The sequence below is a fragment of the Aegilops tauschii genome, chromosome 3, assembly GCF_002575655.3.
Source record: "Aegilops tauschii subsp. strangulata cultivar AL8/78 chromosome 3, Aet v6.0, whole genome shotgun sequence".
NCBI lineage: Eukaryota > Viridiplantae > Streptophyta > Magnoliopsida > Poales > Poaceae > Aegilops > Aegilops tauschii.
This window is the reverse complement of record NC_053037.3, coordinates 626,359,202-626,431,290: the sequence shown is the minus strand read 5'-3', so window position 1 is coordinate 626,431,290 and position 72,089 is coordinate 626,359,202. Positions and strand designations below refer to the sequence as shown.

Here is a 72,089-nt window from a genome sequence, read left to right as displayed (position 1 = left end):
TATACGTACTCAAATACCACGAAGATACCGAGCATCGAGCGGAAGCACTCCAGGCCCGCGTGCAGCCACGTAGCTAGGTACGTATCAAGTAATTGTTCCTTTATCTGCAGGCTTGTGCATCAAGAACACCGAAGGAGATAAACGCACGGTGATCCTTATCAAGTCCAAGAAAATCGGAACGGCAAGGGCCCAGCGCCCAACCATCTCCATCCGCCTATAAATATGTGGGCACGCAGCACACAACGGAGGCACAGAGGAGGCACGGGAGGAGGCACATATCCATCCATCTACCCACACGCATCTGGGAAGAAGGAGGAGCCCAAGGCTACTCCAGACGCACGCAGCGGGAGTGCTCGCGCAGGCGGCCGAGACTCCTGTACGCAGCCAGGTGACTCGTGGAGCCGGTGACGAAGATCGACATCATGCCGATCGTCTTTTTCCAAGGTGAGAACCGATGCTAATCTCTGCTAACCCTTCTCTCTACATCCCGATGGTGGCGGCTGGAGCTGCGGCCGTACGGCCGGAGATGGAGCCGGCTGCCGATGTTGGCCCTCGATGCTCTTGAAGACGACACGCCGGGGTTGCCCTTCATGTGCAGCCCCCGGCGATCCCATCACGCCGGACTCATCACCGGCGACGACGCGCTGGGGCTGCCCTTCCTGTGCAGCCTCCGGCGACACCTTCACGCCGGACTGACCACCGGCGACGACGCGCCGGCGTTGCCCTTCGTGTGCAGCCCCGGCAGTCCCTCCATGCCGGACACACCATCGGCGACGACGTGCCGGGGGTGGGCGCCCTCGGCACACTCTCCGCGCAAGGCGACAACTACCACGAAGACGGCGACAACGTGTCGGGGCTGCCGCCCACGGGCGCCCCCGACGCACTCTCCGCACATGACGACGATGTACCGGGGCCGTCGATCGTGCGCGGTCTCCGGCGCACCCTTCGTCGCCGAGTCTGCCGGCAACACCATCGTGCCGGGACTCGGTGGCACACATCGTTCGACTCGGCGCCCTCTAGTGCGCCCCCTTCTAAATGCACCATCGGCGGCGCCTGGGCGAGGCACTGCTGCATCGCGAGGCCTTACTCGCCTAGTCTCACCGGTCCATGGAGGCGCCATGGGCTGGTCGGGACCCGTCGACACGCATCTCGACTCGGTGCCATCTAGTGCGCCACCCTTCAACCTACACCCATCCGCGGCGCCTGGACGAGGCTCGGCCACATCGCGAGGTTTCCTTCGCCGCAGTCTTGCCGGTCCATGGAGGCGCCATGGGCTGCCTGGGACTCGGCGACACAGTCCATTCGACGCGCTGGCGGTGGCGCGACGCTTGACGATACCAAGATAACACCCTCTGCTCATGAGATCATGACCCTAATTGCTCCATGGACCGAACCCTTCCTGGCCTACCTTAATAGGCAGGAGCTTCCTAATGATCAAAATGAGGCCCATCGCATAGTTCAGCATTCTAAAGCCTACAAAGTTTACGAAGGTGAGCTGTACAAGAAAAGCACTACTGGAGTTCTCCAAAGGTGCATCTCCAAAGAGGAGGGACGACAACTATTGGCTAAAATACATGCTGGTCTCGGCGGCCACCATGTCGTAGCTCGAGCCCTCGTAAGCAAGGCCTTCCGGACAGGATTTTCTGGCCAACGGCCCGAGCAGACGCAGAAGCCCTTGTTCAACGTTGTGTGGGATGTCAGCTTTTCGCCAACAAAAGTCATATGCCTCTGATACGTCTAACGTATCTATAATATTTTATTGTTCCATGCTATTATATTATCTGTTTTGGATGTTTAATGGGCTTTATTATACACTTCTATTTTATTTTTGGGACTAACCTATTAACCGAAGGCCCAGTGCAAATAGTTGTTTTTTTTGCCTATTTCAGTGTTTCGTAGAAAAGGAATATCAAACGGAATCCAAACGGATGAAACCTTCGGGAGAGTGATTTTTGGAACAAACGTGATCCAGGAGACTTGGAGTGGACGCCAGGAAAGAAGCGAGGGGGCCACGAGGCAGGGAGGCGCGCCTGCCCCCTTGGGCACGCCCCCCACCCTCGTGGGCCCTCGCAGCTCCACTGACCTACCCATATACCCCGAAAACATCCAGGAGCACCACGAAACCCTATTTCCACCACCGCAACCTTCTGTACCCGTGAGATCCCATCTTGGGGCCTTTTCCGGCGCTCCGCCGGAGGGGGAATCAATCACGGAGGGCTTCTACATCAACACCATAGCCTCTCCGATGATGTGTGAGTAGTTTACCACAGACCTTCGGGTCCATCGTTATTAGCTAGATGGCTTCTCCTCTCTCTTTGGATCTCAATACAAAGTTCTCCTCGATCTCTTGGAGATCTATTCGATGTAATTCTTTTTGTGTTGCGTTTGTCGAGATCCTATGAATTGTGGGTTTATGATCAAGATTATCTATGAACAATATTTGAATCTTCTCTGAATTCTTTTATGTATGATTTGTTATCTTTGCAAGTCTCTTCGAATTATCAGTTTGGTTTGGCCTACTAGATTGATCTTTCTTGCAATATGAGAAGTGCTTAGCTTTGGGTTCAATCTTGCGGTGTCCTTTCCCAGTGACAGCAGGGGCAGCAAGGCACGCATTGAATTGTTGCCATCGAGGATAAAAAGATGGGGTTTATATCAGATTGCTTGAGTTTATCCCTCTATATGATGTCATCTTGCCTAATGCGTTACTCTGTTCTTATGAACTTAATACTCTAGATGCATGCTGGATAGCGCTCGATGTGTGGAGTAATAGTAGTAGATGCAGAATTGTTTCGGTCTACTTGTCACGGACGTGATGCCTATATACATGATCATGCCTAGATATTCTCATAACTATGCACTTTTCTATCAATTGCTCGACAGTAATTTGTTCACCCACCGTAATACTTATGCTATCTTGAGAGAAGCCACTTGTGAAACCTATGGCCCCTGGGTCTATTTTCCATCATATAAGTTTCCAATCTATTTCTACTTTGCAGTCTTTACTTTCAATCTATGTCATAAAAATACCAAAAATATTTATCTTATTATCTCTATTAGATCTCAATTTTGCAAGTGGCCGTGAAGGGATTGACAACCCCTTTATCGCGTTGGTTGCAAGGTTCTTATTTGTTTGTGTAGGTATGAGGCGACTTGTGTGTAGTCTCCTACTGGATTGATACCTTGGTTCTCAAAAACATAGGGAAATACTTACGCTACTTTGCTGCATCATCCTTTCCTCTTCAAGGGAAAAACCAACGCAAGCTCAAGAGGTAGCAAGAAGGATTTCTGGCGCCGTTGCCGGGGAGATCTTGTAGGGTAACGCAGCAGAAAACAAAAAATTTCCGACCTACGCACCAGCCCAGGACCACTATGGAGACTGCATACAAGGTTTGATCTTTTTCGTTACCGACTCGTAGCGCAGCGGGAAGTAGAGTCGATGACGATCGGCGGTGCAGATCCCCGCAGCTAGGATTTACAACCTCCCAACCGCGAGGATGTATACCCTCATCTGCTCCTCAGACAGCCCTCCGAGAGGCGGTCGAACAGCCCCCCGGACGGTGTCGCGGACAGCCCTTCGGGAGGACCTTCGAAACTCGAACGGTCACTCGGACAGCCCTTCGGGAGGACCTTCGAAACTCGGACGGTCACACGGACAGCCCTTCGGGAGGCACTCACGAACTAAGACCGAAACTACGATCTCTCTACAGAGTTGCACACATACGGTGTCATCTATCCGGCAGGGCTTCGCCGTCCAGAACTAGTTCCCACCGGAACCCAGACAGCCTTTCGGCTCTACAAAACTATTTCGCTGGGAGGGAGAGAGAAGCCAGATCATGCATGACACTTGTATGTGAGAAGGGATGATCCTTTAGGCAGCCCCTCCACCCCTATTTATAGGCCAAGCCCAAGGGTGGCTTCTCCAAGAAGCCAAGGGGGGAAATACCAAAAAGGCCCTCAAGGTGGCTTCTCCAAGAAGCCAAGCAAAAAGCACTTTCACTATTCATGACGACATTTTTCAGCGTCCGTTCGAACTGAAAATATTTATGTGGGCTCAGAACATCTCCAGTACCCACTAAAATAATTTTCAACGCGTTCTGAAACAATTTCGGTTTAGTGATTTTCATCTGCGAAAAGCAAACAAGAATGTGTTTTCACTATTCATGAAGACAATTTTTCGCGTCCACTAAATCCGAAATATTTCTGTGGGTCTTAGAATAATTCCAGTACCCACTAAAATGATTTTGGATTCGTTCTGAAACAATTTCAGATTAGTGAATTTCATCTGCGAAAAACAGCCAAAGCGGTACCGGCAGCTCCGAAACATTTTCGGTTTTTATTTCTGAAAATTCCAAAAAGTTTCCAGAATGATTCTGGCACCCTCCAAGAATTATCAGGCATGTGCCAAAACCATTTTGACTTAATGGCATACCCCGAAACAACTTTTTCGGTATCACCGAAACTCATCCGGTGACCTCTCTCTGCGGTACGATTCCGCTGTCCGAAACTTTTCGGTGTCCGAAATTTTTTCGGTGATTTTCTCTCAGACTCCCTGTCTAGTATTCAGCAGATAGATGACTCTTAAGCGTGTGACCCTATAGGTTCGGTGAAGTATAGACATGACCTGGAACCCCTTCCGAATGATCAACATCGGAGCCGTGGACACCCATATTGACCCCTATACCCACACGAATGAATATTCGAGTGAACCTCCAGTTGAGGTGAGCTATTCCTGTTGCTTCACGATATATCACAAACACCTGAGGTGGGATTTATTGCATCCCCATGGGCCAACACTTTGTCCACTATGCAAGTTACCTCGTTACCGGTTTGTTCTCTTTTCTCGTTTCGTGTTCCGGCATCCCCGTGATCAAATCACAAAGTGTCTGGCCAGACGATGATGGACACCGTAACACTGAGAGGGCCCGAGTATATCTCTCCATCGTCGGAGGAGCAAATCCCAATCTGGAGCTATCAAGTTACTTAACATACTTTCCCATGAACCCGTAAGCCGCCGTAATAGCCATCCAGTTACGGATGACGTTTAATAAACCCCAAAGTTCATGAAGCAAGCATGAAGAAACTCGATACTCTCATGGTCTAAGGAATTATGCAAACATTAACTATCTCTGTGTTATAAACCATTAACTTGTGACGAATGTATCTCATAGCATAACATCAATTCGGGTCGATTCAACACAAATGTCCTTCCTGACATTGTGCCCTCAAAGTTGCTTGGCATAGACATGCCCATGATTGGGAAAACATAATCATCATGCAACACTTGAGCTAGTCTTAGAGGCACGACTAGGAATACATTTTACCGTTTATTATTCCACACGTGAATATGGGTTCTCCCCAGAGCCTTTATGGATATACGGGCTCGGGAACCACAACAGTTATAGCATGGAACATAAACATAATTATGAACAGGGAGATAATCAATAACATTTATTATTGCCTCTAGGGCATATCTCCTACAGACTCCCACTTGCACTAGAGACAATAATCTAGCTTATGCTAATGCACTTCACACCTGTGGCACACCGGTGTAAATATGCTTCGCTTGTGGTATAGCCTGATGTCCAACGGATCTGACGACTTTAGTTCCGTGTGTATCTTTGCATGTCCTCGCGTTTTCACGTTTTCACAAAATTCATATTTTGTGTGGACTTGGCTTTGTATGTATGTGAATCACAGGTCGAACCTGGATTCCTCAGACTGAGTTATGGAGCAACTACCTGCAGTAGTGTCCCATTGTCAAAAGCCATCTTGGAACTATACTAAGTTCATGAATGAACTATATGATTCAACATCTTCTTTGTCGCTTCTAAAGCGTCAACATACTTAGCCCTTGTTATAGAATTCGCCACAGTAACTAGTTTGAACAAATTCCAACTAACTGTGCCACCACATTGTGTGTTACACAAAACCCTTAATTTAAATCGAAAATCGCATGGAGAAAAGATGAAGACTGTATCGATGTAACATTTTGCAACAAACTCTTCATGATCTCTGCTTGCGAGAAAACCATGTCATCAGTACTTACTCTAGTACTCTGTGACATCTTTCACTGTTGTCCCATGATCAGTAATTTGATCACTTTGGTATCCATACTCGCAACACCTTGGGAGTATCGGACATATCTGGTTGTTTTACATACCATGGAATACATGATTAATCCAAACACAAAAGTGTGTGGAATCTGCATCATGTATTTTACTCATCAGTGTTTTGGGACACCGAGTCTTGCAAAAACTCTTTCCATGTGACTTTGGCAAGAATCACTCCTTGGCGTTTTAAATGCTAAAAGGTTTTAGCATCTTGTCAATATGTATTCATTGCTTAGCCCCATTAGGTAAATCTATATCCATAGATCATCATGCCTAATATTGAGGCTATTTAGCCTAAGCACTTCATCGAAAAACTATTTTCAAATGAAGTCCTAATTCGTGTCAAGAAATTTATTTCCAATTACCAATGTGCCAAGCACATAAGGTTTTTAGAAATATTATTACGCTCCCACTTACTTTCTTGAATTACAAGCATCTTTGTTACCCATTGATGAAATCAAAACCCCTTTGACCATTTCATCAAAACACGAAGATTCCAACTCCATTTTGCTCTCCTCTGTCCATTGCTGGAACTCTGAAGTTTGCATACCTACTAGCATCCTCTGGATCGACAAATTACTTTGGACTGTATCATATACAAGTCCTAGCTTTCATTTCCGTCAGATGGAAATCCTTTTATCATCCATGTTTCATATCTCATGATTCAAATATGTATTAATTGCTAGTTCAACCCGAACCGACTTTAAGCATCGCTACGATGAAAACAACCTCATCGTAGTCAACTCTTGAACTTGTTATTTCAACAAGACGAGCTTTATGGATAAAACATTTTTATCCGTATCAGTTTTAAGTTCCATAAATATTCGTTAGACTCTAAGTCTTCCGAAAGGTGTATCAAGGTTTAAATCTTGAATCACTTATATGGAAACTAACTCGGGTTGTATTGGCATTTAGCCAATTCCGGAGTCAGGGCCCATCAACGCTTCCTTGTGTATCGTAGGTATAATGTTGTCTAACAACAATATCTCGTTTGCGCACCTGAGAGGTTTGCACGAGCCTTGCCTACGTGGTTCAGCTGCAAGTTCTACCGAAGTTCATACATTTTATTGTAGAGACTTCCGTATCAGTCGCAGTAGGAAACTCTGGAATTACTTCCAAGGTCTCTTTCCTTTGATCTGATGACGTAGATACTGTTTATCTCGTCGAGTTGCACTATTCTCCCACTCACCTTTTTGAAAGAACCATTCTCTTTAAAAGCACACCGTTTCGCGGCAAAACTATTTGCCTCGGTATAGTGAGGGAGGAATACCCAACATTTTGGTATAACCTACAAAGTAGCACTTGTCTGATTTGGAATAGGTTTGTAACCTTTTACACAAGCCCCATATCCAAATGTTAAGAAAAGATATAACATGGTTGGGCGTACCATACCATGGCTTCATTTCAACAGACCCGATGTAGCTCTTTTCAGTGTAAAAGCCGCAGTCTCTAAAGCATCACTTTAAAAGGGATAATGGCAAATTTATTTATGTCATCTTTGACCTTACCATGTCATAAATGGTTTGATTACATCTCCACAGACTTTCCACTTGCAGTGGTGTTCCGGGAGGTGCAAGTTATGAAACCCCTTTCACAACTCATCAGACATTCGCTAAACATGTAACTCAAATATTCCTTTGTGCAATCAAATTGCAGAAACATAATTTTCTTGTTACAATAACTTCTACTTCATTTTTGAGAACCTTTCGAATGATTTCAAAAGATCCAGACTTACGTCTCATCAAGTAAATATCCATATATCTACTTGAGTCATTTCTGAAGATAAATAAATCCACCACTAACAACACTTATCGGACTACACACATCAAATGTATGATCACTAATAAGTTTGTTGTTCGTTCCTTATGGCCTGTGAACAGTATTTTAGTCACTTCACTTTTCGGAGGAAAGTTGCAAGTGTCAGATGATTCAAAATCAATAAGACTTCAAAATCCATCAGAATGGAATTTTCCATGCGGGTTTCTCCAATGTGACCAAATGTAGTGCCACACTTGTGTGGTATTCTTTTAGTCTTGCGACATTTAGCGTCAGTGTTATGGATGTATCATATTACCATCAATATTCATAACATACATGCCATCTTGGATGGAAGCATGGCCCTTCATGTTATTCATAATACTTAACAACAATTGTTGTTTTTATGAGCAACTTTTGCAACAAACATTGTGCAATGGGCTAGAGTGTATGAAACTCTAAAATGAATTATGAAAGTAAACCCAGAGGTATTGTATTATTATCATTCATAACATACATCTCATTCATAATGAAAGTATGGCCCTTGTGTTATTCATAACATCGAACATAAAAAATTCTCTTATGAACAACCTTCTTGCAAGATACCTTATGCAATGGGATAGAGTTTTGTAAAACTCTAAATGAATTATGAAAATAAATACAGACGGCAATACACCGATGGAAGGTATAGTAACATTTACTATGGTCCCTGTGTATACCTTAACCTCATTTCTAGCTAGTCTTTCAGGCCATAGTAGTTCTTACATCGAGTTGCAACAGAATGCAATCGAGCGGGCAATTTTGTGATGAACTCACAATACCCAAGAATTAGTGATTAACATGTTTAACCATAATTCGCAAGAACTATATCTTTGACCAGCCTTCTATACATCAAAAACTTGTATGACATTCATACATGAGCTGGATATTCCAGTCTTCTTTCCTTTTGCCTTTATACTTCTAACAGTTTAACTTTTAGTATTTCTCCTACTCTCAGAAGAAGCACCCAACTTAAGAGTGGCATTAGCCCCGGACTTCCTAGGCGTGTAAGTCATACTAACACCCTTTGGACACTTCCTTTCTCTTTAAGTTGTTGTTTTATTCACCTTTCATTATATGACAGGCGTTCTTCTGGATCCCTTTCCCAACAGTCAAATGCATAGTAAACACTTTTACTAATACTTGCAAACAAACATTGCTTTGTTTGTATCTGAAAATAATTTTCAGTTCCATGAATATCATATAACTATCCCAACTTTCGAAGTTTGGGTTTCATGGAAGCAAACATATTCCACTTGACCGTAACAGAATTCTAGCTTTTGGATCGAAGGACGAGAGTCACATGATCCATAGCATTAGCGGGAGGATACGGAAAGCATGCGATAGGACAAAGTCCTTCTCGGCACTTTTGAGGACAATCCTCATATTACGTTACCAATCGTAAAGTTTTAACCAGATATTTAACAGCTATTCAATTTTAATAGGGAATGTGGAAATGCGAGCCATTATTCTACAACTATTATGCAAGAAACACTTAGACAGTGTTCATAATTAATTGCACTGAGAATTAAACATGTTAATTCAACAGTGCGCTCCCACTCAAATCAATATCTCTCACAATTAATTTTGAGTGATACAAGATCCAGACTTCAATTCATCGCCATAGAATCATCATCTCATAACGGGAATTTTAATCGGTAGGCCAACTTGCCGATCACATCTCTATGTGACTCTTGCTTATCTTTCGATGCGTGTGTTCCGAGCTCAGGACGATCCTGCCATGAACGTCAAGACAACCAAGTGATCTTGCTGCGAGGTCTGACCTCACCCGCCTCACACTTCTCTAATCGTTCGTACCCATGCATCCATGGCGCACCCCGAAAAGATAGGTGCCGTGACGGTGCTACACTTGGGAGAACACTAACTACTTGATATTTTAAGTGAGAGATCACCCTAATAAAAGCGACTACCGCGCAATCATGAAGGGTGCATCATAAGGGATAAACATCTCAGGCAATTCATAATAGCATGATATGGTATAGCCCTTTCTGACGGAGAAGTATTTCATTTCTTCGTCTTCGGCATTCGCGTCGGTGTTCACCTTCGCGAAGATTGCCACCACCTTGTCGATGCACCAGATAATATTGCCATCTCTATAGCTAACAAAATAATGCATTACAACAAGGTTGACACGCAGGTCATTAAAGTGCAATCATATGGCTCCAGCCATCATGCCGAATCATGACACGCAGGTCATGTTAATCAAATTACATCATATAGTCATCTCATACATAATCGAATTAGTATGAGCACTGCTATACCACATCACATGCACATCCTGCAAAACCAAGTTAGACGCCTCTAATCGGTTTATGCAAAATTTATTTTATGTGGCTTCTAAGGTTTTGACTTAAACCGCAGCGACCAACGTTCATCATCAAGTATGATAGTTCATGTCGCTAGATTAACTTTGCAGGGTGTATGAAGCACGAGACAATAAAATCTCGAACCCCATACTAAACTTCGTCATACGCATGACCCCCGTGCAGATCATATCTGCATTGCCCTATCGTCTGCGAATTTCATCTTTCTTTTGACTACGACAAAACCCAAAGAACTGATAGCACTTCCATGATCAATCAGGATCACGGATTGCCAGAACTTTGTCAAATTCCACCATGCTGTCTCGAGATTGAGCAAACGCAAATTCTAGCGAAGCAACAAGAACATCGGGTAACAGATTTCATCTGTCACCCGCATAAATAATTTTCAGCAATAGATCTCATCTACTACCTAATTATATTAAGCAATACCCATACATCTCTATGTATTCTAGATCGCAACCTGCATCTACGCATAGAACGGCTCATGATGCCACTGTAGGGTAACACAGCAGAAAACAAAAAATTTCCGACCTACGCACCAGCCCAGGACCACTATGGAGACTGCATACAAGGTTTGATCTTTTTCGTTACCGCTCGTAGCGCGGCGGGAAGTAGAGTCGATGACGATCGGTGGTGCAGATCCCCGCAGCTAGGATTTACAACCTCCCAACCACGAGGATGTATACCCTCATCTGCTCCTCAGACAGCTCTCCGAGAGGCGGTCGAACAGCCCCTCGGACGGTGTCGCGGACAGCGCTTCGGGAGGACCTTCGAAACTCGAACGGTCACTCGGACAGCCCTTCGGGAGGACCTTCGAAACTCGGACGGTCACACGGACAGCCCTTCGGGAGGCACTCACGAACTAAGACCGAAACTACGATCTCTCTACAGAGTTGCACACATACGGTGTCATCTATCCGGCAGGGCTTCGCCGTCCAGAACTAGTTCCCACCGGAACCCAGACAGCCTTTCGGCTCTACAAAACTATTTCGCTGGGAGGGAGAGAGAAGCCAAATCATGCATGTCACTTGTATGTGAGAAGGGATGATCCTTTAGGCAGCCCCCTCCACCCCTATTTATAGGCCAAGCCCAAGGGTGGCTTCTCCAAGAAGCCAAGGGGGGAAATACCAAAAAGGCCCTCAAGGTGGCTTCTCCAAGAAGCCAAGCAAAAAGCACTTTCACTATTCATGACGACATTTTTCAGCGTCCGTTCGAACTGAAAATATTTATGTGGGCTCAGAAAATTTCCAGTACCCACTAAAATAATTTTCAACGCGTTCCGAAACAATTTCGGTTTAGTGATTTTCATCTGCGAAAAGCAAACAAGAATGCGTTTTCACTATTCATGAAGACAATTTTTCGCGTCCACTAAATCCGAAAATATTTCTGTGGGTCTTAGAATAATTCCAGTACCCACTAAAATGATTTTGGATTCGTTCTAAAACAATTTCAGATTAGTGAATTTCATCTGCGAAAAACAGCCAAAGCGGTACCGGCAGCTCCGAAACATTTTCGGTTTTTATTTCTGAAAATTCCAAAAAGTTTCCAGAATGATTCTGGCACCCTCCAAGAATTATCAGGCATGTGCCGAAACCATTTTGACTTAATGGCATACCCCGAAACAACTTTTTCGGTTTCACCGAAACTCATCCGGTGACCTCTCTCTGCGGTACGATTCCGCTGTCCGAAACTTTTTCGGTGATTTTCTCTCAGACTCCCTGTCTAGTATTCAGCAGATAGATGACCCTTAAGCATGTGACCCTATAGGTTCGGTGAAGTATAGACATGACCTGGAACCCCTTCCGATCAATGATCAACATCGGAGCCGTGGACACCCATATTGACCCCTATACCCACACGAATGAATATTCGAGTGAACCTCCAGTAGAGGTGAGCTATTCCTGTTGCTTCACGATATATCACAAACACCTGAGGTGAGATTTATTGCATCCCCGTGAGCCAACACTTTGTCCACTATGCAAGTTACCTCGTTACCGGTTTTGTTCTCTTTTCTCGTTTCGTGTTCCAGCATCCCCGTGATCAAATCACAAAGTGTCTGGCCAGACGATGATGGACACCGTAACACCGAGAGGGCCCGAGTATATCTCTCCATCGTCGGAGGAGCAAATCCCAATCTGGAGCTATCAAGTTACTTAACATACTTTCCCATGAACCCATAAGCCGCCGTAATAGCCATCCAGTTACGGATGACGTTTAACAAACCCCAAAGTTCATGAAGCAAGCATGAAGAAACTCGATACTCTCATGGTCTAAGGAATTATGCAAACATTAACTATCTCTGTGTTATAAACCATTAACTTGTGACGAATGTATCTCATAGCATAACATCAATTCGGGTCGATTCAACACAAATGTCCTTCCTGACATTGTGCCCTCAAAGTTGCTTGGCATAGACATGCCCATGATTGGGAAAACATAATCATCATGCAGCACTTGAGCTAGTCTTAGAGGCACGACTGGGAATACATTTTACCGTTTATTATTCCACACGTGCATATGGGTTCTCCCCAGAGCCTTTATGGATATACGGGCTCGGGAACCACAACAGTTATAGCATGGAACATAAACATAATTATGAACAGGGAGATAATCAATAACATTTATTATTGCCTCTAGGGCATATCTCCTACAGATCTACGCCAAGTCAAATCAAATCAAGACATACCAAGTACCCATCACAACTCTTAGCCCTCGCATTACATTATTTGCCATTTGCCTCTCGTTTTCCTGTCCCCTACTTCACCTTTGCCGTTTTATTCGCCCTCTTTTTCCGTTCGTCTCTTTTCGCTTGCTTCTTGTGTCGCCGAGTGTCGTCATGGCTAGTCCTTCTTTCATTGTTAGTACTCCCGATCATGAAGTTCTTAATTTTAAACAAAGGGAGGGAGAAAATCTAGAAGATGCTTGGCATAGAATTTGCAATGCTCAAAATAGATCTACTAGGAAGCAATCTACTTCCGTTCTTCTTCGCATTTTTATGTAGGGATCACTCCTTGGAACAGATATATTCTTGATACCATTACCGGACGAAATTTCTTGGGTAGCCATACTTTTGATTCTTATAATGCTATGATAGATTTGTTTGGCCCCCCACCTCTTTTGGTTAATGGAACTATTTTAACTTTGGAGCATGTGATGCAAAGGCTTGAAATTATTGAAAATAAAGTTGCCACTGTAGAGTTGATTGAAAATTTGGATAAAAAGATCCACAACCAAATTACCCAATATGGATCTAAGGTAGGAGTTACTCTGAATTTTTTTTTAAGAAAAGGAACCCATAGTTAACGAAAAGATAGATCAAGATTCCACAAGAATTGATAAAATTGAAGATATTATTACCAACTTAGGGTCTGCCTTTTCTTTCGTGAAAAATACTCCAAAACCTCCTAATGCTAAAATTTCCAAACTTATGTATGTTCCTAAAAATAATGGTGAAACCTCTAGTAAGGAAAATGCGGATCTCAAATCCATAAGTGTTCAGCCCAACTTTCTCGCTATCATTAAGAACCTTTTACTACAAATGATTTTCTCAATTTCTTGCCTAGGAGTTTGATCATTAAGAAAAATAAGGAAACTCCTAAGGGTTATAAGTGTTCTATTGAAGAATTTCCTACCAAAGATGGGAATACCTAGATCTATCCTTGCCTTTTTGCCTAGCTAGGGGCGTTAAACGATAGCGCTTGTTGGGAGGCAACCCAATTTTATTTTTGTTTCTTGCTTTTTGGTTCTGTTTAGTAATAAATAATTCATCTAGCCTCTTTTTAGATGTGTTTTCATGTTTTAATTAGTGTTTGTGCCAAGTAGAACCTTTGGGAAGACTTGGGTGAAGTCTTTATGATCTTGCTGTAAAAAACAGAAACTTTAGCGCTCACGAGATTAGCTGCCATTTTTTACTGGAGAGTGATTTTAGGTTGATTCTTTGTGCAGATCATTAATAGACAAATTCCTCACGTCCAGCAATTTATTTCAGAATTTTTGGAGTTCCAGAAGTATACGTTTGATACAGATTACTACAGACTGTTCTGTTTTTGACAGATTCTGTTTTTCGTGTGTTGTTTGCTTATTTTGATGAATCTACGGCTAGTATCGGAGGGTATAAACCATAGAGAATTTGGAATACAGTAGGTTTAACACCAATAAAAATAAAGAATGAGTTCATTACAGTACCTTGAAGTTGTGGTTTGTTTTCTTTCGCTAACGGAGCTCATGAGATTTTTTTGTTGAGTTTTGTGTTGTGAAGTTTTCAAGTTTTGGATAAAGATTTGATGGATTATGGAATAAGGAGTGGCAAGAGCCTAAGCTTGGGGATGCCCAAGGCACCCCAAGGTAAAATTCAAGGACAACCAAAAGCCTAAGCTTGGGGATGCCCCGGAAGGCATCCCCTCTTTCGTCTTCGTCTATCGGTAACTTTACTTGAGGCTATATTTTTATTCACCACATGATATGTGTTTTGCTTGGAGCGTCTTGTATGATTTGAGTCTTTTCTTTTTAGTTTACCACAATCATCCTTGCTGTATACACCTTTTGGGAGAGACACACATGAATCGGAATTTATTAGAATAATCTATGTGCTTCACTTATATCTTTTGAGGTAGATAATTTTGCTCTAGTGCTTCACTTATATCTTTTAGAGAACGGTGGTGGTTTTATTTTATAGAAATTATTGATCTCTCATGCTTAACTTATATCATTTTGAGAGCCCTTCAGAACAGCATGGTAATTTACTTTGGCTACAAAATTAGTCCTAATATTATAGGCATCCAAGTTGGGTATAATAAAAACTTTCATAAAAAGTGCATTGGATACTATGAGAAGTTTGATACTTGATGATTGTTTTGAGATATGAAGATGGTAATATTAGAGTCGTGTTAGTTGAGTAGTTGTGAATTTGAGAAATACTTGTGTTGAAGTTTGCAAGTCCCGTAGCATGCACGCATGGTAAACGTTGTGTAACAAATTTGAAGCATGAGGTGTTCTTTGATTTTCATCCTTATGAGTGGCGGTCGGGGACGAGCGATGGTCTTTTCCTACCAATCAATCCCCCTAGGAGCATGCGCGTAATGATTGGTTTTTGATGCCTTGTAGATTTTTGCAATAAGTATGTGAGTTCTTTATGACTAATGTTGAGTCCATGGATTATACGCACTCTCACCTTTCCATCATTGCTAGCCTCTTCGGTACCGTGCATTGCCCTTTCTCAGCTTGAGAGTTGGTGCAAACTTCGCCGGTGCATCCAACCCCCGTGATATGATACGCTCTATCACACATAAACCTCCTTATATCTTCCTCAAAACAGCCACCATACCTACATATTATGGCATTTCCATAGCCATTCCGAGATATATTGCCATGCAATTCCACCATTTCATTTATTATGACACGCTTCATCATTGTCATATTGCCTTGCATGATCATGTAGTTGACATCGTATTTGTGGCAAAGCCACCATGCATAATTTATCAAACATGTCACTCTTGATTCATTGCCCATCCCGGTACACCGCCGGAGGCATTTAAATAGAGTCATATTTTGCTCTAGTATCGAGTTGTAATCATTGAGTTGTAAATAAATAGAAGTGTGATGATCATCATTAATAGAGCATTGTCCCAAATAAAAAAAGGAGAAAGGCCAAATAAAAAAAGAGAAAGGCCCAAAAAAAAGAAAAAAAGAGAAAAGAAATAAAAAGGGACAATGCTACTATCCTTTTTTTCCACACTTGTGCTTCAAAGTAGCACCATGATCTTTATGATATAGAGTCTCTTGTTTTGTCACTTTCATATACTAGTGGTAGTTTTTCATTATAGAACTTGGCTTGTATATTCCAAAAATGGGCTTCCTCAAATGCCCTAGGTCTTCATGAGCAAGCAAGTTGGATGCACACCCACTTAGTTTCTTTTGTTGAGCTTTCATATATTTATAGCTCTAGTGCATCTGTTGCATGGCAATCCCTACTCCTTGCATTGACATCAATTGATGGGCATCTCCCTAGCCCGTTGATTAGCCGCGTCAATGTGAGACTTTCTCTTTTTTTTGTCTTCTCCACATAACCCCCATCATCATACTCTATTCCACCTATAGTGCTATATCCATGGCTCACGCTCATGTATTGCGTGAAAGTTGAAAAAAGTTTGAGATTACTAAAGTATGAAACAATTGCTTGGCTTGTCATCAGGGTTGTGCATAATGAGGGCATTCTTATGTGACGAAAATGGAGCATGACCAAACTATACGATTTTGTAGGGATGAACTTTCTTTGGCCATGTTATTTTGAGAAGACATAATTGCTTAGTTAGTATGCTTGAAGTATTATTATTTTTATGTCAATATTAAAATTTTATCTTGAATCTCTCGGATCTGAACGTTCATGCCACAATAAAGAGAATTACTTAGAAAATTATGTTAGGTAGCATTCCACATCAAAAATTCTGTTTTTATCATTTACCTACTCAAGGACGAGCATGAATTAAGCTTGGGGATGCTTGATACGTCTCCAATGTATCTATAATTCTTGATTGTTCCATGCTATTATATTATCTGTTTTGGATGTTTAATGGGCTTTATTATACATTTCTATATTATTTTTGGGACAAACCTATTAACCGAAGGCCCAGTGCAAATTGATGTTTTTTTGCCTATTTCAGTGTTTCGCAGAAAAGGAATATCAAACGGAATCCAAACGGAATGAAACCTTCGGGAGAGTGATTTTTGGAACAAACATGATCCAGTAGACTTGGAGTGGACGTCAAGAAAGAAGCAAGGAGGCCACGAGGCAGGGAGGCGCGCCCCCCACCCTCGTGGGCCCCTCGCAGCTCCACCGACCTACTTCCTCCTATATATACCCATATACCCCGAAAATATCCAGGAGCACCACGAAACCCTATTTCCACCGATGCAACCTTCTGTACCCGTGAGATCCCATCTTGGGGCCTTTTCCGGCGCTCCGCCGGAGGGGGAATCGATCACGGAGGGCTTCTACATTAACACCATAGCCTCTCCGATGATGTGTGAGTAGTTTACCACAGACCTTCGGGTCCATAGTTATTAGCTAGATGGCTTCTTCTCTCTCTTTGGATCTCAATCTAAAGTTCTCCTCGATCTTCTTGGAGATCCATTCGATGTAATTCTTTTTGCGGTGTGTTTGTCGAGATCCGATGAATTGTGGGTTTATGATCAATATTATCTATGAACAATATTTGAATCTTCTCTGAATTGTTTTATGTATGATTTGTTATCTTTGCAAGTCTCTTCGAATTATCAGTTTGGTTTGGCCTACTAGATTGATCTTTCTTGCAATGGGAGAAGTGCTTAGCTTTGGGTTCAATCTTGCGGTGTCCTTTCCCAGTGACAGCAGGGGCAGCAAGGCACGCATTGTATTGTTGCCATCGAGGATAAAAAGATGGGGTTTATATCAGATTGCTTGAGTTTATCCCTCTACATCATGTCATCTTGCCTAATGCGTTACTCTGTTCTTATGAACTTAATACTCTAGATGCATGCTGGATAGCGGTCGATGTGTGGAGTAATAGTAGTAGATGTAGAATCGTTTCGGTCTATTTGTCGCGGACGTGATGCCTATATACATGATCATGCCTAGATATTCTCATAACTATGCACTTTTCTATCAATTGCTCGACAGTAATTTGTTCACCCACCGTAATACTTATGTTATCTTGAGAGAAGCCACTAGTGAAACCTATGGCCCCCGGGTCGATTTTCCATCATATAAGTTTCCAATCTATTTCTACTTTGCAATCTTTACTTTCAATCTATATCATAAAAATACAAAAAATATTTATCTTATTATCTCTATCAGATCTCACTTTTGCAAGTGGCCGTGAAGGGATTGACAACCCCTTTATCGCGTTGGTTGCAAGGTTCTTATTTGTTTGTGTAGGTACGAGGCGACTTGTGTGTAGTATCCTACTGGATTGATACCTTGGTTCTCAAAAACTGAGGGAAATACTTACGCTACTTTGCTGCATCACCCTTTCATCTTCAAGGGAAAAACCAAGGCAAGCTCAAGAGGTAGCAGCCTCCCACTTCCTTAAGAATAATCCCCATCACTTGGCCCTTCGCGGTCTGGGGGCTTCATATGGTCGGACCCCTCAAAGCGGGAAGCCACAAAACGAAATATTTACTAGTTATGGTGGATAAATTCACTAAGTGGATAGAGGCCAAACCAGTAAGAACGGCTGAAGCAGGGCCAGTGGTTGACTTTATATCCGGCGTGGTACACAGCTACGGTGTCCCGCACAACATCATCACTGATAATGGCTCCAATTTTATGGTCGATGAGGTGAAAAACTGGTGTGCTAAATTGGGCATTAAGCTCCACTATGCATCCGTCTATCATCCTCAAACGAATGGTCAGGTCGAACGGGACAATAGCCTGATAATGAGTGGCATTAAACCCCGACTGGTGCGATCCCTACGGGAGTTAGACAAACACTGGGTTGAGGAACTCGATTCCGTACTCTGGGGGCTGCGGACTACACCTAACCGAAAAACCAGGTACACACCTTTGTTCATGGTGTACGGCGCAGAAGCTGTTCTGCCGTGCGACATTATTCATGACTCACCTTGGGTGCGCATGTACGAAGAGCGAGAAGCCGAGCTCGATCAGCAGGATGACCTAGACAGCCTCGAAGAGGAGCGCAATATCGCACAAGCTCGTTCCGCATTTTACCAAGAACAGGCCAGGAGATACCAAAGCAGAGAAGTGCGGGCCAAGACATATAACGTTGGTGATCTCGTCTTGCGTCTCCCAGAGAAGAAAAAGGATAAGCTCAAACCATGATGGGGCGTCCCTTCATTGTCGATGAAGTTCTCACAGGAGGAGCCTATCGCCTTCGTAATGCATCGGATAACTGCCTTGAGCCAAACCCATGGAACGCTGCTCGGCTCCGACGATTCTACGGATAGTTTGGAAGCACCTTTTTTTTACTTTGACTAGGTTCCTTTTTCTCCTCTCCTTTTTTATTTTTCCTTTTACTATCCCAGGGTGTGTTCGGGTCTACCGAACTGTTAGGGGTACACATCTTTAAATGTACTCACCCCACTGTAACTGGGGGCTTCTTTGACGAAGCTTATTACTAAAAGCTTGTTGCTTACATTGTTTACGTCGTTTGTTCTATACATCTTTTGCCATTATATGCACCTCTATGACTTAAGTTTTTGCCAAGCTGGGTTGCCTCGCTCCTATATTTATACCCTACGTTCCCGATTGTTTGGCTAGGGTGTAAAGGGGGGCTCCTCTGCGATTGTTACAACCGGGTAATCCGGATCTGTACCTCAGACGGGTGAAGCCGAAAGCTAGCATTCTTAAGTGAATAATTGGTCGGCAAGCAATGACAGATTATTTACGTTCATGTCATTCTTCTAAAAAAATAAGGGATAGGCTACCCGTAATTCTATCTTTCGGATCAAAGCCTAGGCATGCATAATTAAGTAGGCTACCCCAGGGGAAGGAACCCTTAACGAAACTATTTTCCCTGGAAGATGTTTCTTACGTTAAATAGTAATATAACATAACTCCCCGAACAAATTTTGTCTGCTTGAGCAATATGACCGGATTGCCTGCTTTCCGGACATCATGAATGTTTATTACATTCGAGAATGGTATCCGAAAACACTCCAAGTTCTTGGTTCGGAGGTTGAAGCCGAAGGCCTACGATGACAAATTTTAAACAAGTTCGGTTGGAGATAAGTTCGATGATAAAGTACATTGATACATCGAATCGAACGCCTACTCTTTCTCTGTGTCATCTATAAGACTGTTTAAGCTACAGTCTTCTTGGGAATATTTTGCAGCTATCATCACTTGGTCATATACCAAGTTCACGGGAATCTTTTTTCCGTCCGGTCCCTGAGGTCCACCTCGGGCCATATGATTCGGATCAAGCCCGGTGTAGCGTGTTTTCACCATCGCCCATGCCTCTCGTGCACATTACCGGCATGTTGATGCCTTCCATAGCTCAAAATGGCGTAGGGCACCTTTGAACAGGTTAGCCAACTCCTCCATACTTTCTGGAGGGGCATCGGATGGCCGTAAGGCTTTGACCATACTCTTCATGGCTTTCTGGGCTCGGTCATGCACCACGGACCGTTCTTTTAGAACGCCGCCTTGGAATCCGGAAACTTCTTCTTCATGACTCCCGGTTAACAGACCTGCAAGAATAGCATTATAATACTTCGAATTACCGGACAATATGAGTCGCCTGGATGGTTCAAAGACCATACCAAATATGCCGCTTTTCAACTTTCTATTCTCTTTTTGTACATCCGATAATTGAGCTTTTAAGCTCTTTATCTCTTCGGCTTGCTTATTCTTTTCCTCCTCCAGTTTGTTCTTTTGATCACTTGTCATCGTGACTTTTTCATTTCCTCTAGCTTTGTGGTGGCGGCATTTAGCTATGTCCGGCTCGTTTCATGCTCCTGGGACAGCGTGTTGTTCTTCTCTTTGAGAACCCGCAGTCTAACCGCTTCAAGTCTCGGGGGCTACTGGCATATATCTATTAAATTTACACAAACTATTACCTGCATATCTTTTGAAAACAGGTGAGCAACTCCAGCAAGTCCTTCCCTGGCGGCTCGGATATATGCATCCACGGAGCTGAGGGCAGTGAATTCCTGCTCAGTAAAAGCTGGAGCACGCATGGTCTCTTTCACGATGATTCATCACGCTCTCCACTTCGGAATTTGTGACGGATACGTCATACGAATCCTCATGAGGTGGATGATTTGGTGATGTATCTGTATTGGCTCTCGTCATGGTTGATGAGCCGGAGCCGGGTTAGCTGCTGATCGGCTAACTGGGCGCTTGGACACGGTTTGCCGTGTGCTTCTCCTGAAATAAGATGGGAGGAGAAATATGACAATCTGGTTTTATGCCTAGGCACATGTCAAAGGTTATACCTCTTTGATGAAGGAGGGGGCTCGACGGCGCTCCCAGTTTCCTTTCATTTTGAAGGCTCCCCCACGTAGATGCTGCCTTCCTAGAGGCCGCCCTCGATGGAGTGCGGCTCGCTGAGGGCCGATCCTATGAAGCACGATTCAGTGTCATGGGTGAGACGCAAGTGGGGGCCCCCTTTTTGAGGATGATTTCCGAGTGAGTACTTACAATGGAAAAAGGAAGAAGGCCGGGGTAGTCGGCCATAATAGCCACTTCCGAGCCATCAAGGCTCGCTTGATAAAAGACTCCATCATGAAACTCTATAAATATATCCGGATCCTCGCAGAAGCCGGGGTCTTTTTTGCGAGCGTAATCCTCTGGCTATGGGGCGGGGGAATGAACATTCTCGACCACCTTCCTCCATGTCTGTTTTAAGACGGCCAGAACAATTTTATTAGCATGCCTCGATAATTAGGTGGAAGAATGCTGATATCAAAAACTTACCCATTCAATGGGGTTATACATGGAAAAACCTTCCCGATAATTTAAACGGATGATTTCTTCTTTCTACCCCTTATAAAGATCTGCCAGAATGGCGGCCAGAGCGGCTGGGGTACCCGGGCCCTCGCGCTTATAACAAGATGTGTCATCCTTTCCGTTGTAATACCATAAAGGGGTCACTCTGGACTGAAGGGACTGGATGCATCGCTTTATCGCGATGGCCATAACTTCGATTATCGAGAGTTCGGAATGGGCAAGTAATCTGACCTTGCTGACCAACCTCTTTACTTCCACACTGTCTTCTTCCTTGGGGCTCCGGGGGCGCCAATTGAGGCGTTTCTTCAAAGGAGCGCTCAAGAATTCGGGAAGTCCACGCCGAACTGGGTCCGGATGGGGAACATCCTCAATATAAAACCATTCCGAATACATTCTTGGGATGCCTCCTTGGGAGTTCCGACAAGGTAACCTGATGCGTCTATGCGCCATACTTCGGTGCCGCCCACTTCAAATATGGAACCCCCTTGATGACGAGGGACGAGGCAAAAGAACTTTCTCCATAGTTCAAAATGAGCCTCGCGGCCAAAAAACAGTTTGCAGAGAGCGACAAAACCTGAGATGTGCAGGATGGAACCCGGTGTGAGGTTGTGCAGTTGGATCCCGTATAATTCCAATAGACCTCCGAGGAAGGGGTTGATCGGGAATCCTAAGACAAGCAGAAGAAACGAGACGAAGCACACCCTCTCCTCCTTGTTGGGGTTGGGGAAATTCTTTGCTAGCACATCATTACCAATCGAGGCCAATCCCGACTAGATCAGCGGGAGGGAGATATCCCTCGGTCTGAAGTCGATTCAGCTGAAGGTGAGACACTGAGCAGCTTCGCCAATCACCCTCTCGAAGGCCATGAGGGCGCAAGGAAGAGCTAGGAGCGCTCACCATGTGTTTGAAGTTTTCGTGGTTTTCTCTGATGCTCTTTGCGCGATGTGGGATGGCATTTGGGGATCTAACCTCCTTATATAAATGACGCCCTTGCATGGTAAGGGGCTTATTTGTAAAAAAATTATGGACCGTTCGCATTCGCCCGGCGCATGGAAATCGAGGTGACGACAGGAAGGTGTCATAAAGGCAGAACTTGGAGGTCAAAATCGGACTATCGTCAATCCATAATATGGTAAAGAACCCGCCTTGTAAAGCCGTAGACATAAGCCGGATACTACATCGTCATTGAAAGCAAGTTCGGGGGCTACTTAGGGAGTCCTAGATTCGGGGGTCCTCAGGTGTCCGGCCTATTCGACATGGGCCGGGCTGATGGGTCGTAAAGATGAAGCAGAAGACCACCTACCGTGTCCGGGTAGGACCCATATGTGCGTAGAATGGCAAGTTTGGTGTCCTGGTGTAATACTACTTTCCTCTGAACCGACTTTGTATAACCCTAGGCCCCTCCGGTGTGTGTATATAAACTGGAGGGGTTAGTCCGTAGAGGGCATCAGAATAATCATAGGCTAGACTGCTAGGGTTTAGCCATTACGATCTCGAGGTAGATCAAATCTTGTAACCCCTATACTCATCGAATACAGCCAAGCAGGACGTAGGGTTTTACCTCCTTTGAGAGGGCCCGAACCTGGGTAAACACCGTGTCCCCATTGTCCCTTGTTACCATTGATCCTAGACTCACAGCTTGGGCCCCCCCCCCCTACCCGACATCTACCGGTTTTGACACCAACAGTCTGGATCTTATCTTCTTCTCAATACAGGAAGCCGGCGTTCGGCTCATGTGCCTGCTACACCATCTCCACCCCGGCAGGAAATTCCGGTGGAGGCGGCGGTAGAGACATAAGCAAGTGTGTATCTCCTTCTCCGTCCCAGTGTTGAACCCAGGCGGCTGAGGAATGTGTAGCTACACCATATCCATCACGGGGGCCAACCCCGCTGGCAGAGGCATCTTCTTCATATGAACTAAATTCCAACTATTAGACGCCATTGACTAATTATTCATATGATAAGGAGACAACCTAATGATTGAGGAAAGATTTCATCCAGATCTAGGTAGATCCATTGTAATATATAACAAAAGATTGACGCGACGACTTAGAAGATGCATATGTAACCGATTGACAATAAATTCATGAAATTAGTGTCCATGCATGCGCTGGATGGTTTTGTGTTTGAAAGCGGAGCATGCACCAAGAGTTCATTAAGAGCTTGTCTCTCTGGGCCCTAGCCTTTCTAATTAGAACACTCTGGGCCCATCACAGTTAATTATTACGGCCCTCAAAATAATAGCTCATGAAGCTTCTTGGCCATGTGTTAATTACATTTATTCTAAAAAGTGTTAATTCCATTTTTCTAAAAATGTGTTAATGACATTTGTACCAATGATAATCATCTTTAACTTGCGCTGAGCTAGCTTGGGGTAATTAAAACCTGGACCTAGCTATGATACTAATATATGATACTATGCATTATGGATGTAGGGGCTGTTTGGTTTGAGCCCCAACTTGCCTTACCAAAATTTTGGCATGACCAAAATTTTGGCAAGTTGTTTGTGTTTGGATTGTGACCATCATATCCTCCAAAATTTTGGCAAGTGAGACCGTTGCTTTGTTTGGTTTGCGACCAACTGGCATGACGATTATGCTAGTCGAAAAATATTTAACTACATCTATTACAAAATTATAAGAAGAAATACATTTCAATACTTAGATGTGTTTTTTTCTGTAGAAAACTTATATTTAATCAATGTTAACATAAGTCACCAAAAGAATGACACGGAATGCTGCATGCACTTCGTTTTACTACTGTTTGGATGCTCAAGAATTACTGCATGCAATTGCTAATCACGCACAGGTCTGGGTATCTTTGAATTAAAAAGCGTGGCTGGTTGGTTACAGCAAAAAAAAAAGGCTTATCCTAACTGCATGCATGCGGCAGGGCCCACCATAACAACCAGGGTCACGGCGCCAAAATATTGGCGCAGCTTTCTCGCACCCTCGTGATGCCCACGCGTTGGCGAGAATTACATGGAGAGGCGCTGGGCAAGTCGGGCGAGCCAATTTTTTGGTGCAGATCCAAACAGCTACCAAATTGCATGGGCTAGCCAATTTTTTGGCAGGGTCAGCTTTGGTAGCAATCCAAACAGGCCCGTAGTATCATACACTAGTAATATGATACTCCTCACTACGAACAGCCTAAGCATCCTTACAATCCATGGCAGCAAGTTATTTACGTGTCAATACTGCATCCCTCATATTCGCATGCATCACTGAGTAGCTAATTTAAACCATACTTCACGCATGAGGTGTAATCCAACATTGTTACATGATATCCAACATTGCTACTTCACTGAGTAGCTAATTTAAACCACACTTCATGCATGAGGTGTAATCCAACATTGTTACATGATATCCAACATTGCTACTTCATATGTATGTATCCTGTTTTTCATTTAAAACTAGCACAGTGGCCCGCTCGATGCGCGGGTTAGAACTTTAGAAAGTTCAATAATGAAAACATATTTTTGATTACATGTTAATACATGTTGTTTATAAAAATTTATACAAAGGGTATGTTCATTCTGAAAGCCATAGTGATTTATGCTTTTAGTAATTGTAGTTATATATAGTACCAATTTATTCCTTAACAGGTCTATCGTTTCTATGATTTAAAGCGTTTTAAGGAGTAACAACAGGAATTGTTGAGAAGTATAACTTCTTTAAAAAATAACCAAAAATAAACCAATATATTTCACCATCTCATTTCATAAATGGACAACTACTTCTATTTATCTCTGTCATGTCTTTCCACCCCTTACTAAAAAACAATTGGCTCACATATGAACGAAATATAAATTCTATCTACATCTAGTACCATGGCAAATACTTTTTTTTGGCTAATTAAGAAGATCGAAAAGTTCATATTATGATGCAAACTCATGTGGTATATCACAATAGTGTAATGCTTTGACATGTAAAATCAAATGACCTGCTAGGTGATTTTACACCTGCTGGTCTAATATCACGTACAAAGTACCAATCATCTCGTTATTCCGTTTGGTGTCGAACTCAGAGCCAACAACCACCTAAACAACGACTTCCACTATAACATTTACTAAGTTTGAAATTCATGTACTGGTTCAATATAATATATAAATGTGACCGGCAGGGTCAATATGTTTTGCATACTGCTAGGTCTAGTGAATGCGACTAACTAATAATCTTCTGGTTTAGTACAAATGACAAATAGATCTACTCGAGGTTCGAACTTCAATCTATGTATTAAATATAATGAACAAAAAACCATAGCCTGCTTGGGGATATGAACTTCAATCCTACGTGCTGACATAATATCATGTAAAAATATTGTTTGTCCGATTATTCCGACTAATCTCAACATATTGATTTACTACCAAGTATTCTCAAAATGACTTGCCAAGTTGCTCGCCTCAAATTTTTAATAGATGGCATAGATATATTCTCCATAATTGTAGGTGTATGGAACCTTATTAATTCCATGTATAGATATATTATCATGCGCAATGGTAGATGTTTCTCTAATTCCGAATTTCATTATATGAATCAACTTTATATTCCATAAGAACGGGCAACACCTCATGCACGGAGAATAATTGACCAACTGGATTTTAAACAAAAAATATTTGCATTGCATGCATGCTCATTATTTTCTACGGACACATGGCTAAAACTTATGGTCAAATTATGCACGTTGGAGAATGTTTTAGTGTATACAACGTCATGTACTTACAAACAGAGGGTGTGTTCCCTTGTCTTACTTATATTTTCCTCAATTTAATACTTCTATATCCAAGGTTAGCTCCCAATCTTTGTTGCTTCTCCTCGACTGTCGAATCGACTCCATGCATCAATGGCACCACCTCTCGTGGGTATCATCTCTTATGAGCAAAAACTGTTGATTTGCATGGTTCATTATATTGTAGCCCTATGAAATGATCACCGACCAAAGGATCATCGATATTCGATCAACGGATTCTCATAAAACAAAAGTAGTCTAGCTAACATGTACATCCTAGAATAATAAATATGACCAGAACCATTCCCTTGCCGTACTTATATTCACCTCAAGTTAATAATTTTGTGTTCAAGGTTCACTTTGAAAAAAAAATCTAAATATACATAGATTTTTTACATCTATATTATGTACATTCTGAATTAAGATATCTATTTCTATATTTAGGGGCACAAATATTTTTGGCACGTACACTGCTGAATGTATCAAAGGTCCTTAATACCTGTTGGAAAACCAATGTTATATCAAACATAGCCACATCATCCGTATATTGTTTAGCAGAGACATTTGGATTACGACATTAGGTTGACCTTGATTGAGCATGCCGCAGTTCTTGTAGTCAATGCATTCAGCAATATAGTTGTCATGTTGTTTAAGGCCCTAAAAATAGGAACACACATATTGATAAGTAAAGTAATATAACAGAAAGAATGTATATGTATTGCTACGAACTTGTTTTCTAAGCAAAACTTAAACACATAAGTAAATCCACCTATGGTAAATAATACCATTATATATATAACAATATGAATTAGAGTATTATATTGACCCGCAAAAACAAAGAATTAGAGTGTTATATTAACCCGCAAAAAAATATTAATGCAAGTAATTAGAAAAAATAACCTCTCAACACTTTTTTAACGTGTGCCAGAAATTGTAGGAAAATGATGGAATTATGTCCATTCACCTAGTTCCTAAATAAATGTGTTTTCCACGGATCAGTGATCCCATATAGCATAGTAGTAGTTGATCTAGTAAAGTACCGAAAAAATACAAATTTATTAAACAATATATTATTTAGCCATGTAAGATAGTTGTATAAATTGGGTTAAAAATAGTTACCTGCTTTGGATTACAAAAATAAATAAGGTAAGATAAAGTAAAAGGACAGAGATAAAATTACCTTCTAAAGCTGGCATACCAGCAACTCCGATCCTTGATAAGAGACCGTGGACATGAATATAGGATGGATGGGTGGCAGCAGCATGTATTTCACGAACTGTTGAGGAAGGACCTACACACATGCATGAAAATAGAAAAACTATCGTTGGAATTAAACATGGTTTGTCCGGCCGGCTGATCGCTAGCTTGGTCTAGCTAGCATTATATGCGCGTACATCTTCGGAAGGAATACATCCAACTGCTTTTTTGGTCTAGCTAGCTAGCTAGTACGCCAGTATCCTGACCAGCGGCTGGAAAGTAATCAGCTGTGGCTAGCTCGTATCTGTATCTCATCGGAAAGTATTCAGCTGGATTAGTTGGGACCTATGCCTATCTCGCCGGAAAGTACTTGGCTGAATTACTTGGGACCTATGCCCACAACTATGCTATGTACGTCAATCAAATCTGCTAGCATCACTGAGCTAATGGCATCGGCAGCTGCGGGCGCAGCTTAACTACCATGTATCTGAACCAATCAACATCCCATCCATGTAAATTCGGTGATTTTGAGTCCATAATTTGGCTGTCCGCCCGCAGCAATATTCTCTGTTATATATGGACGTCATCCCATCAGCAATCCCTGCATCCACGTAAATCCAGCGATGATTAGTTGATGATTTGGCCGGCCGCCGATGCAATCTTCTCTACTACGTAGTCAATCAATCAGCCAGCCCATCGACGTAAATCTGGTGGCTATGAGATTTGATATTTAGGGAAGCCGCCGGTGCTATCTTCTCTCTTTATGTCCCGCACGCCAATCAACCTGGTGGAGCTCGAGGGGAATCCCATAGGACGCCGCAGGTGTGTGCGAGGGCTTGGAGGAGGATTAGGTTTTTTAGGGCTTGGAGGAGGATCACACATGGGCTGTTGTTGGCTACCGTGGGTATGTGATATTTTTTGGTGGCATTAGTGGGTAATTTCTCATGTTTGAAGCTGTTTTTTTTTGCAGGGAAATTTTGATCTAACGGGTCGTTTTCTTTTATCTACTAAATTAAGGGTAGGATGTTTCTGATTATTCTGAGATTTTGTAGTCAATTCTCTTTTTTCTGGTTAGCCCGTTAGCTACTTTTCATATATAATAGATTAAGTATGCATCATGCTCCGAATGAAATGGCAGGCAATGAAGAATCCAGTAATTCCCATCCTAATGTGGACTATTATTAGCTAGCTAGCTGCAAGTTACTCTCCCCTCAACTCACTGCCATTTACGAATGACTATTGCAAATATGTTCACGGACATGCGGTCTTACACACACCACATGTTTGGTCTAAATCTGATCAAAAGCATATAATAACGCGTCCCCTTGTAGTTTGTATGTGGAAATTCATTTCCCATCTGTGGTAATCCGGTTGCATACCGATATCACCACCCCAGCGTTCATCAACGGCCTTCACATATATTTGGGATCTATGTGAGGAATAAATGTGATATGGTTGTTAATCCGTCAAATACCTTAACCCAAGTGATGAAATTACTTGCAGCCCGTGCACCGATTGCTTTTGCAATAAGGACATTTTCTGGCTGTAGGGGGTGGGGGGGTGGGGATGAGAAATGTACCACTTAGAATTCCAGGAAATGCATAAGAAATGTCGTAGACATTTTGTCCACATACTTAAGAAACTAAACTAGAGGTTTAGGGATATGAGAAATTTGCAACATTTTGCAAATCATCTCCCATATACATTTACTAATGACAAAGGTGTTGCTGAAGTCTTGTACCAGAACGAGTGGAGGTACCTAATAACCACTAGTATCCCCAGATGAGAGAAAGAGGGGGATACTTTTGGTCACATGAGTTTAAGTTCTCGTTTGTTTCCGTGGAAATAGAGGATATGGTCTCCTCGATGAGTAAATGTGATTCAACCTCAGGTTGAATGACAACTGACAGATGCACGTCATCCAGAGGCCATCACATATGTGCACACATTTTTATGTTGCTAGGTCATCGAAACACCTAGACTCTGTTCTTATGGGAAATCAAGGGGAGTTAAGAGGTGTAACAAGAATTCCAAAGATGATATTTATTCATGAGAATCGTATATGAAAAGTCTAAATTTGTCGACATAAATTGTTTCTTGAGAATTCCTAAAATCCTTTTGGGCCCTGAACCGAAATCCATGGAGAGTGTTGTTTGCACTTATATTGGTTCAAATGAAAGGAAGCAATTTAGTAAGAGTTGCACTCGCTCATCAAAAGATAGGTGTTTACCATAGTTAAACCTGCTCCTCATGAGTATATTCTATAGAGAAGAGAAGTGATTTTTCGTTCGGAAAGGAAAATAGATGATTTGGTGAGAAAGCGAGGCTTGTAGCGCATGGGTTTCCATAGAGACTCGGCTTCGTTTACGATGTAGTATACCTTCTCGGTATGAGTTTAATTATGTTTTGATACTGAATTGGCAGTACATATCCATGCGTTTGATGTATGGAGTGGCTACATATTCACATGGATCACTCAGTACGGATATATATACTGAAGTCATCGAACATGTTAGTATGAAGCTTTAGAAGTCATTCTATGACTCTGAAGAGGTCGGGGAGTTGTGCGGTACAACCGACTAAGTGAGTTACTTCTTAATAAGGATTACCCTAATACTAATAATTGTTGATGTGTGTTCATGAATATATCTTGAATTGGATTTACATCATCTTTGTGATGTGGATGATCTTATCATCAATGTCTATACAAGACATATGAGATAGACACAATCATTTTAAGACAAATATTTGGGTCAAACCAAATGATGCTAAGTTTATAGCTTGAGCATATTCCCACGGGAATAAATGTACATCAGTCTTTATATATCTAGAAATATTGGAAAAGTTTAATATGGATATATCAAAGACACGTATAGTCATATTATACCTGACATGGGATACAAACCCATTTGGGAGATGGTGAAGGGATAGTGGACCTGAAGTTCCATATATAAATACCATCAGAGCACTCATATATCCTGCAAAATAGGTCAGGCTTGACATTATATTTGTTTGCAATTTATTGAGAGTAGATCCCCCAAAAAAGGTATAATGGTTGATGTAAGGAATATCATTAGATATATCCAAGACACAACATAACTTGATTAATTCTATCGGGAATGTTAAGATGGGACTATGGTGTTATCAGGGCTGTCGACAAGGGGGGCCAAAGTGGGCGACCGCCCAGGGCCCCCAAATCGTGCTTAGAAGGTACTCGTATGTATTGGTGATAAAAAAAGGCCCAGCCTGTATGCCTGTTCCATATCTGCTGAATCAGAATCGCTAATTAAGCCGTCAGTCCCTGTCACGCCATGCCTGGTTCCGCCTCGAGTAATCAAGCTGAAGCGTCGCGCTGGCCCTAATCCAGGAATTCGCCTCGCGCCGCCACACTAGCGCAATGCCGTAGAGCACTTTTCGCCGGTCTGCATCTCCAGTCTTTGCCTTCGTTTGCCGCCCAGTCTGCAGTCTGCTTCTCGTTGGTGATGCATGCACCATGGCAGGTAACTTTATAATTTCTACTATGCTCCTAACAATACGTCTATCAATAGATGAATTACTTGTCTTGTTTGTACCATATACTCCTTCCGTTTCAAAATATTAGTCTTCTAAAAAAAATAATGTGGACTACATACAAAGCAAAATGAGTGAATTTACAGTCTAAACTACCTCTTTACACATTTGTATATAGTCTTTATCGAAATATCTAAAAAGCTTATATTAAAAAACAGAGGGAGTATAATAATATAAACTTCGAAGAAACGGGAGCCTGTTTTTTGGTCCAGAATTATTTCCCCAATGAGCTACCAGCAGTAATTTATTTACGCTATCATGCCATCAGGGAATATCGGAAGGACAATCCCGACTTTTTATATCAAAACTCCCTCGAATCATCAATCAATTCATTTATTCATCGATCGATGTGTATTGTAGCTCATCTAGTATTGTCGGCACTGCATAATTTCTAGTTTTGTTCTCCCATGTGTAATTGTCATGACGACATTCGTTGATCTCTGTATTTATTCTTAGCTTTATGAATTTTCTAAAATTTTGGCCTAATTTTCAGTTTCGTCCCGGGGCCCCAAATGTCTGGAGACGGCCCTGGGTGTTATATCCAGATACTGGCTAATAATTTGATCCCAACAATGCCATAGCAAAGACTGGATTTACTGGAAGAGTATTCCACTTCAGAATAGATTCTAAATGGGACCTTCCAGTGATTATTTTGTTGTCATTATTTTATTTGAAGCATAGCAAGATGTGTATGGTTTCGCTCAATGACTGGCCACATGTGCGATTATGTGCAGATTCATTTGAATCAGCTATCATTACTAACCAAGATAATGTCACTTGTATTTCTTATGGGTTATATTTATCCTCGTGAATTATATAAATGTAAGAGGATAATATGCAAACAAATTATTGTGATATTCACAATGTCTCTACCAATGTTTACATTCTAGAATTAGGTTCATGGAATTGGTATTTCTCATATAAGGTTTTTAACGAGACAATATAAATACAAGTGCGGATCTATGTCATATTGGTTTCTCCTTATATTTTTCCTACTAGATTTTAAAGAAGTTTTCAATGGCATATATTATAAAGTTTCTCCTTAATTTTTCCCACAGGGTTTCTGTAGGACTTTTTAGTTTGCAATATACACATGACGAATTGATCAAGGGAGAGTGTTGAATGGGAGGGATGCCTCCCAGGAGGTGTCAGTCATCCACATTGCAACAAATTAGTGAATTATTTGGACACTTTATTTGTCCTTGCTTGCGTTCTACAACAGAAGGAACGCTACCGTTTCTGCGTCAACAATACATGCATGAGCCGCTGCCCTCCGAAACATTCTACAATGTGAATCGTACTGCGACCTGCCGGATCGAAGCAGCCGCCACCCCAGCGTGAACACACTGTGCATACTTGGGTAGGTACTGACATTAGGCTCAAGGATGCGACCGGGAAAGAGTATTATTGTTATATTGGATCGGTACGCACACATTTCTTCTAGAAGGTAATATGTACGTACGTACTGCAATATTGCTTATGTCCACTGCAGCGTAGCAGGCCGAAAACAGGTAATATATACGTACTACAATACATTTCGACGCGTGAGACAGAGGACAGGAGAGGCCAGCTCATGAGTTTTAATGTCGTAATACACAGCTCAGCTCATTACGGGGCAGAATATATATACAGATCTATTTTTTATTGTACTAAATCATGATTCTCAATGCAACACCCAGCTCAGCCAAGCAATTTCCTGTCCGGTCGCTGCTATATAAACCTCGGCGACCCTGAGAGATCTTCCTCCACCTCCTCTTTCCTCTTCCTTCATCCCCGACCCCGAGCTACCAAGCAATGGCGGCCAGGAGGAAGGGTGGCAACGGATGGAAGAAGACCGTCCTCCGCTCGATCCTCGAGAAGGACGCCCGGCATGTGTGCTTTTCCAAGCACAAGCGTTGGCTGTTCAGCAAGGCCAGCACGAGCACGCTGACCATGCTGCAAGGCCCTGGCCAAGGAGCGCGCCGCGGGGGACTAGATTGTCGCGTGGCTCGACCCTGACATGCGCCACATGGGGTATCACGTCATGACGGCCTTCGTCGCTGCACTAATGCAGGTGCAGGCCGCCGTCTCTGGACGTGCCAACCAGGTTCTCGTGGAGGCCAATCACATCGATACCTGCCTTAAGCTCCTGGTGCCCCCGCCTCCACCGTCACCGCTCCAGCTCTTCGGTGCCACCACCTTTGAGTTCTCGTGGACGCCGGGCTTCACCCCCGGGATTGGACATGCACCAGATGCTTACGGTGATGCCTCCTCCTCCCGGTTTGGCCACTGCGGTGGACATACAATAGGAGCTAATGGCCATGCCGCCACCGCCGCTGCGTGAGTTCCCGGCAGTGATGAGGATGCAGCATATGCTCATGAAGATGGCGCCGTTGCAGGAGTTCGTCGCCGGTATGCAGGGGCTCGGGCCAAATGCTAGCTTCCCCTACCGAGGAGTGAAAGACAAATCCGCACAGAATCAAAGTCTAACTTTGCACAGAATCTAATAGTTTCTTGTCACAGTTATAGTATTATTCAAAATAAATCGTGCCCGGTCGATGTAAGACCCGTCTCCCTGGGTTCTCCATTATCATTGTATTTATTATATTATTAATTCAAATGTTAGCTGTAAATAGTAAATAGGGCCCGAGCCATTTCTTTGTGAGTTGCAAGTCCACCCTCGACACACAAGCGGGTCTGACCGCTTTTTGTCCTAGTTGGAAGTCCATGCTTAACATGCAACTGCATGCCTGCAGCGAGATTGCAATTAGTGGTGGGAGCAGGGTTGTCGGCAAGTTTCATCTCCACATTTATAAAATATTCACGGTATTTTTTTCATTTTTATTTTTTAGAAAAGTGATTACTGTTTTTAAAGAATAATCTGTTTTAGTTTAGAAAAATAAGCATGATCTTTTTCCAAATTTGTGGACATTTTTTAAATTCACGGATATATTTTTTAATTTTCTGTGTTTCCATTCATTTTATTTCTTTCTATTTTCCCTTCTTTCTTCACTTTAACATTACCATATTTAGCTTTTAATTTCAGAATTTTATTTCTTAGTAACTTTTTCTTTTGATTGTCACATTTTTTCATCACTTACTTAAAAATGTTCATAGTGTATTTTTAAAATATGTTCACCATGTTTTAAAATGTACATCACATATTTTTTAGAAATGTTCAAAGCATTAAAAATATGTTCATCGTGGTTTAAAATGTAGTCACCGTCTTATATGAAATGTTTGTTGGATTTTGAGAACATTTCATGATGTCATACAATTTTTTCATCATGTGTTTAAAAAATGGTCACCACATTTAAAAAAATGTATACTGCATTGTAAGAAAAATACTCATTTTTTTACTTTATAAAAATGTTCACAATGATTTTTCTAAAACTATTCACATAATCTTAAACAAAAAATTCACCTCGTTCATTCACCGAAAGAGAAATGCTTACTTTGTCACTCAAGTACATTTGAGAAGATGTCTGTATTTTATTAAATGCCAGTAGCAAGTGACAGGACAATACAGATTTAGCCATTAATTATTGATAATAAAGAAACGACATAAAAATTGATGAAAGATTTCATCCAGATGTAACTAGATGACAACAGATTGACGAACTATCGCCCGTTGTCGGATGCTTTCACTTGAACGGATGGACACGGGTTTGGATCTCAAATTCCCAGTACGGGAACAGGAAGCCGGCATTTGTCTCCAGCCTGGCAGGGATCTCTGGTGATAGAGGCATCGCCATAAGCAACTGCTGTATCGCCATCCCCAGCTCGTCGTCGAACCCTGGCGGCTGAGGAATCGCCATCTACATCTCCTCCATATCCATCCCCGTGATGAAACCCAGCGGCGGAGGCATCTCCTGGATATCCATCCTGGCAACTCCATCACCATCTGCTGGTGCATATTCATCACGGAGGCAAACCATTGAGGCGGAGGCTGCGTCGCCATACCCATCTGTTGTTGCTACCGAACTCAAAAGTACTACCACTTAAGAGCTGCGGGGGCAGCAGAGGGGCCACCTTGGCCATGGCGCTCACGTCGACGTGCATCGCCTCGAGGAGAACCTTGGCGCGTTTGGAGACGACGTCCTTCACCTTCATCGGGTGGACCCAAGCCGCTATCTGGTTCCTCGCATTGCACTCCTTCGCCATGACCTCCTGCTTGCGCTCCGTTCACTTCTTCACCTCGATCATGCTGCAAGGAGGGTAGTGCAGTACCAGGCCAGAAACAGGTGATACGGTACATACCAGGGCGTACCAAGCATGAGTTTCAATGCAGTACCCAGCTCAGCGAAGCGATTTCCTCTCCGGCCGCTGCTATATAACACCCCACGAGCCCGAGAGATCTTCATCCACCTCCCGTCTCCACTTCCTTCGTTTCTACCATGAGAAAGCGAGCAATGGTGGCCAAGAGGAAGGGTGGAAATGGCCGAAAGAAGACCGTCCCCCACCAGATCATCAAGGAGGACGCCCGGTATGTGTGCTTATCCAAGCGTAAGCGGAGGCTATTCAACAAGGCCAACGAGTAGGCCCTGCTCACCGGCGCCCAGGTGGCCATTGTCGGCTTCACACCCGGCGGCAAGGCCTTCTCAACAACTAGTTGCAGACGTTGCGCCGGTAGCATGGCAAGATGCGCATAGAGCTGGCGGAGCGGAAGAAGCAGAAGAAGAGCACGGACGAGGCCTTGCCTCGGCAGCACGCCATCGGGACCAGATTGCGGCGTGGGTGGACCTCAATGTGAGCAACATGGGGTATGAGAACAAGGCGGCGTTCGCCACCGTGCTCATGCAGGAGCAGGCCGCCGGACGCACCAACTAGGTTCTCATGGAGGCCTTTCAGGTCGACATCAGCCGTAACCTGCAGGTGCCCCCGCTGCTGCCGCCAGCCCAGCTCTTCGGTACCCCGGCTTATCAACCAGGTTCGTTGAAAACATGTTTTCGAGCATATGCACCCATGCCCTTCATATCTAGCAACTCATTTTCTGCATCGCGATTCGTCCAACTATTTTTCTCTTTTTGGAACTTCAAACTTTGTAGCACAACAAAGTTTTCTAACTAGTATGTGGGATAAAACTTTCATATTTTTTCTTCCAACACAAATAGGAAAACGACATTTGTTTGATTCAAAAATCTCCTTTTTAGTATTTATGTTGGAGCAAAATATCTGAAAGTTTCATCCCACATTCTAGGTAGAAATACTTGTTGTGCTGCAAAGTTTGAAGTATAATACATGTTTTATATGAGAAACAAAAAAGAGAAATTTTCATGTACTTAGATAGTTGTGTAGCACAGATCTCAAAGTAACATTGGAGTAGCCAGGATAACAAGGGCCGGGTGCATATGCTCAAAAATTCTACATCCTTGAGTTCGGTAGCAGCAGCTCATGCAAGCATGCATCAGATGCAGATGGCGATGCATCCACCACAGGTGTTCGCTGCCAGCACGGAGATGCAGATGGTGATGCTGGCGCCGCCGGGATGCACATGGTGATTCCTCAGCAGCCAGGATTCCACGGTGGGATGAGGACATGTCGATCCTGGTTCTCCGCAGGGACGGAGATAGAGCTGATGCTGATGGCCATGCCGCCGACGGTGCAGGAGTTCCCCGCCGGGATGGACATGTCGCAGCAGTGGCTCGGGCCGAATCACGGCTTCCCCTACTAAGGAGAAGAAGACATGGACGTGGATCAATCGTATTGTTCGTTGTCACAGTTATATCTAAAAAAATCGTGCAAGTTCCATGGAAGATCTATGCATTAGTTGGTACAATTATCATAGTAGTACTGTATTAGTTTTAAATTTTTTTCATGATCAACTACATGCCTTCTCGTAGTCCAGATCTTTCAATTTTTTCATGCTTCAGTTCATGACTTTTTAGTTGTTCAGATGCACGTTTGTCATGAACAAGTTCACGATTTTTAGCTGTTCGGGTCTTGCTTTTTTCCATGCACAGGTTCATGATTTTTGGTTGTTCATATCTTGCAATTCTTTTAGGATTAAGTTTATGATTTTTAGTTGTTCAGATCTAGCAATTTTTAGTTGGTGCATGTAGTTATCCTTTGACGCGTGAGTCTTAATGTACACAGCTCAGCGAATGCCGAAAGGAATCTCATGGTCTTTCATGACTTTTAACGTACGTAGCTCAGTGAAGCGATTCCTCACTGGCCGCTTGGTATATAAACCCCCCGGCCCCGAGACGTAGCCACACACACTCCTCTTCCTCCCTTTCCCTGAGCGAGGGAGGAAGAAGACCGTCATCCACCAGATCGAGCAGGAGGATGCCCGTCACATCTGCTTCTGCAAGAGCTGCCTAGGGTTCTTTATTTTTGGCAGTGCCATAAAATTGGGCCAGCAAGGAAGATCGTGTGAGCCAGGTTGCATGCGTGCCGTGAACAACCTAGAGCAGCAGTTAGTGTAGAGAGGTTTATAGGAGAAATGTTCACAGCATATAAATGTTTTTCCGCACAATTTTATAAAAATGCATGTAACATATGAAGAAAATCTTTGTGTAATTTTAATTAATTTCATAACTCTTAAATATGCTCCCGCATTTTAAAAAATTGTTCAAGGCATTTTTGAAAAAAAATCAACAACATTATGAGTTATGTTCACCTTGTATTTACGGAATGTTCACCATGACTCGGACTGGGTCTGGATCTTATCTTCTTCTCAATACAGGAAGCCGGCGTTCGGCTCAAACGACTTCTACACCATCTCAATCCCGGCGGGAAATTCTGGTGGAGGCGGCGGTAGAGACATAAGCAAGTGTGTATCTCCTTCTCTGTCCCAGTGTTGAACCCAGGCGGCTGAGGAATGTCCAGCTGCACCATATCCATGGCGGCGGCCAACCCCGCTGGCGGAGGCATCTTCTTCATATGAACTAAATTCCAACTATTAGACGCTATTGATTAATTATTAATATGATAAGGTGACAACCTAATGATGGAGGAAAGATTTCATCCAGATCTAGGTAGATGTATTGTAATATATAACAAAAGATTGACGCGACGACTTAGAAGATGCATATGTAACCGATTGACAATAAATTCACGAAATTAGTGACCATGCATGGGCTGGATGGTTTTGTGTTTGAAAGTGGAGCATACATCAAGAGTTCATTAAAAGCTTATCTCTCTGGGCCCTAGCCTTTTTAATTAGAACACTCTGGGCCAATCACACAGTTAATTCTTACGGCCCTCGAAATAATAGCTCATGAAGCGTCATGGGCAAGTGTTAATTACATTTATTCTAAAAAGTGTTAATTACATTTTTCTAAAAATGTGTTAATGACATTTGTACCAATGATAATCATCTTTAACTTGCGCGGAGCTAGATTGAGGTAATTGAACCCTGGACCTAGCTACGATACTACCTATGATATTAATATATGATATTATGGATTACTGACGTAGTATCATACACTAGTAATATGATACTCCCCACTACAACCAGTCTAAGCATCGTTACAATCCCTGCCAGTAAGTTATTTACGTGCTAATACTGTATGCCCTATAAACCGGAAAGGAGCGAGTACCATGTTATGCAGCCCTAGTACTGAACGTGTGTGTCCATTGAGAAAAGATGTCAACACTAGTACATTGCTGACTCCAAATCCTGTAGCCAGCAGCGAACGTGTGTAGTACATTTGAGAAGATATCTGTATTTCATTAAATGTCAGTAGCAAGTGACAGGACAACACAGATTTAGCCATTAATTATTGACAATAAAAAACGACATAAATTTGACGAAAGATTTCGTCGAGATGTTACTAAATGACAAAATATTGTTGAACTATCCTCCATTGTTTAATGATTTCACTTGAACGGATGGACACGGATTTGGAGCTCATCTTCTTAGTACGGGAATTGGCAGCCGGCGTTCGTCTCCAGCCCAGCAGGGATCTCCGGTGACGGAGGCATACCCATGTCATCGTCGAACCCTGGCGGCTGAGGAATCACCATTTGCATCTCCTCCATATCCATCCCCACGGTGAACACCAGCGGCGGAGGCATCTCCTGCATATCCATCTCGGCGGTGACCCCCTGTGCCGGAGGCAGCTCCATCACCATCTGCTGCTGCATATTAATCCCGGAGGCGAACGCCTCAGCCGGAGACAGCGTCGCCATCAGCATCTGTTGCTCCTGCTGCTACCGAACTCAACAGTACTGCCACTGAAGAGCTGCAGCGGCAGTGGCGGGGCCACCTCCGCCATGCGGCTCACATCGACGCGCAAGAGAACCTTGTTGGCGCGTTCGGAGACGACGTGCTTCACCTGCATCAGCGCGGCAAAGAAGGCCGCCATGTCCTCGTCCCCCATCTCGCGCACGTTCGGGTCGACCCAAGCCGCTATCGGCTCCCCCGCTTCAGGCTCCTTCACTGTGACCTCATCACGCTCGGTCCGCTTCTTCACCTGGACCAGCTCTTTGCGCAGCTCGTCGAACTCCTGGTGCAGCTTCTCCAGCTTCTGATCTTCGCCGGCAGCTCCCTCCTCCCTCGCACCAGCCCCCGCACCCTCCCCACTAGGAAGCGTTCCACGATGGGGTCGACGGAGCGGTGGCCGAAGGAGTAGGCGTTGCCTCCGGGCAAGAAGGTGAGGGCGGCCACCTGGGCACCGGTCAGGACCGCCAGATCGCTGAACTTGCTGAAGAACCCCACGCGGCCCTTGGAGAAGCAGACGTGCGGGGCATCGTCCTGCTCGATCCGACGAATGACGGTCTTCCTCCGGCCGCTGCCACCCGTCCGATTGGGCGCTGCTATTACTCGCTCGCTCTGTGGCGAAGTGTGTGTGGCTACGTCTGGGGTCGGGGGGCATTATATAGCAATCATGACTGATCTACGTGCACTAAATGTGGTGATAGGCCATGAGATTCGATTCGGTATGCGCTAAGCTGTATGTCCAACGATAACTACGTACTCCGTATTATTTACTCATGTTGCCGAAACAAACTGCTTTCGCTACTCTATCGCGCAGCAACGACGTGCTTCCATTCTTGGAGAAACTGTTGCTCGGGCGCATCCGGGATTTTTTGTTGAAAATAGAGAAGGGCAGCGGACCGGGGCAGAAGCCGGGTCCGGATCTGGACGGTGGGTGGGGTTCGAGGAGTTTGGTCCGGCACTGAGCAAGCAACCACCGGAGCGGAAGCTGCTCGTCCCTCGGAGATCGATGCCCAAAATTGAGAAGGCAGCGCCATTCAGGCTCCAGTGCATGGAGGGGGGAGGCGCGTTCTAGGGCGCCGGCAGTCCACGGATAGACTTCCAATGTGGGGAGGGAGGTGAGTGGGGAAGGGCGGAGGGATATTATACCGGAGGAGGGGAGCAGAGATACGGTGGAGGCGGAGGCGACAGGCGATCTAGATTTCCGGGAGACGAACGGGCAGAGTATGTTCTCCTTTGGTGTGTTGGATACCATGTATTGATTTGGTTTTTTAATTCAAAGAGGGAACCAACCCTACCTTCTTAATCTACGGGGATTCCTTAATTAACCCAAACAAATGGAGTGGTTAACTTCTAGGCATGGTTGAGTTTAGTTGGTGGGTGGCGGTTTTGTGGGTAGGGTAGGGTGGAATACTCTAGAAGACTTTGATGATAAGTAAAGGCGTCTCTAGAGGTCCTCTCGGAATAGGAACCAAGAAAGTTTTTGGGGGATAAGGCCGAAAAAGAGGTCCGATGGGCCCCCATACTAGGAGGCAAACATGATACATTCCTCCCTGACAGCCCATCCCCGATGGGTGTGCTTTGGACCTCGAAAAACTGGTCCTAAAATTTCAACCCTGCATGAGCTACCAAGCATCCTTGGTTGCCCTACGGCAACCTTCGGCTTTTCATGGTCGCCGTCACCTCGGTACCCGAGCCCACATCGTACCTCGTGTCACCTCAAAATAATGTCAGGAACCCCGCGCCCACTTATACATTAAAACAAAGTAGTATATATGCATTCGTTCGCACATGGTTGAATCGATCGGGACGTGACAAAAAAATGTACATGTATATATTGTTTGCCACAAAAAGCAAATGTTCCTAACAATGAGCGTATTCCGGCAATAATTTATCTTGTTCCCGGGCACACATTTGATACAACACATGAATATATATACGCACCTCAAATTACCCACACAAAAAAAAAAATGTCAGGTACCCGGCGTCACAGCATTCTCTCATCCGTCCTACTCATCTCGCCGCACGATTAAATCTTTTATCGCACACGCTGAATAGTTTTCCCGTAAGCAGCCCACGTTTTTTGAATTTGGGGTACCCTTTTCATAAATGTGGCACGAACATTTATACATAAAACTTTTTTTCATTTAAAAATATGTTATTAACATTTAGTCTTTCAAATCTATTAAATTCCAGCCACTGATTTCTAATACTTATTGAAGAGCACCTGCAAGCGCTTAGGGAATCAGGTATGTTGGGAATCCTCTTGACGATCTGGTACTTGATCGTCTTCTTCGGGGGTTCGGCTCCTCTGCAGTATAGTTAATACTGCATGCGTGCTGTAGCTGCTAGGATCAACCGTCTATTTTAATCCTGTGGCTCTGCAACGTGGAATTGCTGGTCTCATAAATAAAAAACTAAAAGACCCACACCGCCCCTTCTCTCTCTGTCTTATCCCTTTCCTCTAGTGAAGCTCGGCCACTGTTTCTTCCTCTAGTGAAGCTCCGCCACTGTTTCCCCAAATCCACAAGACTGCTCCGGCCGAGCCAGCTGCAAGGGATGGCCGGAGGGTGCAGCTGCTGCGAGAGCTGACCGGAGACGGCGCAGCATCACCGCCACACGTATCTCGCTGCTAGCAGCAGGGAGACGGCGAAGTACACAAGAAGCAGAGCAACGGCGAGATCCACGAGCTTGACGACAACGGCAAGCTGGAGTCTCCTCCCGACGAGCTCGACAAGGAATACGACGACGGCGATGTCCCGGAGCAGCACGGCCGACCTGGACGAGGAGGAGGGTAGCAACCAGACGAGGGGCATGCCTGGGCCGCCGGGCTATCTTATGGCTGCAGGAGGCCTCTGACGGCAGGGTCGCGACAGCTGGACCTCGGCGCCCTCCTGCCTGGCCAAGCCCCAGTAGCAAAACCAAAGGTGAATTACTTGCTGTTATCTAGAACTAACTTATTCCTTTCTTCACCATTAGTTCATACCGTACTGCTGCTATTTCTTGATGTCACAGGGGTGAAAGCATAGCAAGAGAAAGCTGAGCATGTCATTGGAATATTTAAAAGTGATAAGTACTCAATAGATCATTGTTGCAATTAACTGAAACTAAACTAATTGTTTTGTCTTCGGAAACTAGGAGTCAATTGAAATTAAACCAATTGAAGTAATGAGCACTCGACATATTGCGTCTCATGTATGCTGATTCAATTATGCCTTCTGCATAATCTGTCGATCTGGCAAGACAACATATCAGACATGCATCAACCTATTGTTATATCCCATGATAGTTTTATAAGTTCCAAAGATCACCAGCTTCACTCTGCAAATTAAAGGGAGATATAACTGATTACATAAAAAGCCATATTGTTTACCAACGAATTTAAGGAATGTTAGACATGCTAAGTGGGAATACCGTCAGTAGACGAGCATAGTACCCATATTCTTGCAAACCATTTGCATTTGTTCCAGCCATTTGCTCTATAGGTGCTTGGTATTGTGCTACTGGAATGTCATTCTTTCCTCTCTATGCAAACATAAAAACAAGAAACAAAACAAATATTAGTTGACTTGTTACTATATTAGTCTATTAAATAAGTAGTGTAGTTAGATAGGTGCAAGAGATTTACAGAATGAGTTTGATTTTTGGGTACTGCTTTAGTTGTCTCCTTCTTCTTTTTATTGGGGTGCTGGTTGTCAAGCCATGTTTTCTTTCTTCTTGAATTTTTCTTCGGAATTTCCTTTTTCTTTAGGGAAGCATCCTTTAAACAATCCTCTGGTTCTTTAGATATATCTTCAGTTCTGCATGTAGTAGTGCGAGTTTTCTCTTCAACTTGCTTCCTAAGAATCTTCAAAGCATCATCTACTAGTTTGATACACTCTTCTGATGTTACTGCTTGTGAAGCTATGCCAAGAAACTCGTGCATGAAAAACTTCAACTGTTGTCTATCTTCTGATCTAGGATCTTCCAAAACAATGTTTCCATGGCTGTTTTCAATAGTGTCGGTTCGCGCTTCTCGAGTCCATCGCTTCAAAATATAGTGGCCTGGAAGATACTTGATATTCATGACATCAAGGGCTTTCAAAGCATGACTACACAATATACCAACTCTTTCAAATTGGCCACAATTGCAGAAAACTTTTTGCTCTTCATAATTAACTAGTACTTTGCACTCTTCTTCATATGGGAATTCTGGGTCAAGACTTGCAATTGCAACAGTATATGCATTGTGTTCTACCGATGGCTTGATGTATGCTGAGATGGATCTTTCATATTCATTCTGAAAATCTTCAAATATGCATGGTGTGTAAACTTTGCTAGCTTGATTACCATAGGAGTCCTCATTCTGACTCTAGGTAATTTTTTCCTAGACTCGTATTCCTCATTTACCTCGTTATCTCTTTTTCCTTGCACAACCCTCTCTACGTGCTTGAAAAACCGAAGGATGTCAAGACCAGACTTTAGATGGTCTTTCAAGTCACTGTTCAAGCTCTCACTTAATTGTGTGCTTCTCATGCCTATAGTGTAAGCATTCCTCATGTAACATCTTGCCCATTTCTCTTTTACTTTGTAGATGCTGTCCAACCAAGTTTGTGTTTCCACATTGCTTCTTATGGCATTGAAAGCTTCTTCAAAGGCTTCCTCTTCCTCATACTTGTACATGCAAGCACTGAAATCAGCAAGTACATTTGGTCCTTCCTCGTCTTTTTTCTTATGAGGTAAGTGTCTGATGGCATTTTGCATTATGTGAAAAGTGCACAACCCATGCCATGCTTCCATAAATACTGCCCGAATTGCATTACCCATTGCTACATCTTGATCAGTAAATATTGTTCCAGGTTGCTTTTTGTTATGCACTGATAGGAACGTGTTGAACAACCATTTGAATGATTCAAATGTCTCATCATATAAAAGTGCAGCACCAAAAATGACCATTTCTCTAAAATGGTTGAAGCCAACAAACACACCGAAGGGTCTGTACTCTTTGTTTGTCCCAAATGTTGTATCGAAGGTAACAACATCACCGAAATGAGCATAGTCAATGATCATCCTTGCATCAGCCCAAAAGATATTTGCTATATTTTCATCACAATCTAGTTGCATGTCATATTCAAATGCAGGATTCTCATTCTTTTTATCTCTAAAATACTTGAGCATACTTCCAGCTTCACCATACATCAAGTCTCTTTGACGTCTGGTTCGCAAGTGGTTCTTGCGATCACGACATGTGTAGCCAAGGTTCAGTGGACCACCAACTTGTCGACTTGCTAACTCATGGGCTTTTCTAGGTACAATTCCTGAATCATCTGCTGTTTCAATTTCAAATGCTTGCAAGGCCGAAATTTTCCTCTGTGATGGCATCAAGTGGCTTGTCCCAGGTAATTGCAACACATGGTTGTGTTCAACAACTAACTCATGCACCTCATAATTTCCTGCTTCTCGGTCTATAGTGATTCCCATTCGAACATTGCAGCCGGTCCTTGTTTCTGCACGAGGACGCTTTGTATTATTATCCCTTTTGTCTTTTCTTCTGTAGCCCTCATTGGAACAAACATATCTTGCTGAAGTGATTACTCCATCAAGTTTGCTCTTGTTTTCATAATTTATCCTTACATCAAAACCAATATGATCTCCATAACATGTCCAAAAGTTCCAAGCCTCTTTTGTGGAATGAAATTTCATACCAATCTGAGGCATCCAACTAGGAACCACATTTGTCCTATAAAAATTACACATAACTTATTTGTTTGTATGCTTACACTACAATCATAAGATGATATGACCTGAGAATTTAACAAAATTGTCGGTACCTGTTAGCATCCTCATTAGAGGTAGTCATATTCTCCATTGGACCTTCTCTTCCCCTTTTTGTGTAATCTGTGATATAATAGCAAACTCAGTCCAAAAATTCCCTTGCTGCCTTGAGAACATTAATACAATCAGAACATGTGTCACATACCTTAAGAATGATCGTCTTCTTTTTTGTTGCTAGGAGAAGGACAACAAAAGAGAGATCGTCTGCATTAATCTCCTGTCATGTTTTGGAAATCCCAGGTACTTGATGAGCAAATCACCTGTGTTACAAGTAAATATTTGGATACATTCATGCATTTTATCTTGAGCTTGTCCAAAACAATAGAGATCACTTCTATTAAAATTATTTCTTTTCACTCTGACATACTCTAAAAGATGCAGAAAATAAGTTTTGCATCTTGTCCTTATCATCCTCCATTCAGAAAATAGTAGCATCACAAACTCAATCTACGAATTGTGTGCCTTCAGAACATGAATACAATCAGAGTGTATGTCACATACCTTCTGATTTATTGTCTTCTTTTTTGTTGCTAGTAGAAGGAAGACAAAAGGGAGATAATCTTCATCGCCTACAGATCAGCTTGCCTTGGTTTCACTCTGAACATGGGGGATGATCAGAAGAGAGATAAGGCAAAAGGGAGTTGATCTCGCCACCTACAGACCACAGATGAACGTACCTCCGCCATGTTCTTTTACAAGGACGAACAAGAGGAACGGGGAAGATGAGCAGGACGAAGGCAAATAGATCGTAGAGGAGCCGAACCCATCGATCGCTGTTTGTCGCCAACGCGATTATTAGGGTGGTGTTTTGTTTGGCGCCAATGTGAGTCTTCGTGGTTCTGTTTGGCGCCAATGTGAGTCTTCGTGGTTCTGTTTGGCGCCAATCTTGCAACCGTACAAGATTTTCTACCACATAATTAGGTGTTTGTTTCCATCTATTAACAGAATCGGGTGGGGGTAATGAGAGCCGTGAGATTTAAATGAATGGCTGATTTGGGTTGGTACAGTACCCGTGCAGTAATAACGTGACTGCAGATGAGCCGAACCCCTTCTTCGGACGACAGCCACCCCCTGATTAGTGGCCACCATTGCTTGCTCAGTGTCTGGCATACAGAAAGAAAGCAAGAATGGAGAAGGTCAATTCAGATGAGTGCGTTACTACATCTCGAGGTAGGGGGTGGGTATATAAAAAGCGATAGGAGAGGAATCACTAAGATGAGCTATCTACCTTAAAAATCCTGATTGGCAGTGGATTTGTTCTACTCTTTGCCGAATTGTGAGGACTAGGCAGAAAAGTGTAAGTCAGTATTTTCGAAAAAAAATTGATGAAAATTTGAAGAATTTTTGAAACGTAAATTACAGTTTGGATAAGTATGTATGATAGGATTAGCACATCTCTTAGTTAAGTAAATGAGACGAAAACTCTCGTAAGTTTGAAACTCAGTGGCGCCGTATGAGATTTCATTCTGTATTTGTATTTTTTTCGGGGAACATAGAGAGATTTATTCGACCAAACGCTCTCTGGACCATCATGCAAGAGACTACTGACCCAGAAGCTGGACGGTTCGGCTAGCCAACTCTCATTTAAAATAGATAGATGCGCAGACATTCTTGGCACAAAGATGAGATGGAGTGCCGAAGCACGGACTACATATTGAATCAAATGTAGTAATATCAGGACCTAGCTGACCAATTTCTGCGATGATAGGAGCCACAACTGAACACTTATTGTGGCAAGTATTCCAAAGATTAAGAACAGTCTAGACCAAGACTTTAGGGAAGCCTCTGATGTTCGCAAAATTGATGCCCTCTTGAACGACTTTGTTTGAATATAAGTTGATCAGTAACTCCAAAGAGCAGTTTGCTCCAGCCTCCTATAAACCTAGTCTTTACCTAATACTAGCAAAAAGGCCCGTGCGTTGCAATGGGTAATAAAATTACAGCCTTGAAATCAAGTCACTGATAACATAACATAACACATGTAACAATTATAAATAGTGTACAACCAATTAGTTGAAATCAAATAAAATTGATCACTAATTGCACTTAAAAAAATGCTAAGTCAATACTTTTAATTGTGGGTTGCATATATGTAGACTCGGGCTGTGATAATCCATTTCTCCTTGATGCGCACGGAGGCACGGATTTGGGTGTTCTTAGGAAGAAAGGAAAGTGACGGGAACCGACAACGATATGTGCGGGAGATCTGCAGATGCATGTCGGTTTTCAGTGCAAGCATCACCGACTTAGCGCCTTTTCGGTAGCACTCACTTTTGGTTCCGCCACTGCAACCTCAAGCTCGTCCTCACTATGATGATTTCTTCGACTTCGCGTCATTATTCTGAGTCAATTTCTCACACCTAAGTCCGGTATCAACTAAAAGACCGAAACCAGAAATTTAAATTCATGCCAATATGCAAGTCTTGCTATTTCCTTAACCAGTCATCTTCACATTTTTTCTTCATTCCTAGTGGTAGCCTCAAGGCTTTGCCATCTGCTAATGATGTAATTCAAGAAATCCTGCAATTCCTACAGATTCTTTTTCCTGTCAGAGCTAATGATGCGTCAAAACAATTAGTCAACATTTTTCTTGAAGCAAGATCTGTAATCCTTGCTAACTTTTCTTCCTTTTATTGCATGTTCAGAACCCAACCAGCCTTAGTGCAACATTGACCTTCAGTGTTGAATGACCAAGTGCAGCCCTGTAGACCTTAGTATTTAGTACAGAACTTCAAGGAGATATTGAAGAAGAAATGGCATTCTATAATCTGTACGTTTACTGCAATCACTCAAGTGATTGTCCCTGACAAAAATCACCAAAAGTTCAGAAAATGCAAGCAACACCTCTGTACACACGCATGCATCCCACTTCGAGCTGCTGCTCCGCCCTCTCTACCGTCGGTGCCCCTCCGCGCCCTTCCAGTCCTCCCCATGTCGGTCTATTTCCTGATTATGGCAAACATTACCTCATGGAGAACAAAACATGCTTTTCAACGTACCATGACAACAAATAAGACTGTTCTAAAAGTACTGGCATGCTATTCTTGCAACCAAGAAAAGTAGGTTTATCGCTAAGTTGATAAACACATATTCTCAGTACTCATCAGAAGCAGGAGAGAAAAAACCCTGAAAATGTGAAGCAACTCGAGTTGCCACGGAAAAGAGCCTAAATTATGACCATCTCGTCTGTACAGAAAAAATAGTATAAGCATCAAAACGTGGGAGCGGGGAGGGGGATTTTCAATCAGAAGGGGTAAATAATTATCACGATTTATTATATTGATCATAAAACAGCGTAGTCAGTTAAAATATGCTCTATAGTGAGAACCAAATTGATGTAGCCTTGGAAAATGAAAGGAAAACTGAAGTGCATCCAAATAATGTTCAGTTGAATTAACATCCAAACATAGCAGACAAATAATAAAAAAAGGATGGTTAATCATAACACCATAACTTGAATTTGTTGAGCCGGAGAAACAACAATGATGGATAACAATATTAATGCAGCATAATAAATGTTTAGTTTGACACGCTAATGATTTTCCAGTTAAGAGAATGAAGGATTAGCATTTAAGCTTTTTATTAGTATACCTATAGCAGGTCAATTCCTTCGGGTTCCAGTGTTGGGACTGTGCGCGTCAATCTTTCCGCTTTCCAGCGAGGAAACTCATGTCAATCTTTTATTTCCAGTGTGAAGTTTGCATACTCTACACTGAGCATGAGGAAATATTTGCGTTTCCATATGCATCTGAAAGAAGGCAAATCAGAGGTCCAGTCCACTATAAAAAATGATGCCTCAGAAATCAAAGCACAGTTGAGATGATCCAATGTTGAAATTGGCTATCAACATGGCATAATGAAACAAGCAATTTCCAATAATTCATACACCGCAAGTCCAATTAGGTAGGATAATAATATGGTTGCATTTGCTCTTAGGAAGCTCGAGACTTAAAGCAGATGTCGAATCATCTGAAGGTTCTTGATGCCCATTCCGTTTTAAATGTTTTCTGAGCATGATTTACCCACTATATCAACTTCTTTTATATGTTCTGACCACAATCAACCTGCAGTACAGGCCTATACTTTGAGGCGGCTTTGAAGTTTCCTTATGCTGCGTCTCTTTTGGAAACTCCTAAATACGTCTCATTTTATATATACAATTTCAGTATATATTTCCCCAAATAAAATGAATGTATGCTGTGTGAACTGAGTTCGCATTATGATTCTATGCCTGGTGCTAGAAAAAAATTCTATGTTTTGTAACAGGACAGGTGATTAAATATGCTTTAGTCACCAAATTTATATCTTCCTTGTGAGTTCCAGAGGGGCAAATTAGCAGCAGTAACAAAGTAGTAGCAGCAGCATTATGCAGCAAACAGTAGGGAAGCAGGAGGTATACATATTCTAGTCAAAAATCATTCTATCTAGAAGTTTGTTAGTCTTTAGATTGAGATAACAGTTCAGATCTAAACCAAGTTACTAATTTACTTGGGTCCGACATAGTTACGTTACAGCTAACCACAAGTATGGGAAACGAACAGTAGGATATAAAAAATGAGCAGAATATCCCATCTAATGTTGAACGCCTATGCGTCAAGATACCTTACATAAATAAAGGATCAATATAATAAGATGACGATATATCTACGGCAGATGGTATATTTGAAACCCCATCAAGTAAAATTCCATGATCACACTAATGCCAACTGATAAGACCCCATTGTGACCTTAAACAACGTAACACAAATCAGCCGAGCTAGCCGGTAAATTCAATCAGTAACTCACACAATTCAGACTTAACAAATATTTTAAGGTCTAGTGCAGAATCCTAGTGCATGACAGATAAAGGCTAAGATGAATTATTTTGGAATTTTTAGTTGCCTAGAGAATAATCAACACTCATAATCACTCGTACCAAACTGCAGATTCACTGTGCAACCCACAATAATGTGTGTGAGCAATTAACCAATCAGCCACATACAATTCAGATTAGCAGAAAAGAGAACCGCTACACTGTTGGCTCCACTGAAAACAACCGAGAAACAGAAATATTCAAGGGGCCAGGTTCATTGTGATTTTTACCTTGTGCAGACTGAGCCTTGTCATATTGGCTTCACACGGATGATTCTGCCTTCCTTGCATCCAACCAATGTAGTTGCACTTGCACTTGCATAGTCAGATTGGTACACAGCAGTCGTAGTCGTTCAGATTCAGGTTGTCTAGGAAGAGACGTACTACTTGTTCTCTTCTCGGCTATTCAGAATTTCAGTAAGACAAAATAAAACTGGAAAGAATTAGGAGTGTATCTTCTGATTGCTTTACAGAAAGAACTCAAAGAACAGGAAAAATGTGTGCACTAAGCCATGTATGAGATTGCCTCCCAGAGCAAAATTATTCCTTTCCCTTGACATTATGAAATTCTGTTCATAGATTAAATTCAAGTAAATAAACTAATGAATCAAGATCCAATGAGCTAGATTGGACCTGATTGAACCATGGCATGCACTGAGCACAACATCACAACGTAGCTTTCACAATAACTGAGAACTAAACAGAAAAAAGGTCAATGTCAGATAACCTACTGTAGGTTACTGGTGCACAATGGAAAAACCCCTTCTTCCACCATCTGTTGCGATGCCAAAACATGTATGAAACTTGGTGAATCAAATTCTGTTCTTGTTCACCAGAGATTACCATTTACATGAGTACAAATAATTGACCTCGGATCTTGGCAGTATCAGTTACTTATTTTAACATGTTAGTGCAACATCATCATAGTTGAATAGAAACAGCTACTTAGTACATATTGTGCAAGTATATTCAGTCAAACTAAGATAACAAAATAGCATTTTACAGCACACTATTACAACTACAACGAAAGCTATTTAGCGCCATCTCAACTGCAATTCTCTAAGGATATTTCCCTTTTCGGGATGTAGGAAATCAAATGCACACGCTATTAGCTTTACTATGTCTCATTTACTATGCTGAATTTTGGTTCTGGTGATGTATGAACTATTCACAGACAAGTATATAAGAAGCAAGCTCGGCTTTAGCAAAGACTATTAAAAACTTTAAAAAACACACAATACTGCGTTATAGTAAATGGTACTGGAAGTTATCAGCCACACCTATCAAACTGAAAACAACATTGCTGGTATTACATATTCTAGAAATATAAACAAAAGTTATATGATGATACTCATATCTATCAGTCAAACTTTGGGCTATTGTGTAGTATCATGGTTCAGTTTAGCCACTTCAGGTCACAGGAAAACAAACTGACTGAATTTTGGCTACTACACAGTAGCATGGTTCAGTTTACACTAAATTTTGGCTACTGTTGCTGTAGCATGGTTCAGTCAGATGATTGGCCAAAACAACTCCAGATCAATATTACTCGAGCAGTTTGAACCACGTACCTTGGCTACACGGGCCGACATAATTCCGGTGAAGTCCGCAGTACGGAGAAATACAAGAAAACTGAAATTTCTTAACCCGTTTCTTGCACAAGTAGCAGGCTTTCCTATGTTTGAATCACTCCAAGAAACCAATCGATAAATTGCGGCAGCTGCTTTGTTCTGCTGATTGGGCATCGACATAGGGATGGATTGCATCACAAATTCGACAGCTAACAACGACCGAAGCACATCTCTGAAGAAAAAAAATCCACAATGTGAACTCTACTCTCTGATAGCCAGTGGAGAAAGTAGATGGAGAGCGCCATCACCAGCACAGATGTGGGGTTCATCACCGGCACTGGCGGAGCTCTGTCCAGGCTACAGAGGCGATGACATGGGGTTCATCTCCATCGCGCACATCCAGGCGTCCACCGGCGGGCGGCATGCACTGTCGAGCCCCCCGGTGCTCCGTCAAGGCTATTAGTGCAGTAGGAGGTCGCTGCGCACACCTGCTCGCTTGCTTCATGCCCCTGTATCGCTTTTCGGCGTAGCATACTCGCTGTTCCCGTTCACACCCTGCACACACACACACATACACACACCATCCACCAATTAACATATATGCACACACACAAACACAAGAAGCCACACAGCGCATACTCTACACACCCAGGACAACATCTTCCACTCTGAATTGGCTACGTAGAAAAAAAATCAAATTTGTTGTCAAATTCCATCAAACAATTTGCTTGCCTCGAAATAGGAATATTATGGTAGGGGGAGTGGGATCCAGGGGAGCGGCGAGCAGGGGAGACATACCTTGTGGCAAGTAGGAGGCGCCCGCTGTGTAGGAGGCTGGGCACCGTCGTCAACGGGGCTGCGGGATGGACGTCGACGGGCAGCTCGTCCGTGCTCCCCGCATGGCCGACGAGCAGCTGCGGCTGGGTGTCGCGCGAGATGCGGCGGATGTTGCGGATCTCGTTCGGATTTGGTGACCGCGGATGGAGGACGGGCACCGCAGAGTGGAGGGACGACGGTGACGGAGGGACGGGGGCGCGGCGGCGGCGGCGGAGGGACGGAGGTGCGACGGCGGGTGAAACCCTCGGGTTCTTCGTACGGGGCAGCAATTTCAGTGACGGGCAAGTCGGGGCTGCGTACGAACCATTTTTTTTTTTCACTTACTGTGGACTGCGGGTTGATTTGTATAAAGTCCAAGGTCTTTTTTGTAAAAGTACAAATGACGGACGACCAGACGCAATATCTGCTTTATTAGTATTGCTTTATTAGTAGGTAAAGATTAAAGGACGGAGGCTTTCATAGTTCTGCATAAGTCATTTGTTTATATCCGTTGATTTTATATTACAAATAAAGATCGACGACTGAGATTAAAATATAGACCAGTTACGCCCAACTGGGCCTGTCTTCTATTAAATTGGCCTCTAGGTCGCATGACCTGGGCCTTCTTTTAAGTTGGCCTTCACGTGCCCAATCCTACAGAATTGTTGCCTTGCTGATCCCCATCCTCCTCTCTACCAGGAGCCGCAGCAGACCCAATCTTCTTATTTCCAAGCTAACGGACATAATTTTCATCAAGCCTATCTCCTGAAACTAAACGGACACTCTTTCCATGTAGACTCCCACCGTGTGATTACCGTGTCTATCTATATATAGTGAGGGAGGAAGATCGATTCAGATATAGGCAGGGGAGATGATTGATGACCGGGGAGGAGCAGGAGACGCCGAGACGCAGGACGAGAGCGCAGTCATGGATATCGGCAACGACTTCTATATTTTTCGCATCCAGATTGCGCCCCGCTTCGCTATGGAACCTCGCCATCGTCCTCCTCTTCCACAATTCCGAGGGTCTCAAGTTGCACGCCGCAGCCGCGTAAGCACAGCGGCCACGCGTTGAAGATAGGTCATGGGGAGGCGGAGACCCCACTCGCCAATTAAGGCGTGCACGACGTCTGATCCGGCCGATGCGAGGATGTGGGGGACGACGTCTGAGCCAGGTGTTGTGCTCCAAGTACGTCGTCGAGGACGAGGACGTCAAAGGGGGCTCAGAATTATGAGGAGATGGCGAATGACAAGAAAAGGAGGGAGATCCGACTGCAACACGGTACCAGCAGACACTTAGGTAAGCGATATATATACATCCCGAGCCGTCGCTGGTGGATTCATCCCGAGCATGCATCGAATATGGGAACATATAATTTCTGTCTATTTTATATATTACGGCTGACTTCTGGCCAGCCTTCCATGGAATTTGGTCATGCGAAAGACGACCGTGAATCCGTGATGAGACCAATAATTTTCTACTACATGCGTTTTTGTCTTTGAAGCTGACTTTTTTGTAATCGTATTCACATTGTCTGGCAGCTTTGGCATTCGATTTCCACATACTTAAACAATTCATAGTTATTTACTGTTGCAATTTTGGAGTTCAAAAGGAAGCTGATGTTTTTGGTTCATCTACAGAGGAGAAGGTTGCACTTAGTCTTTTTATTCTCTTATTAGTCGGTGCCCCCAGAATTTCATATTTTTTTTATTATAAAGCCTGAAATTAGTGTTCAGAAAAATACAATGCTTGGCTACAAGTCAAAGTTGTTATACGTATGTCTATGATGATTTACCCTATTTTCAGAAACCCACTATTGAGTTTCGCCTACTATAGTTGACCTCTCACGTTGATGCACCGGATTTCTTTTTTAACATGACTGGCTGCCTAAACACTTCTACTCATGGAAAATTTGGATGAGTTAACAAGTGTGTGAACTCAAGTTTCTATATGAGCTTATACTAGATATGAAAAAACTTAGAAATTTATGAGGCCACCTAACCGAATCTCATGAACAGAAGCTGACGAACGTTTGCGTTTGAGAATAGTCATAAGTTCATATTTTGGGAAACACCACTTATCATGTAGTTTCTGGTGTGGTAGTGTCAAGGATTTTTCAAGGAGTTGGTTGATGTCGTCGAGTGTGGGAACAAGATATATATGTGTGTGTGGAGGGGCGGAGGGTCTACATGAGACACTGGCTAAGGTAGTGTGTTTTTCCTCTTCCGTCGCAATGCACGGGCCTTTTTGCTAGTTAAATATCAAACAACAAATCCATCTCCTTCAATGCAGTTGTTAAAGCTTACAGCTATATCCATGTTTAACATAATGATATCGTCTTGTCGAGACCGCCATCCATGGCCTGACCAAACATACCATTTCTTGCAAGGGATGTCCAGCAGTAAAAGTGCTTCTTTTGTGAGTTTGATTGAGTTTATCGGATCAAGCTAGTCTTTCTCAAGCAGGTGTCTACCTATTCAAGTAGTTCCAAATAGACTAGATGATGGTAATAATTTTTTATTCCTGGTTATTCGTGTACAATTACACAGAGAGAGAGAGAGACAGAGAGGGTACCTGGAGTAGTGCATGGCTCTCCCCTCTCCCCTCCTCCCTCTGGCGGCGACGCTGCTGAGCTCGCCTCTTCCCCCCTCTTCTCCGGCGTCCTCCCTCCGCACCCCTCTGGCTTCATTCCCCGTCCCCCCCCCCCCGCCCCGCCGGCTTCACCTCGCTCCGTCCTCCCCGCTCCTCTCCCTTCCAACAGGTTTTGGGCGCTCGACTCTGAGGACTCGGGGTCGGACTCCGATGCACCCCTTCCCCTCCCCGTCTGGTGCCTGTGTGCGGGCTCCCCGTCGTCTCGGCTCCGGGCCGCTGCCGGAAGTTTGTGCCTGGTGGGCATGGGCGACCGGCCTCCGCCGCGATGGAGGTGGACAGATGGCGGCGCGTGTCCCGCGGGCGTCGCCGTGCTCCTGCTCCGTCTCCGGCTCGGGGGCTCCTGGGCCCTGGCGGGGGCAGTGTGGTGGTGCTGGACCCGCCCTCTCCCCCTCCCCTCCGGCGTCTTCCCCTGCTTGCGCCTCATCTGGGGGTCCGGTGTTGTCCTCGTCGGCGGCGGCGGCGACGCCAACACTAGATCTGGCGCTGGTGTTTGTGGAGGGCTCTGGTGCTGGGCCGCGGGCCCTCGAGTCACCGGTTGGGCCTGTTGGGCCTGGGGCCGTGCCTCCCCTTGGTTGTTTGTCTGTTTCCCCCACCCTCTTTTGGTACCTGGGCTGCGGTTGGCCCAGGTCCACCCCCTCGCTCCCCCCTCGACCCTTCCAACTGGCCCCGGCCTAGCTCGGTCCGGATATATATGGGTGCGGAAGGGTTCGGCTCCCCCATTCCTAGGGTTTCCTGCTTCCTCCTCTGACCTGTGCCGTCGCCGCTCTCCCATTCGAGTCTTTTCCAGATCTTCCCCTCCCCCTCCCCTCTCTCTCTCTCGTTTGCAGCGGTGGTCTCGATGGACCGCTCGCGCGGGTCCTCCAGCGAGGCTGTCTCCGGCCAGAAGCGACGGAGGGAGGGCTTGGGCGAGGCGGAGGCGGATCTGCAGTATGAGGCCGCGCTGCGCTCCAAGCTTGAGGCGGCGCGTGCTCCGGCTGCAGGGGCGGCGTCGGTGAAGGGTGGCTCCCCCTCGCTAGGATCTGGTTCGATGGCGGCTGGTCCCTCGGTGCCTTTGGCCGGATCTGTCATGGTCTTTGCTGACCCATGGGAGGTGGCGGCTGCAGCCAGTAGGGCTGGTTCTTCTAGCCCGAACCCGCCGCCCCCTCTGCGTGGTGCCGCGCCCCAGGGGGTGGTCCGCTGCCGGATCCGGCGGCTCCTCGAGGGGGCCCATCACGGTTCGTGCCCCGTGTTGCTTCGGTGGCGCCGTCTCGTCGTCCCACTGGGGCTGCTGCTGGTCGGGGCGGCGGATCCGCGTCTAGTTCTGCTGGTGATGGCATCCTTCCCCCTCCTCCTCTTGGATCTGTGCGCGCTCCTTCTCAGTCCCAGGTTGCCAATCCAACCCTCACCTGCTTCGCTTGCCACCCTCCTGGACATTTCCAATCCCACTGCCAAAATCCTCCTTTCTGCCTTATCTGTAGAGAAGATGGTCACCTTACTGTTGGTTGCCAGAACCGATCCAAACCACCAGGCTTTGTTCACTATGGTCTTGGCCTTCCTGGTTGCTCTTTTTTCGCTCTAGATCATGAGGTCCCTGTTGTGGTTCCACTTCCAACGCTCTCCAACTCCGGTATCATCTCTGTCCAGTCCAAGCGCATCACCCCCCAAATTCTTCTCGATGAGCTCCGGCTTTGGGACGATGGGGGTTGGGATTGGCAAGTTCGCCAACTGTCGGAATTTGAGTTTGCTGCCACGCTCCCCTCCAAGGAAAGGCTTCGGATGATCTCCTCCTGCACCAGCTTCACACTTCCCCTCAATCAACTGGTTGTTTCTGTCAAGGCTGCGTCTAATGGCTCTAAAGCGATCTCCTCTTTGTCTGAAGTTTGGGTCCTAGTTGATGATGTGCCTCCTGCTCTCCGCTCTACTGCTTTCATCATGGCCTTCGGTATTCTTATCGGCAAGCCCATCGAGGATGATCAGGAATCTCTGGCTGTCCTGGGTCCGGTGCGCCTGTGTGTGTGTGGTGTGTGGATCCGCTCTGTATCCGCGGCTCCATCGACGTCTTCCCTTCGGCCGGAGGCTTCCGGCTTAGGGTTCGGGTCGAGGGACACACGGGTCCGGTGTTGCCTCCACCTCCTCCCCCACAACCTGCTTCCGGTAATGATGATAAGGGCAAGGACGATGATGGCCTCCAGGATGATTCTCTTCGCGGTAATGACCAGCGCTTTACCCAGTCGGAGTGGGACGGGCTTTCGCCTGAAGATCGGGACCTGCTTAAGGAAAGCGCCCCGGCTGGGGATGCCAAAGATTCGTTGCATGCTTCTGAGGGGGGGGGGCTGCGGCTTCTGGTGGGATGAAGGGCACACCATTCTCTGCGGTGTGCTCTAATCTTCCAGCTCGCCCCGCCTCTCCTTCTCTCTCCGGTATCGACGATCTGCCACCGGCCGGCCCACTGGCCTCGAAGAAGAAGAAGAAGTCGTCTGTCAAAAAGTTCTCCGCTCGCAGCAGGGCGTCTGGTGACTCTAAGCAGTCTGCGGCATGGTTTGTGCCGTAGGCTTGATACGGACCTGGGCGCGGCCTCGGGCCCGTCTTCTGCCGCGGCTTCCCCCAGCCGTGCTCGTCCGGCGCTGTTGCGCTTGCCTGCCTCCACTGCCCGCAAGAGCGGCCACGTCTCCAACAGTGGCGAGCGTGTTGCTGATCGGGCGGCGCGCGCGCTGCGGCCAGGGATCTGCCTCTTCAGGTTCACTCCCATGCTCTCCTCCTCCCTGTCCTCCTGTTCCCTCCCCTGTTCGTTAGTGCTTCCTTCTTAGTCCAATGATCACCTTTTACATATTTTAGAGGACGTAGGCATTACTTGTGATCCTAGTTTGGGTACCCCCTCATCTTTACTAGATATTATTAGGGCAAATGAAATTGCTCAGGCGGACATCGCTAAAGCCAAGGAGGTTGTGTCGGGCTCTGTTGCCCCACTGGTTGTGGCCGGTGGGGGTGTGGAGGGACCTGATAGGGTTCAGGTGCCCTCGGCTGTGTCTATGCGTGGGGCTGGTAAACGATCTAAATCCTGCATGGCCCCATGCAGGTCGAGTCTTCGCATTAAGAACTTATCTCATAGATGAAGGCCTTATTCTGGAACATTAGGGGTTTCGGCGCTAGGGGGCGACGGGATCAGCTCAAAGACTTGGTCCGCTCTAAGAATAGATATCATTGGTCTTGTTGAAACTCTGAAACCTTCCTTCTCCCCAAATGAGTTATCCGCTGTCACTGGGATCGATAGGTATGATTGGAACTATGTGGCCTCTTCTGGACATTCGGGTGGCATCCTAATTGGCACAAAAGAAGATTTGTTTGATTTCGTTGCTTTTGACCATGGGATTTTCTGGGCTAGTACTGTGGTATCTCATCGCTCCCTCAATTCTTTATTAGAAATCATGGTGGTTTATGGTCCGACTGATCATTCTCTCTCTTATATTTTTTTGGATGAACTAAGAAATAAAATAGAGTCCCGCGACCTCCCTCTACTCATTGGGGTGGGGGGATTTTAATCTGTTGCGCTCCCCTACGGACAAAAGTTCTTCTAACTTCTCGTGGACGCTAGCTGACGCTTTTAATGCTTTCATTCGGGACACGACTATTCGTGAAATTCGTAGGGTTGGTGCCCGTTTCACTTGGACGAATCGCCAACCTAATCCCATTCGTTCTGTCCTGGATCGTGTTTTCTTCTGTTCTAGGTGGGATACTATGTTTCCCCAAGCCGTCCTCAGGGCCCTATCCATCGTGGGCTCTGATCACCCCCCCTGATTCTCGATGACGGTACCCATTCGGTCTCCTTTCCGCGGTTCCAGTTCGATGCTTCTTGGATCATGGTGGAGGGTTTTGTTGAGTTGTTAGTGCAAAAGCTCTCTACTTTCCTATCTTCTAATCGACGTTCCTTTGGACCGATGGATGACTGGCACCAGTGCTCCTACATTCTTCGTAGATTCCTTCGTGGCTGGTCCAAGAATCATATTGCCGAGTCAAGGAGTGACAAAGTTTGACTGGCTGCCCAAATTGGCTCCCTAGATGTTCGTGCTGACGGTCCGGGCCTTGCCCCCGCTGAGTGGCAGTTGCGTTATGATTTAGAAGAGGCTCTTCTGGCCCTTCACCGTCAAGAGGAGGTGTATTGGAGGCAAAGAGAAACCATCAATTGGACTTTAAAAGGCGACTCGCCCACTTCGTACTTCTTCGCCATTGCTAATGGCAGGCGCCGCTGATGTTTGATCGATAGCCTTCTTATCAATGGTGTTAGGGTCTCCGACCAGTCTGAAATTATGCGTCATGTGGTTAATTTTTTCTCCTCTCTCCTCTCTGCTAAACCCGAGGTGGGTTTTAGACTGGCTAGTGCTTTTTGACATTTCTAGGTTGAATTACGCCGTGCTCACTCTCATTCCTAAAGTCAGAGGGGCGGACTTGATTTCTCAATTTAGGCCTATTGCCTTGATCAACAACTTTGCGAAGCTTCCAGCTAAAGGCTTGGCTACTAGGCTCTCCCCGATCGCTCACCGTGCTATTAGTCCTTTTCAATCTGCGTTCATAAAGGGTAGATTCATTTTGGATGGCGTGCTTTGTTTGCATGAGATTGTCCATGATATGCGGATCCGGGAACTAAAGTCGTGGTTCTCAAGCTCGATTTGGAGAAAGCATATGATTCGGTGAGCTGGAATTTCCTTCGTCAAGTCCTCCTTGCTAAGGGTTTTGATGGTACGGTTGTTCACCGTCTTATGCAGCTAGTCACGGGTGGTCATACGGCCGTGTCGGTCAATGGGCAGATGAGTAATTTTTTTGCTAACGGTAAAGGCCTTAGACAAGGAGACCCGGCTTCCCCCCTCCTCTTCAATTTTGTCGCGGATGCCCTCTGTCATATTCTGTCTCGGGCTGCTCTTGCCGGTCACAACACTCCTGTCAGCTATCATCTTAATCCCAATGGCATCACTCATCTTCAATACGCGGACGACACCATTATTATGGTTGAGCTTAACAAGCCTAGTATTACGCATTTGAAATTCCTGCTTCGATGTTTTGAAGCTCTTTCAGGTCTTAAAATCTACTTTCCAAAAAGTGAAGTCATTGTCACTGGGTTACTGGTTCCGAGGCTCATAGAGTTGCGCATCTCGTAAACTGTTCTCTAGGGTACTTCCCTTTAAAATATTTGGGCCTTCCGATTTCCCCCCATAAGCTATTAGCTAAGGATTCTGCTCCGGCAGCCACCAAGGTGGCGAACAGGGTATTACCGTGGAGAGGGCGTTATAATACCCAAGCGGGCAAGGTGGCCCTCACCAATGCATGTTTGTCTTCACTCCCAATGTTTCTTAATGGGCTTCTACCTCCTGTCTGGAGGGATCCACGCGGGCTTTGACAAGCACAGGGGCTTTTTACTGGAACTCTTCTGACAACAAGCGCAAATATAGGATGGTGAAATGGAACCTAATTTGTAGGCCTAAGAACATGGGGGGCTTAGGGATCATTAATACGTCGGTTATGAACAAGTGCCTCTTGATAAAATGGTGGTGGAAAATCATGTTCCTCGAGGAGCACCCCCTCTGGCTATCCTTTCTCAAGGCTAAATACTTCCCGGTCTCGAGCCTCATGTTTGCTTCTTCTTCGGGTGGTTCCTAGGTCTGGCTTCAGCTCGTTAAAGTTCGTCCGATTTTCCAGTCTTTGGTCAAGTTTATAGTGAGGAATGGTAAGTCCACTCGGTTCTGGTTAGACTTGTGGGTCGGGGACTCCACTCTCCCGGTGGCCTTTCCGGTTTTATTCTCTTATTGCTCTGATCCGGAGATCTCTATCTTTGAGCTCTCGGTTAATAATTGGGTCCTAGCCCTCCGTCGATCCCTTTCTCCTGCAGAGTTGGAAGACTGGAAACGTCTTACTGCCTGCTTCCCTGAGCTCTCGGACAAAGATGACACGATTGTCTGGCCTCACTCCTCTTCTGGTCGGTTTTCGGTTAAGTCTGCCTGCGCTAAGCTTATCTCCGGCTCACATACGGCGAAATTCAAGAATATTTGGAAGGCCCGTATCCCTCCTAAGATCAAAATCTTCATGTGGCAAGACTTCTATGAGAAGCTTCATGCGGCTGATCAAATCCGGAAAAGGAACGGCCCTGGCTCTGATAGATGCGTTTTATGTGGGGCCATTGAAAACATCGAGCATACTTTCTTTCACTGCTCTTTGGCCAAGTTTCTTTGGAGCTGCATTCGACATTGGCTTCACGTTAATTGGAATCCCTCGTGCTTCGAGGACTTGCGGCATTGTGCCACTGCTTTTTCTGGGCTTACTAAAAGGGTGTTCTGTGTTGGTTGGGCAGCGATCTGTTGGTCGCTGTGGACTACTAGAAACAAGTTTACTATTGAGCATATCTTTCCAGCTAACCCTGTGAGCTGCTTATTTAAAGCTAGTGTCTTCTTGCAGTAGTGGAGATTATTGACTAAGGAGGCGGACCTAGAGGCTTTTGATGATATGCTTTCTAAGATGCGGTCTACGGCTTCCTCCCTGCTGCGGCGAACCCGATCGATGACTTAGTCTCCTATCCCTTTTGGTTTCGTACTGGCCTGCGCGCCATAATTGGCTAGGTAGCCATGTATTCGTACTTGTTAGCTGTTGTTGTGATACTTTGTTGGCCTGATGATTGTGATGTGACTCTGCCTGGTGGCTTTATTTATAAAGTCGGGCGTATACTTTTTATCTATAAAAAAAGGGCTAATGTATTTTGATGTATCGGTGATGCTTGGGCTGGTTGACAAGCGAACAATTTTCTGGACTGTCGGTTAGACAAATGGGCTGAGAAGGCCTAGTTTACCAGAGGCGTCCGTTTTGGCCTGTGAAGCAGCAGCCCACTGGACAGCTAGGCCAGTTTATATAGATTGCGGAACATGTCTAAAAGAAAAACAGATTGCGGAACAGATCACCTTAGACACGAAATCTGACGGCCAGGAACTCCCAGATCAATAAAACGGACGGCTAAAAACCCAAATCGTTGTGAGGGCACGGATTAGGTGCGGTTATACTGTCCTTTATTATTGAACTGTGTGTCCATTGAGAAAAGAAGTCAACACTAATACGTACATTGCTGACTCAAAATCCCGTAGCCCGCATACGTGTGTAGTACATTTGAGAAGATGTCTGTATTTCATTAAATGCCAGTAGCCAGCGACAGGACAATACAGATTTAGCCATTAATTATTGATAATAAAGAAACGACATAAAATTTGACGAAAGATTACATCCAGATGTAACTAGACGACAACAGATTGACGAACTATCGTCCGTTGTTGAATGCTTTCACTTAAACGGATGGGCACGGGTTTGGATCTCATCTTCTCAGTACAGGAACGGGAAGCCGGCATTCGTCTCCAGCCCGGCAGGGATCTCCAGTGACGGAGGCATCACCATAAGCAACTGCTGCCATCCCCATCTCGTCATCGACGCACACTCCACCGCAAGGAAGCATTCGACGACAGAGTCCATGGATGGGTAGCCGAAGGAAAAGGTGTTGCCGCCGGGCGAGAAGGCGAGGGCGGACACGTGGGCGCCGGTCAGGACCGCCAGATCGGTGGCCTTGCTGAAGAACCCCACGCGGCCCGTTCTTGGAGAAAATGTTGCTCACGCGCATCCCATATTTTGTGTTGAAAACAGAGCAGGGCAGCGGACCATGGAAGCAACCGGAGCAGTAGCAGCCCGGGCCGGATCTGACGGCGGGTGGGGTTTGAGGAGTTTGGTCCGGGACTGAGAAAGCAAACACCGGAGCAGAAGCTGCTCGTCCCTCGGAGACCAAAGCACAAAGTTGAGAAGGCGGCGCCGCTGAAGCTCTATGGCGTAGAGCGTGCTCCAGGGCGGCGGCAGATCGGGGGTGGATTTCCGGCGTGGGGACGGAGGGGAAGGGGGAAGGGTGGAGCGAGATTATCCCGGCGGAGTGGAGGAGAGATATGGCTGAGGCGGAGGCGACGGATGATCAGATTCTCGGGAGACGAATAGGCAGAGCATTTTCTCCATTGGTGTCTTGGCTAGCATGGATGGATTTGTATTTTTTTACTCAACAAGGGAACCTACCCTACCTTCTTAATCTAAGGTCAATCCTTAAGCCAACCAATGGGTGTGGTTAGCTTCTCACAATAGTTGAGTTAAGTTGGTGGGTGGGGGTTTGGTCTGTAGGTTCGAGTGAAATACTCTAGAAGACTTCTATAATAAGTAAAGGCGTCTCTAAAGGTCCCCTCGGAACAGGACCCAAGACAGTTTTTTGGGGATAGGGCCGATAAAGAGGTCTGGTGGACCGCAAAACTGGTAGGCACACATCATACATTCCTCCCTCATAGCCCATCCCCCATGGGTGTGCTTTGGACCTCCAAAAACTGGCCTAAAAATTTCAACCCTGCATGAGCCGCCAAGCCTCTTTGCTTGCCCTTCGGTGTGCTTCCGCGTTTCACGCTCGCCTTCATCCCGGTACCTGAGCCGGCGTCGGACCTCATGTCACCCTCAAAAATATATCAGGAATCCTTCGTCCATTGATACAATAAAACAAAGTAGTATATAAGTAATCGTTAGCACGTGGTTGAATCGATCTGGACGTGACAACAAAATGTCCATGTATATATTGTTTGCCTCGCAAAAGCTAGCGTTCCATACAATGTGCGTATTCCAGAGATAATTTATCTTTTTCCGGGGAAAACATTTGATACAACACATGAAATATATATACGCACCTCCAATGACCCTCAAAATAATGTCAGGAACCCTGCGTCGCCTACCAAGCGAAACGGGGGAGATCGAGATCGCACCGCCGCATTCTCTCGTCCCTCCTACTCATCTCACCGTACGATTAATTTGTTTATCACACACGCTGAATAGTTTTCCAATAAGCAAACCACATTTTTCTTAATTTGGGGTGCCCATTTCATAAATATGGCATGGACATTTATACATAAAACATTTTTTAAATTTAAGATTTTTTTCATTTTAAAAATGTTATTAACTTTTAATTGCTTTCAAATCTATTAAATTCTAGCCACTGATTTGTAAATACTTATTGAATAGCACCTGCAAACGCTTGGGTAATAAGATATGTTAGGCACCCCCCTTGATGATCTGGCAGATGATCGTCTTCTTCCGAACACAGCCACCCCCTATTAGGGGCCACCATTGCTTGCTCGGTGACTGGCATAGCGGAACAAAATAAGAATAGAGAAGGTCAATGCAGATAAGTACGTTACTACATCTCGAGGTAGGGGTGGGTATATAGCAAGCGATAGGAGAGGAATCACTAAGATGAGATATCTACATTAAAAATCCTGATTGGCAGTGAGATTTGTTGTACTCTCTACCGAATTGTGAGTTACAGGCAGAAAAGTGTAGCTCAGTAGTTTCGAATTTTTTTTGATGAAAACTAGAAGAATTTCTGAATTGTAAATTGCAGTTTGGATAAGTATGTACGATAGGATGAGCACATCTCTTAATTAAGTAAATGTGACGAAAACTCTAGTAAGTTCAAATGTCGTTAGTGAACCGTATGAGATTTGATTCTGTATATGTGTAATTTTTTCTGGGCCATCATGCAAGAGACTACTGACCATGAAGCTGGATGGTTCGGCTAGCCAACTCTCAGTTAAAATAGATGTGCAGACATCTTTGGCACAAAGATGAGATGGAGTGCCGAAGCACAAACTACATGTTGAATCAAAAGTAGTAATATGAGGACCTAGCTCACTTATTTCTGCGATGATAGGAGCCACAACTGAACGCTTGTTGTGGCAAGTATACCGAAGATTAACAACCTCCAGGTAATCGGTCTAGACCAAAACTTTAGGGGCCCTCTGATGTTCGCAAAAATGATGCACTCTCAAACTGTCATTGTTTGAAAAATAAGTCTATCAGTAACTCCAAAGTGCAGTTTGCTCTAGGCTCCCATAAACCTAGTTAAATATCAAACAACAACTCCATCTCCTTCAATGCAATTGTTAAAGCTTATAGCTATATCCATGTTTATCTTAATGATATTGACTTGTCAAGACCGCCATCCATGGCCTGAGAAAATATACCATTTCTTACTAGGGATGTACAAAGTGCAAGTGCTTCTTTTGTGAGTTTTATCGACTTCACCCGATCAAGATGGTCTTTCCCATGCAGGTGCCTCCCTATTTCCAGTAGTGCCAAATAGACTACACGATGGTAATATTTTTCTATTGCTGGTTATTCTTGTACAATTAATCAGACAGGATATCACGGGGTAATACATTTGGATGGAGCCACGGTAGTTGAACATGAAACCATAACCTAGCCTAATCCCAAAAACGTCAGGCATGTGAGCAATGGATTGAAGAATTCTTGAGATCCTCCTCCATTCCTTGACAAATCTTGTATGTGCTATTGTTTCTGATTTCAAGTGGTTTGATATGACACATCTGGTATAATGCCTCTAATCACTCGCCACCAACACACCCTAATCCTAGTTATGACATCTAGCTTCCAAATGGCAAACCAAATATGTGGTTAGGTTAAATACTTTGTCACACACACACTGACACACGCATCAGATTAGTCATGTTCAAGTACCTAGCTGAATGTTTGTGGATATCTTGTGAATTATGATTTCATTCCCTAAATTTTGTAGATGTTCTAAGTTCTGACTTATATTTTCGATGGTAAAAATTACTAATTACATGCAAGAACAGTCTAGTAAGTAAATGTCCTGACTTCTACTAGTTTAGATGGTTATTAGTATCACTATCAGAGTATCACTTACTACTTAATGCAACTTCTAATTTGGTATAAAACCGCTGGAAGTCTTGATACAGTTCTGCACATTGCAATTAATTATGTAGTGGTTCCTCTCCTATTTGTCTAACCGACATGTTTTCGAGCATATGCACCTGGGCCCTTCATATCTAGCAACTCATTTTCTTCACCGTGATTCGTGCAAGAATTTTTCTCTTTTTTGTTTCTCATATAGAACATGTTTTGAACATCAAACTTTGTAGCACAACAAAGTTTTCTAACTAGTATGTGGGATAAAACTTTCATAATTTTTCTTTCATCAGAAATAGGAAAATGAGATTTGTTTGATTCAAAAATCTCTTTTTTAGTATTTATGTTGGAGCAAAAAATCTGAAAGTTTCATTCCACATTCTAGGTAGAAATACTTGTTAGTTGATGTATAATACATGTTTTATATGACAAACAAAAAAGAGAAATTTCCATGTACTTAGTTAGTTGTGTAGTACAGATCTCAAAGCAACATTGAAGTAGCCAGGATAACAAGGGCCGGGTGCATATACTCAAAAATTCTACATCCTTGAGTTCGGTAGCAGCAACTCATGCAAGCATGCAACAGATGCAGATGGCGATGCATCCACCACAGGTGTTCACTACCGGCACGAAGATGCAGATGGTGATGCTGCCGCCGCCGGGATGCACATGGTGATTCCTCAGCAGCCAGGATTCCACGGGGGGTTGAGGACATGTCGGCCCTGGTTCTCCGCCGGGACGGAGATAGAGCTGATGCTGATGGCCATGCCGCCGACGGTGCCGGAGTTCCCATCGGGATGGACATGTCGCAGCAGTGGCTCGGGCCGAATCATGGCTTCCCCTACTGAAGAGAAGAAGACATGGACGTGGGTCAATCGTTTAGTTCGTTGTCACAGTTATCTGTAAAAAAATCATGCAAGTTCCATGGAAGATCTATGCATTAGTTGGTTCAGTTATCATAGTAGTACTATATTAGTTTTCAATTTTTTCATGCTCAACTACATGCCTTCTCGTAATTCAGATCTTTCAATTTATTCATGCTTAAGTTCGTGACTTTTTAGTTGTTCAGATGCACGTTTGTCATGCACATGTTCATGATTTTTAGCTGTTCGGGTCTTGCTTTTTTCCATGCTCAGGTTCATGATTTTTAGTTGTTCATATCTTGCAATTCTTTTAGGATCAAGTTTATGATTTTTTGTTGTTCAGGTCTAGCAATTTTTAGTTGGTGCATGTAGTTATGCTTTGATGCGTGAGTTTTAGTTACACAGCTCAGTGAGTACCGAATTGAATCTCATGGTCTTTCACGAGTTTTAATGTACGTAGCTCAGTGAAGCGATTCCTCACTGGCCGCCTGCTATATAAACCCCCGGATCCCGAGACATAGCCACACACACTCCTCTTCCTCCCTTTCTCTGAGCGAGGGAGGAAGAAGACCGTCATCCACCGGATCGAGCAGGACGATGCCCGTCACATCTGCTTCTGCAAGAGCTACCTAGGGTTCTTTATTTTTGGCAGTGCCGTAAAATCGGGCCAGCAAGGAAGATCGTGTGAGTCAGATTGCATGCGTGCCGCGAACAACCTAGAACAACAGTTATTGTAGAGAGGTTTATAGGAGAAATGTTCACAACATATAAATGTTTTTCCGCACAATTTTATAAAAATGCATGTAACATATGAAGAAAATCTTTGTGTAATTTTAATTAATTTCATAAATCTTAAAAATGCTCCCACATTTTGAAAAATTGTTCAGGGCATTTAAAAAAAATCAACAACATATAAGTTATGTTCACCTTGTATTTACGGAATGTTCACCATGACTCGGACTGGGTCTGGATCTTATCTTCTTCTCAATACAGGAAGTCGGTGTTCGGCTCAAGCGACTTCTACACCATCTCCATCCCGGCGGGAAATTCTGGTGGAGGCGGCAGTAGAGACATAAGCAAGTACGTATCTCCTTCTCCATCCCAGCGTTGAACCCAGGCGGCTGAGGAATGTCCAGCTGCACCATATCCATCGCGGCGGCCAACCCCGCTGGCGGAGGCAACTTCTTCATATGAACTAAATTCCAACTATTAGACGCTATTGATTAATTATTAATATGATAAGGTGACAACCTAATGATTGAGGAAAGATTTCATCCAGATCTAGGTGCATGCATTGTATATATAACAAAAGATTGACGCGGCGATTTAGAAGATGCATATGTAACCGATTGACAATAAATTAACGAAATTAGTGACCACGCATATGGTGGATGGTTTTGTGTTTGAAAGCGGAGCATGCATCAAGAGTTCATTAAGAGCTTATCTCTCTGGGCCCTAGCCTTTTTAATTGGAAGACTCTAGGCCCATCACACAGTTAATTCTTACATCCCTCGAAATAATAGCTCATGAAGCTTCATGGCCAAGTGTTAATTACATTTATTCTAAAAAGTGTTAATTACATTTTTCTAAAAATGTGTTAATGACATTTGTACCAATGATAATCATCTTTAACTTGCGCTGAGCTAGCATGAGGTAATTGAACCCTGGACCTAGCTATGATACTACATATGATACTAATATATGATATTATGCATTAGTAATATGATACTCCCCACTACGACCAGTCTAAGCATCGTTACAATCCATTTCATCAAGTTATTTACCTGTTAATACTGTATGCCCTATAAAACGGAAAGGAGGGAGTACTATGTTAAGTCATCCCTAGCATTGAACGTGTGTGTCCATCGAGAAAAGAAGTCAACACTAGTACATTGCTGACTCAAAATCCTGCAGCCAGCAGCGAACGTGTGTAGTACATTTGAGAAGATATCTGTATTTCATTAAATGCCAGCAGCCAGCGGCAGGACAATACAAATTTAGCTATTAATTATTGACAATAAAGAAACGACATAAAATTTGACGAAAGATTTCGTCCAGATGTAACAAGATGACAACAGATTGACGAACTATCGTCCATTGTTGAATGCTTTCACTTGAACGGATGGACACAGGTTTGAAGCTCATCTTCTCAGTACGAGAATTGGAAGCCGGTGTTCGTCTCCAGCCCAGCAGGCATCTCCGGTGACGGAGGCATCCCCATCTCATCGTCGAACCCTAGCGGCTGAGGAATCACCATCTGCATCTCCTCCATATCCATCCCCACAACGAACAATAGCGGCAGAAGCATCTCCTGCATATCCATCCCGGAGGCGAACACGTCAGGCGGAGGCAGCGTCGCCATCAGCATCTGATGCTCCTGCTGCTACCGAACTCCAAAGTACTGCCAACGAAGAGCTGCAGCGGCAGCGGCGGGGCTACCTCCGCCATGCGGCTCACGTCAACGCGCAAGAGAACCTGGTTGGCGCGTTCGGAGGCGATGTCCTTCACCTGCATCAGCGCGGCAAAGAAGGCTGCCATGTCCTCGGCCCCCATGTCACGCACATTCGGGTCGACCCAAGCCGCTATAGGCTCCCCCGTGTCACGCTCCTTCACTGTGACCTCCTCGCGCTCAGTCCGCTTCTTCACCTCGACCAGCACTTTGCGCAGCTCGTCGAACTCCTGGTGCAGCTTCTCCAGCTTCTGAACTTCGCCGGCAGCACCGTCCTCGCTCGCGCCAGCCCCCGCACTCTCCCCCACCAGAAAGCGTTCCACGACTGGGTCGACGGAGGGGTGGTCGAAGGAGAAGGCGTTGCCACCGGGCGAGGAGGTCAGTGCGGCCACCTGGGCGCCGGTCAGGACTGCTAGATTGCTGGCCTTGCTGAAGAACCCCACGCGGCCGTTGGAGAACCAGACGTGCGGGGCATCGTCCTGCTCAATCCGGCGAATGACGGTCTTCTTCCGGCCGCTGCCACCCCTCTGGATGAGCGCTGCCATTACTCGCTCGCTCTGTGGCTAAGCTCAAAGAAAGGGAAGGAGAGGAGTGTGTGTGGCTACGTCTGGGGTCGGGGGCTTTATATAGCAATCATGACTGAGCTACGTGCACTAAATGTGGTGATAGGCCATGAGATTCGATTCGGTATTCGCTAAGCTGTATGTCAAATGATAACTACGTACTCCATATTATTTACTCCTGTTGCCGAAACAAACTGCTTTCGGTACTCTATCGCGCAGCAACAACGTGCTTCCGCTTGGAGAAACTGTTGCTCGGGCGCATCCCGGATGTTTTTTGAAAACAGAGAAGGGCAGCGGACCGGGGCAGCACCGGGGCCGGATCTGGACTGTGGGTGGGGTTCAAGGAATTTTGTCCAACACTGAGCAAGCAAACACCGGAGCAGAAGCTGCTCGTCCCATGGAGACCAATGCCCAATATTGAGAAGGCAGCGCCATTGAAGCTCCAGTGCATGGAGGGGGGAGGCGCACTCTAGGGCGCCGGCAGTCCGCGGGTGGACTTCCGACGTGGGGAGGGAGGTGAGTGGGGAAGGGCGGAGAGATATTATACCAGAGGAGGGGAGCAGAGATACGGCGGAGGCGGAGGCGACAGACGATCTAGATTTCCGAGAGACGAATGTGCAGAGTATGTTCTTTGGTGTGTTGGCTACCATGGATGGATTTGGTTTTCTGATCCAACAAGGGAACCAACCCTACCTTCTTAATCTACGGGGATTCCTTAACCCAAACAAATGGTGGGGTTAGCTTCTAGCCATGGTTGAGTTTAGTTGGTGGGTGGGGGTCTGGCGGGGAGGGTAGGGTGGAATACTCTACAAGACTTCGATGATAAGTAAAGGCGTCACTAGGGGTCCCCTCGGAATAGGGACCAGCAAAGCTTTTGGAGGATAGGGCTGAAAAAGAGGTCCGATGGCCCCCCATACTTGGAGGCAAACATGACACATTCATCCCTGACAGCCCATCCCCGATGGGTGTGCTTTGGACCTTGAAAAACTGGTCCTACAATTTCCACCCTGCGTGAGCCGCCAATCATCCTTGCTTGCCCTACGGCGACCTTCGGCATTTCATGCTCGCCGTCACCCCGGTACCTGAGCCTGCGCCGGACCTCGTGTCACCTAAAAATAATGTCAAGAACCCCGCTCCATTTATATATTAAAACAAAGTAGTATATAGGTATTTGTTCACACAAGGTTGAATCGATCGGGACATGACAAAAAAATGCAAATGTATAAATTGTTTGCCACACAAAAGCTAACGTTCCTAACAATGAGCGTATTCCGGTGATAATTTATCTTTTTTCCGGGCACACATTTGATACAACACATCAAATATTTATATGCACCTCAAATCACCCACACAAAAAAATGTCAAGAACCCCGCGTCGCCTGACAGGCGAAACGGGGGAGATCTAGATCACACCACCGCATTCTCTCGTCCCTCCTACTCATCTCGCCGCACGATTAAATCTTTTATCGCACACGCTGAATAGTTTTCCCATAAGCAGCCCAAGTTTTTTGAATTTGGGGTACCCATTTCATAAATATGGCACGAACATTTATACATAAAACATTTTTTCATTTAAAAATATTTTATTAATATTTAGTCTTTCAAATCTATTAAATTCCAGCTACTGATTTCTAATACTTATTGAAGAGCACCTGCAAGCGCTTGGGGTATCAGGTATGTTGGGCATCCTCTTGACGATCTGGCACTTGATCGTCTTCTTCCGACAACAGCCACCCCTTGATTAGGGGCCACCATTGCTTGCTCAGTGACTTGCATACAGAAAGAAAGCAAGAATAGAGAAGGTCAATGCAGATGAGTGCGTTACTACATCTCGAGGTAGGGGGTGGGTATATTACAAGTCTTTCTCAAGCAGGTGTCTACCTATTCAAGTAGTTCCAAATAGACTAGACGATGGTAATAATTTTTTATTGCTGGTTATTCGTGTACAATTAATCTGACAGGATATCAAGGGCTAATGTATTTTGATGTGTCGGTGATGCTTGGGCGGGTTGACAAACGAACAGTTTTCTGGACTGTTGGTTAGACAAATGGGCTGAGAAGGCCCAGTTTACCAGAGGCGTCCATTTTGGCATGTGGAGCAGCAGCCCACAGGACAGCTAGGCCAGTTTAAACAGATTGCGGAACATGTCTAAAAGAAAAACAGATTGCGGAACAGACCACCTTAGACATGAAATCTGACCGCTAGGAACTCCCAGATCAATAAAACGGACGGCCAAAAACACAAATCGCTGTGAGAGCAGAGATTAAGTGTCGTTATACTATCCTTAATTGAACGTGTGTGTCCATTGAGAAAAGAAGTCAACACTAGTACATTGCTGACTCAAAATCCTGTAGCTCGCCAACGTGTGTACTACATTTGAGAAGATGTCTGTATTTCATTAAATGCCAGTAGCCAGCGTGAGGAGA

At 44.4% G+C, this 72,089-nt stretch overlaps 2 protein-coding genes, 1 long non-coding RNA gene and 1 pseudogene across 5 annotated transcripts; all 4 read right to left on the bottom strand.

The window, feature by feature from the left end:
* Window positions 1-39,307: 39,307 nt before the first annotated feature.
* LOC109771300 (agamous-like MADS-box protein AGL62) lies at window positions 39,308-42,152 on the bottom strand. Its single transcript, XM_073495818.1, has 3 exons — window positions 41,958-42,152; window positions 39,682-39,951; window positions 39,308-39,625 (listed from the first exon to the last, which is right to left on the bottom strand). The coding sequence occupies exons 1-3, from the start codon at window positions 42,150-42,152 to the stop codon at window positions 39,308-39,310; spliced, it is 783 nt and encodes a 260-aa protein (XP_073351919.1).
* Window positions 42,153-42,288: 136 nt separating this feature from the next.
* On the bottom strand, window positions 42,289-45,321 carry LOC141042578 (protein FAR1-RELATED SEQUENCE 5-like; annotated as a pseudogene).
* A 2,267-nt stretch (window positions 45,322-47,588) lies between these two features.
* LOC109771282 (uncharacterized) lies at window positions 47,589-52,692 on the bottom strand. Of its 3 annotated transcripts, none has more exons than XR_006671315.2 (6): window positions 52,371-52,688; window positions 51,573-52,127; window positions 50,233-50,403; window positions 48,742-48,898; window positions 47,995-48,096; window positions 47,589-47,852 (listed from the first exon to the last, which is right to left on the bottom strand). It is a non-coding gene; the product is annotated as an uncharacterized lncRNA (long non-coding RNA). The 3 variants fall into 3 exon arrangements; XR_005752994.3 differs by lacking the exon at window positions 47,589-47,852 and having other exon boundaries at window positions 47,893-48,096; window positions 51,573-51,804; window positions 51,881-52,127; window positions 52,371-52,666; XR_002234765.4 differs by lacking the exon at window positions 47,589-47,852 and having other exon boundaries at window positions 47,893-48,096; window positions 52,371-52,692.
* A 16,319-nt stretch (window positions 52,693-69,011) lies between these two features.
* Window positions 69,012-69,644, bottom strand: LOC109771298 (agamous-like MADS-box protein AGL29). Its single transcript, XM_073495817.1, has one exon. It carries the CDS (start codon window positions 69,642-69,644, stop codon window positions 69,012-69,014), a length of 633 nt encoding a protein of 210 aa, XP_073351918.1.
* Window positions 69,645-72,089: the final 2,445 nt, after the last annotated feature.

Excerpts from the sequence above, each read along its gene's own strand:
- LOC109771300 (XM_073495818.1), bottom strand. The coding sequence starts at position 42,152 with ATGCCCCTCGTCTGGTTGCTACCCTCCTCCTCGTCCAGGTCGGCCGTG. Across the intron at positions 39,952-41,957 it reads TGCTGCTAGCAGCGAGATAC|AGCGAGCGAGTAATAGCAGC; the intron begins GTGTGGCGGTGA and ends ACTTCGCCACAG. Across the intron at positions 39,626-39,681 it reads TGGGGAGGGTGCGGGGGCTG|GAGTTCGACGAGCTGCGCAA; the intron begins GTGCGAGGGAGG and ends AAGCTGCACCAG.
- LOC109771298 (XM_073495817.1), bottom strand. The coding sequence starts at position 69,644 with ATGGCAGCGCTCATCCAGAGGGGTGGCAGCGGCCGGAAGAAGACCGTC.